A 72,089-nucleotide genomic window follows, 5' to 3' on the forward strand; every position below is an offset into this window, starting at 1 on the left:
TATAGGGGATACTTGGGCTGCTTTTAAGCAATCAGGGGTTGTGCCTTGTGACAGAGAAGCATTTACAATCCTTGTCCAGGTAGGGATGAGTGCATTCATGATTTCCTTGAAAATGGATGGGGGTAACGGGTCACTGAAGTGGTTAGAAGGATTGATATTCCGGAGAATCTTTTTGATATCTTGTTCACTGAGCGGGGCAAAGGTGTCCCAGGCTGCATTGTTCTTAGGTATCAGGGGGGTAGAGTTGAACTTTTCAAAGAGGACAGGTGGAGAGGCTGCCCTGGAGGAGAGGAGTCCGGCATTCTTAGCAGCGAGCTCAGATGATATGAGTTTAGATTTCTCAATGAAGAAAGAAGCAAGATCGTCACATGAGGGTGGACTGCTTCCAGGTTCAGATAGGTTTGGACCTACAATTGATTGCTGTTTGACCAATTCGAACAGTTTCTTGGGGCGGTTTGCCGCTTGATCTAATTGGAGTCTGAAATAGTTAGACTTGGCGTTCCTGATTTGTTTGTAGTAAAGGCTCCTGGCGTCTCTTAGGAGTTTGAGTTGGTGCGAAGAGGGATTCGATCTCCAGGAGCGTTCAACTGCCCTAAGGTTGCGACGTTCGTGTTTAGGTTTTCATTGTACCAGGGTTTGGAAATTTTAGTTGAGGCATTTTTATGTTTGAGTGGAGCAATGTCATTCATGATGTTGGAGATGGTCACATTGTAGGAGTCAGTGAGTAGCTGCACCTCCGTCGTTGGTTGGGCCTTCCACAAATGTACCTCTTTGTTGATGTAAAAAAGGATGCAGTGATGGTCTGACCAGTCACATGGAGTAATAGAATCCAAGGAGACGGTCTGCCCGTTAGAAATAATGAAATCAAGAATTTTTCCTTTATTATGGGTTGGTTGGTCACAATGCTGGGTCAGATCGTGATCAATTAGAAAGGCTTTAAGGCTTGAAACTGCAGGGTCTATGGAGTTAGCCCAGTGCAGATTAAAGTCACCAAGGAAGATTTGGGACACGGCTGAGTCAACGTTGCTAGAAATGATTTCAAATAATTCCTCAATAAAGGGGAGATTGTCTCCTGGGGGGTGGTAGAAAGTGTGAAGTTTGCAGACCGGTAGGTTCTTACTTGAGATGTTGAGACAGAGATATTCACAGGAGGAGGGCGCAGAGGACTCAACGGGAGAGATCGAAAGTGTGTTTCTATGAATACAGGCTAAGCCCCCGCCCAATTTCCCAGCTCTGTCTAACCTAATAATATCATGAGTGGGAGGTACTAGGATGTCAAGAATCGGATTGGAAGCGGGATTTAACCAAGTTTCAGTGAGGATGATAATGTCTAAGTCCAAGTGTTGTATGAGATCGAAGATATCAGTGGCGTATTTACTGGCTGATCTGCAATTTAGAAGTACACATTTAATTCGTAGTGGGTTTGAGGAGGGAGGAGTCTGGGAGATATTTACGTGAGTGAGGTTGCTCAAATTGCTGCCTCTGGGATTGATAGGCGGTCCTCTATTAGGGTTAGAAAGGATGGACTGTATTTGTCTCGGCGGGCTCCTGTTAGGGTTGGACCAGGTAGGGTAAGAGTTGAGCAGGTCCTGTAGCTCTGAGGACGCAAGGTAGGTCACATATCTTCTAGGGCGGGAGGTGTCGTTCGGTAGGGGAATGGATTTCATGATGGAGGAAGGTAAAGGCCTGACCAATGAGTATCTATCGCAAGATGGATCATTAGACCGGTTGGCAGCGGTGAGGAAAGATCTTAGCATGGGGAAAAGGTCATTTGAGAGGGCTTTCAAGCCATGTAGCTCAGAAGTTAGAAGGTGCAACTGAAGATGAATCTCATCTAGGTGCGCCACCAAGTCTGTGTGTTGAGCGAGAGGAGGCGAGTGTGAAAGGGAGTCTATCATTAAGGGGAGGTCTCGGTGACTATCAACAGGGTCCGAGGTGGTGGGCGGGAGATCCTGTGGTGGAAGGTGCTCATATGAGTCTGACTGAGATTCAGGAGCTTTTGAAAAAGATGTAGGTGTCTTAGTGAGGGGGGAGTGAACATTAGGCTGATGTTTAGTCCAAGGACCCAACAGAATGCTTAACTTTGACCGATCAAGTTTGGTGGTGGGCATTCGCTTGGAATCTAGCCTATTAAGAGACACCGGGGGAGGGCTAGGGGACGATGACTGAATAATTGGAGACAAGGCAGGATGCCTATCATAGGTACTCTCTAATCGGGGGCCATATAGGCTCGGGCTAGCTAGATGTGCATCGGGACTCGATAGTTGGGGTGCAGCAACCTGGGATAGAACCCCCCTGTGGTGCACAGGTGGTGAGGCGTGATTTAGATGTAGAAGTGGAAATGGGCTTCCTAACGTAGCATGGAGTGGACTCGCCGGATCCAGAGAGATGTTAGGGTGAGTCTGTGAGACATTGGGTTTCGAGGATGCTGCGTTTTTGAGTAACGGGAAGATGTTGGTTATCTTAAGTAGATTGACATTAGACGCTTGGATTAGGATGATACCAGTGTTATAGAGGGTGATGGTGGTATTAGCGTTGAGTGAGGGCGAAGGGGATGTTGTGAGCTTGATACCATGAGGTGATTTCTTAGAGCTTGTTATTCTGAGCATAGAGTAAAAAACTTTTCGCCAGCAGGCTCTTTTCCTGGTGTAGAAAATAAGGTCATTAACTTTGGTACCATTGCTAGTGGAAAAATAGACATCAGAGATTAAAGTTTCGGGCCAGGCCCTGAGAAAGTGATGCTTATATTTCTTGGCCGCATTTTTTGATAGATTGGGTGGGTAGTTGATGATGGAAGCGTTGGAACCAGAGGGATCCGGAATCAGAACCATTATGAGAAAAGTGACTATTGACCCATGGATATGAATTAATGGTGGGGGGAGAATGGTGATAGCGAGAGGAAAGCTGGCACCAAAGAGAGGGAAGACACCAATCAAAAAGCAGTGTGTGTTGGCAACGACAGCAGGACCACTTACGGAAGCAATCCAACAGCAGGGGCTGCAGAAATAATTTTCACTTAATATGCAAAGTCAATATGTAAGGCTATTAGCTCAACTCAAATGCCCATTCCAGGATGGCCGCCAAACTATGAATGACTATTAGATCAGCTGCCAAATCCAAGATGGCCACCAAAACTAAGCTGGTCAAAATTGCCAATGGTGGTATACACTCCTCTGGTGTGGTCCTGGAGTGGTGACGCCCACTTTGTGAATCTTTCAAAATCTCTACTGGTGTCTTTATTTTCCTCGAGTTACTACTGCCAATGAACATCCGGATCAATGAGTATGTGTAGAGAATTGGCTATGTTGTATGTGGTATACTAAATATAAGTGTACTGAATATGCACCCTAAATATATAAGAGAAATTAAAGCAACTCCAAACCAGTTTATAATAAAGATGGTGTGTGTACAAACTATGCCAAGATGGCCGCCGCCATGTTGGTCCTTGATCCGATTGCTACTGTGTTTCCTCGTTTGTTTTCATGGTGTAGTCCTCTTTCAATTGCGATATAGAACTGGAATGCACCGTTAGTATGTACAAGCCTTCAGACCTTCAGCACCGCTCTCAGCTGCTTTGAAGTCAAACCACTATAGCGCAACAGAGCAGGCAGCCCCTCGGTGCTATTGTGGATGGGACTTCTCTCTGCAGCTATATTGTGCCAGGCAGCGTGCAATAGTCGCCGTGCTATCCCCCACTCAGCTGTAAAAGCATCCCAATCAGGCAGATAGCACGTTTGGGGCAGACAGTTCAGGACAGTATAGCGATTTGCAGCTGATCACTTGGCTCACCGGACTGCTCCCGTCCTTCTAATTGATGAGCATAAATAAAAAAAAAAACACTGTATAGCAGGCACTCACTTCAGGATTGGGGGCAGCGCAGGGCCAATGCTGCAACAGGGCACCGCCATGTTATCTGTATTCCCCCAATGTGTTCCGCTATGCAGGCGTTCGGTAGAGCGCAGATTCACAGTGCCGCCACGCCATCCAGTTCTGAGGTAATGGCGGGGATGACGGCTTCTCCTGCACCCTCAAGGATGTCCGGGAGTTCGATGCCCCTCCGATAGTATGCAGTGGGGTGGGGATAGTCCAGAGAAAACTCAAATCCAGGCGCCAGCAACTCACCGGGCAGCAGGGGGACACAGCAGTATGAGCGCGGGTGCGTCTCCGCTTCACGCCCACTCCGTATCACCACAGGCCGGTGCTCCGATCTTGGGGTCAGGTCACAGCGACTCGAGGCCGTCTCATGATCGCAACAGAGGGGTAGAGATCCTAAAAGCAGCTCATTCCGTGCCCGGGCCGTACTCAACCCAGTTCAGCAGAAATGCGAGTCAGCCAAACGCAGCAGACGTAGGATATTATTCAGATAATGTAGCGGTTTCACGGAGCCAGCCACGTAGCAGCCTTGGAGTGCGGGACGCTGATGGGCAAAGGAGGTGCTCTGTTAGCCTGTGTCCCGAAGCTCACCATCCCATCCTTGAGTGAACGGTGCTATGCTCGGCCAGCAGCCTTCACGACCATACCGTATCCCGGATCCTGGCAGCAGGAGGAGTAATCCAGGTTCATCCCCATCATCCGTGAGTCGATGCACAACGACGTGTAGCACACCACACACCCACAATGATCCTGGGTCATGTCCCTGATCCCTGTGGCTCACTGCATCCCACATACAAACATCAAGTAGGCCCCCGTCCACCATGTGCCCAAAGGGGTCCCACCCCACACATCACCAATTCCACAAGACACACATGCACCCGTGCGAAATACAGCAAAGATGCGTATTTGTGAGCCACACTGACAATGCAAGTGACACTACATGACGAGCAGCATGGCTGGAGTACAATTTCCACAACATTGTAAATGTCACGACACTGAGGTGGCTGAGTGTGGACCACATTCGTAAAGAATCAGGTCACACTCTGACACATCTGCGTGCACAAACAACAACCACTGACGTCAAAAGAACATCTGCAGACAAACAATGCAAGAGAGTACAAAAACCGTCCAAGAGCACAAATGACCCAAGTCGCCCACATCACAGCACCTTAAAAGCACAAATGTCAAAGGCACACCACCTCCAAGGGATAAGGGGCAGCCAAATCCCAGCTGCAAGGGCAACTCTTCCACAATGCAGCACACACACATAGCAATGACAGCACATCCACATGGACAACAACGTGGTGTTCTGCAGTGTAACACTTACACTGCAGAACAGAGGACACAACTGGGTCCCCTTTTGCGTAGGAAATGGCCAATCACATCTGACATAGCAGGAAACTGTGAGATGAAAATGTATGTGTACAACCTCACTTACGTCATGTAGTCCAAATGTCCACTGTTCCGCATCAAATAGTCCGCTCCTCCTAAACAGTCACAATGTACATTGTCATGCAGTCTGCATGTAAACTTGAACCATGCGTCAACATACATGCCAACACAATGTCAACAAGCATCTCCCCTTCACATTGCAGCTCCAGCAGAGCAGAGCAGACCAGACAACTCTACAGTGATGCTGAAGAGGACCTCCACACTTTCGACATCGACGCCCTACAACAGTTCATGGACATCTTAGGCAATCAACCTCCAGGAGCAGGGCAGCCCAGCTGCCTCGAGGATACTCCACCCCCTGCACAGACCACACAGCTGGACGCACCCCCCACGTCTGGCTCCCAGCAGCCCATCGAAGCACACATCTCATTCCAAGGCCAGGTGTCAGACTGCCAGAAGGGGGTGGCCGAACAGGTGCGGGTGGGGTTCTACCTCATGGAAGCCGAACTAGATCACATACGTGGGTGTCTAAGTCCCATCAGGGACCAGCTACACTCCCCAACAGAGACCCACACTACGACAGAGACACATGCCTTTGCATATTTCCAGTACTGAACCACACCCAGAGCCACGGGACAATCATCCACACCCCCAAGCTGGACTGGCGTACGCCGGCCCAGTCCACTCCTCTTACGTATTGAGTGGGGGATGACCAAGCTACATGTACAAGGTCTCACCCGTCTGTGACACGGCTGCGCCTGCTGTACACGGCACAAGATAATGTTGTAGGGCCCAGGGTCCTAATGCATACATCATGAGCACACAGACACACTCAGATAGTTTGTTGAACTGGCTAAAGGCACGTGCGCTCGACACCTTTATTGCCAGGGTCACATGTACAGTGACGCCTGTGCTGGGTGGGTGTGGGGTGAGTGTAAGCCAGCCCTCATTGAGTCGCAGGTGCTGGCAACAACTTGAACAGTGATCACAATTAAAGCGGAAACAGAAAACCCCAGCAAAACATAAACAACTGTGAAGCATCATGGTGGTAGCCAGAGAAAGTACAGTGTTCACCCAACATGCAACCAGAATGGTCCGTGAGTTGTGCTGCACTGAGTTAGTGGCACCTGAAGAGCTGAGCAGGGTTATCAAGCGGATGATGGCACCCATGACAGGTGTGAGCAACTCTGATAGTCTGGCAGTAAGACACCTCCGACTCTGGCACCTGTTGTTTGGAGTTGGACCTGGCGGTGGTGGCATGTGCATCCTGCGGTGATGAGCCGTCTGGGCAGGTCAGGCCTTGATATGATGTGTGAGCCCGGGTGGACTGCCCTTGAGGCCGGAGGCAACGGACAGCGCAGGGCCACAGACACAAGGTGTTGATGACCACCAGTCCATCGAGCCAGAGGCCATCCAATATTCTATCAGACAGGATCCATGACTTGAGCTGCACAGAGTTAGTGGCCCCGGATGCACTGCAGCCGGCACAGGCACACCGCCACAGGACGGTGACTTGTGGTGCAGTGAGATAGGGCCACGTGAGCTGAGCGGGTCCTCGTCGATGTCGAATGTGAATGTAGCGAAGGATTGCGGGGGACAGTGGAAGGTGTCCTCCAGGGCATGATGCAGAGGGCAGAAACCAGCCGGAAGCGGCAAATGGAGGAGTGGAATGCTACAGCCTTGTTTTTGCCACAACACCAACATGATGATGAAGACAACCCCCAGTTGCCAGTCGCCACCACAGTTCAACCAGAAAGTGTCCATGGATGCCGGGGAACAGACTTAGTGGCATCGGAACTGAATGGGGAGGTAGTCTGCGTTGAAGCCAGTACAATGATATAAAAACTGCCATAAATAAATCAAGACTGAGTTCCCAATGTGTGACCTACTCGACCTCAGTGTGGACCCGAGGCAGCGGTCAGAAGGGGCCCACAGCCACGTGTCGTTGGCTCGCGATGCACAGAGGTAGTGACACCAGAGCAGTTGTTGGCAGTGTCCGTAACGATGATTCTTTTTTCCTACGGACCGAACCACGTCTTCCTCTTACTCCTCTACTTGCGTGCAATGATATAAACACTGCCGTACACAAATCAAGACTCAGTTCCAAGTGTGTGACCTACTCGAACTCAGTGTAGGCCGAAGCCAGTAATCAGCTAGGGCCCACAGACAGGAGTCGTTCGGATGCCTTGCACAGACTTGGTGGCACCACATCAAAGGGAGTATAGTAAGATAAAATCAGCCATAAAGTGTGTACCCTGCCATTGCATAATCAAGACTCAGTTCCACATGTGTGACCTACTTAACCGCTGTGTAGTCCGGAGGCAGTGGTCATCGCGGGCTAACCGCTGTTCAGCAATCTCCTCCTGGAACTCTAACACACAAGGTTGTAATGGCATGTGGGGATGACTTGTGGCTGACGGAGGAAGTAGCACCAGAGCTGAACGGGTGTTTAGCCAGCGACGATGCCATGTCCTGCCTGGTACTGACTGAATTGGATTGGTGTGAGGCCTACTAAACCGCAGTGTAGGCTGAAGGCGTAGTCATCAAGGGCCCACAAACACGTGTGGTTGGGATGCCATGCACAGACTTGGTGTCACCACATCGAAGGGAGTATAGTGATTAAAACTCTGCATTGATATGTGTACTCGGCCATTTGTAATCAAGACTCAGTTCCAAATGTGTGACCTACTTGACCGTAGTGTAGGCCGGAGGCAGCGGTAGAGTATGTCAACGAGAAAGGAGTAAAGCGGGCCTGTGTCGGAGGCCGTGATGGTCTGAGGAGGCTGCCAAGGTCGTGGGCCTCGGGATTTGAACTTGCGCCGGCACGTGGTGGGCCCTCTTTGACACACGCCGGAGTCGGCAGGTGAGCAGTGAGGCATGGCTTCGCAGGGGCGGGCATGACTGGTTCGGGGACCAGTGGCCCGGGGTGCAGCAGGTGCACAGGATCGCAGGCCACACCGCTCACGGCGACAGCGTCGGCCTCGTGGCAGGGTGGGAGGCGCCGCATTGGCAGACACGTTGGGCATTCCGGAAGAGAACCAAGCCTTGCTTTCAAAGCTTTGCTTTGAAGGTTGAGTACTGATTTTTTAAGGTGCTTGATTCTATAGAGAGAGTGATCGGTGAGGTGTATGATGCTCTTCATTTCGTGAATAGCGTTATGGATGCTCTGAGCTATGCTGACAGTTCGGAGATTTAGAGCTTCTAGGTCCGTTACTGTAGACTGTAATAGAGGCGAAGGGTCCCGGGGATCAGGGCAAGGTATGCTAGTACACTCGGGGATCCTGGCGGAGGGGCTGGAATTCAATCTCCCTGTGGTTGCTTTTCTGTATGGAGAGGTGAGCAAAGGGCCTGTTTTAGCAGCGGTGGCCAAAGTGCCTTTTGGGGTGGTAAGCGACAAACTCTGGCTGACCTGTGTGCTTGACGCTAGGGATGTGGGATGGGGACGATGAGTGGATGATGGGGTTGTAGGCTGTTAGACCTGGCACCTTGGCGTGAGTTTCCCTTCCACTTTTTGCTGATGTGCCTCATGTGTTTTGTTGGTGTTAGCTGCTCAGGGCACTGTGCCACTGCTAATCAGTGCCACAGTGCAAGTGCTCCCTTTTGAAAAGTGTGTACATTGATTGGTGTCCATATTTGGCTTATTTGGTTTACTATCAGCCCCTAGTAAAGTGCACCAGGAGTGCCAGGGCTTGTAAATACAAATGCTGCTGGTGGGCTTGCAGCACTGGTTGTGCCACCCACAGAAGCGGCCTAGTAAAACGTGTCTAGGGTCTGCCATTGCAGACCCTGCGTGCAGTCTGGTACTGTCATGCTGACTGCACAAGTGCACCTACTTGCCAGTCCCTAAACCTTCCCTTAACTACATATTAGTCACCCCTCTGGTAGGCCCAAGGGCAGGGTGCATTGTAGGCATAAGATAGGACATGCCCTGATGTGTGTGGCATGTCCTAATAGTGAATTACAGCCATTTTCGTTTTTCACTATTGAAGGCTACCTGCTCTCCATAGGCCAGAATGGGCTGCTGGAATTATTACACGCTATAATCCCAGTAGACTCAGAGAGAATGGTAGAAAGTCAAGTTTAGTATGCCTGAACGCAGCATAATAAAATACTTCTTTTAGTAAAGTTTATTTTAATATCCTGTGTTTGTAAATACTACTTTTAGAAAGTTAGTATTTACTTGCTTAGCCATTTCAGTCCGCCTCTGCTGTGTGTGTGTGTGTGCTGCCTAGTTTCAGTGAGGGGCTGGGCTGGGGAATTCCAGGAGACAGGCTGGCTGCCAGGTGGTGAGTAGAGAGATTACACCAGGATGGGTGGGAGGAGTACACCTTGACTCTGAATAGACCTGTGCTCTGCCATCACAATGCTGGCTCCGCCCCCTGTGGAGCGGCTGATGTCTCTGCCCTCTGCGCTGAAAGGAAAGAGCAGAGTCACCACAACAAAGTGCTCCAGAACCGGACTGAGCCAGGCAAAGGCCCCCTGGCGACAAAGAAAAAAGAAACTTGCTATAAAAGAAGGAGCCCTGCTCCTAAGAAATCAGATCCTGTTTATGCCAAGAAGAACCTCTGCCCGAAGAGAATGACCTGGGAAAGCTGCATGGAGGAGTACTGTCTCTAAGCCTGAGAGACTGGCCTGTTGTGGGTGCCTTGCTGCTGAAGGAGAGGAGGAAAAGACTGAGAAAGACTTTGAATTCAACTTGTGCTTTTAAAACAATCTCCGAGGGCTTGCTTGTGAACTTGCCCCCTGAACTGTGCCCCAGGAACAGTGGGCGCTACCCCTCCCTGGAAGAGAAGGAAGCTGCTGTGGGTGGATTGCTGACGCTGACCCCAGAGAACCTGTGTGCCCCCATCTCGCTGAGCAACGCGACTTCTGCCCGCCTGTGCTGCTGTGAGCACCGTGAAGGCCTGCCCTGTCTGGCCTAAACAAAGTAAGCAGCTGCCCCCTCAAGCCGTAGCTCGCAACGTAAAGTGAGACTGTCCAGGCTCCAAGCGCCGAGCCTCTGCGACCCCTGGCCGTGGAGATCACAGTGAGGACCGACGACGCCCTGGTTCGCCGTCTGGACGAAGCCGACAGCGCTGCGCCGCTGAAGAAATCACCCCCAAGCTGCCCCTCCTGCTTCCGACCTCCATTGTGTGCCTGGAAGCCCTGAAGCGCCCCACGAAACATCGCAGTCCACTGACCAAGAGGGACTGCAACGCGACGTGGGACACCCCTCAACGGACTTCCGAGGCCGCCACGAACATTGCCCCCAAAGAACAAGGTACTGTAAGCTTGAAGCGCCCCTGTGCGACGCGCCCTTCACTGTGTACGGCACCGCCGTCCCGCTACGCGACTCACGCGTGAAGCGTGAGCCTTAGTACGGCTCGCACCAGCTGTACGAAGCGTCCCGACGAAGGTACGGTCTGTACCATTGAGAATATATAGACGTTGCTCACGTGGGAAGCATGAGGTTTGGCAAGAGGCGTACCGGACTTGTATGACGCGTACCTACGAAGGTACGGTCCGTACGGCTTAAGTCCTCATACGCGTGCTCACGCGAGAAGCGTGAAAAACGGCACGACACATCCAAATAGCGGTACGAAGCGTACGGAAAGCGCTACGAAGTGCACAGACCTCAAAGAAGTGTATTTTGAACCCAGAACTGCCATTTTAAGAACTGTGGACTCCTGAAATGTCATTACAAGTAACTGGAACCTCATTTGAAGTGAAGAACTGTATTTTTAAAGACTGCTTGAAGAAACCTTTTGTATAAAGAGTTTATTTTTACAAAATACAGCCTTGTGTCTCTGTGTGGTGGGTTGGTGGTTGTTGTGTGGGACATCTTGAATGCTTAACCTAATGCCCTCTGGAACCTAGCCTGACTGCTCGCGCCACGTTACTTAGAGGGTGAGCAGGGGTTATTTTCTCAGAGTAATCCTTCGCCCTGACTTAGAGGAAAGGGTCCCTGCTTGTCGCAAGTGCATACCTGCGCCAACCAGAGACCCTGAATTCTAACATAGGCGTTGCCTTTTTGAGAGGTTGAGGAGGCGGGTGGGCAGTACTCTCTTAGATTTAGGGGAGATGCTTCCCTGCGCACCATGTTGTAAGGACATCATGTTGGAGAGATTAGTGCCAGTCCTTTCTTAGGGAGAAGGTGTTAAGGAGCTTCAGGAGGTAGCTTCTGCTTTGGTAGTTGCTAACTTTGAACTGGAGTGGACACTGCTCAAGCGTGTGTTGGATTGAGACAGAGGGCGCTGGAGGTGTGCTGAAGAATTGTAGCCAAGCACCTCCTCTTTAAGGGTGGTGAAGTGGTCATCAAATTTTTTTAGATCCTTGTTTGCTTCTTGATCAGAACGGTGCTATTTTTATAGATTGGAACGTTAAGGTCAGCTCATAGGTTTTGTGAGTGAGCGATCAGTAGTTTGGTGCCATATGGAATATTTCTGGTTTCAATAACATTCAGTCGGTTTATTATGGCTGCTCGCCATAGTACTATTTTCCTGGTGTAGAATATTAGGTAATTTACAATTATGCCCTTTTCCATTTAATAGTATGGGTCGGAGATCAGAGTTTCTGGGTGTCTTCTCAGAAGATTGTGTTTAGAGGTTTTAAAAGCCATCTAGGATAGGTTGGGGGGTATGTGATAGTGTAGGAGTTACATCCTGCCGCTTTTAGCCACGATCCTACCATACTGGTAAGAGAGAAAGTGCAGGTTATGCAGAATAAATAAGTGCCTTCCCTAGATCTAAGGAAGGGCTGTCCGATTGTAATGATGTTCTAGTGGGTGGACTAATCAGAGAGTAATAATAGGGGTAGTGTAGGTGTGATTCTAATATGTTCCCTATCCTGTGTTGTAGGAAGTTTCAAAAAAGTCACTACATTATGTGGGGTAATCACATAGGTCCAGTAATTTTATCTAGGATCTGAGGTAAGAGGACCAAATTCCAGTCTTAAAGCCCTCTTTTCTGTGCTAGTGGACGTTTCAAAAAGGTTGCTTCGTTGTAAGAGGTGTCCAACTTTGAGAACTATTTTTATTTCTAAGGTCTGAGGTGGGTTGGTCCTCTTTCCATTCTAACTACTGGCTATCCTTGCAAAGGGGGCAGGGGGCCACTCAAAGGATGGCCATTTTGGGTTAAGGGAAAATTATATGGAAATTAGAGCAGGAGACCACGGCGAGAAGGCCGAGACTTGGCATTCGTAGGCAGCAGGGAGATATGTGTGAAGGTGGAGGGCCATTGCGCAACTCCCTGATCCAGTTCTCCGCCCTTGCCTGCCATATAACTGGTGAGGTGAGGGCGCTTATCTCGTCACACGCACCTCCGAGCTCCATCAGATTGATAGCTCCGTCCGCGAACCCTGGAGAGACCGGGCGGGTGTGGTCCCGACTTGCATGCTCTCAGCATCAGGCGGCCCTTCAGGGGGTCAGCACGCCTCCGGTAGCAAAAACAGGGTTCCGGACTGGAACACCCCCACAGGGGTACACAAGCCTCCGGGAGAGAATCGAGGCTCCGGACCGGGACTACATGTGGTGGCCTCAGGCGAGGAGCACAGCCCACCCTAGGGCGGCACCCAGCAAGGATTGTGAGCGGCACCTTGGCTGACTGCAGGCAGTCGGGTTGGGCGACAGCAGGCGGTCGCAAAGCACTCACCAGGTCCCAGACATCCGTGCTCCTCTGCGGCTAGAGGACGACAACACGCCGTAAGACAAATGTGTGCAACAATAACTTAGCCAACACATCGCCAAATTCAATCTGCTAGACGAATGCCAATCTGGTTTCAGGCCAGATCACAGTACTGAAACTACTATTCTCCATATAATAGATGACGCCCTTCAAGCTCTAGACCAAGACAAAACGTGTCTCTTAATTCTTTTGGACCTATCATTGGCATTCGACACAGTTAACCATGAGAAGTTACTAGCTCGTCTCGAAAACAGGATGGGATTAGGGGGAACCGTTCTCGAGTGGTTTAAATCCTTCTTATAGAACCACTCCCAAAGATTCTTGATTAATCGAAATCTATCCTCTCCTTCCCCGGTTACCATCGGAGTCTCGCAAGGCTCAACTCTCTCCCCAACTCTTTTTAACCTCTATCTGGAACCTTTGCGTATCGCCAACATCTCCTTCCATATGTATGCAGATGACACAAAAATCGACATCAAAATTTCATCCCTTAAGGAGATCAAAACTATTAACGAGGATCTAAAGCTGCAATGGCTAGCTAGCATCTAGCTCAAACTTAATGCGCAAACAACTGAATTCCTACTAATTTACCCTCCAAAATGTTCCGCTGACATGGACCAAATCTATCACCACGCTGAACTGCACCCCGATCATAGCGGACTTAGCTAAATCACTAGGAATCACACTGGACAAGAACCTGAACATGCGAGCCCTCATCAACACACTGGCCAAAAATGGCAGGTTTCACCTGAGCTACCTTGGAAAACTAAAACCTTTCCTAGATACTTCTGACCTTAAAATGGCAGTACAGGCATTAGTTATCTTTAGGATAGAATACGGATGCTCAACAATCTCTGGCCTACCCAAGAGCTCAACGGCACCTCTAAAAGCCTGTCTCAACACAGCCACAAGACTCTTAACAGGTTCAAAACAATTCAACGTCATCTCATCGCACCTGAAGACACTAAACTGGCTTCTTTACGAAGCCAGAATCCAACACAAATTGGCCTGTATCACACACAATGCGTTACACACTAATTCACCTTCATATCTTGCTCATTGAATTGTGGTATCCGGAGGAGGCAGGCACTCCCGGTGTGCCAGGGATTTTGTGCTGAAACCACCCCTCTTCCTGAAGAAGAAAACATACAACAGAGCTTTCTCTGGGGTCGCACCTAGAATCTGGAACTCGCTGCCGCCAAACATCAGAAGAATACCATCTTTGTCAAGATTCAAAAAGAAAGCTAAGACTTTCCTAATGGGGACATTTCTTCCATAAACTCTCCCTTAGCATATACAGATCAGTGGCTGAGCAATACTCTATTGCTCTTCACATGAACACTACCCGTTCAAGCCTGTCTAGATTTCATAGATGTAACTTAAGCGATTCTTGTATCATGGACGATGCTTAACATATTGCATAATTCATACTTCACTGTCACTTTAATGGGCAGAGGCTAGTGTTGTGCAGTCTTCCTCTGCTTTTTCTGACGTTTGCTTTATCTCCCTCAAGTGTACTCATGATCGCTTGTTCCTAATCCTCGTAAATAGCTTGTTATCTCTGTAAAGTGCTCCAATACCCTAATGGGTCACATTTGCGCTCTATAAAACACTAAATAAATACATACTCGTTAATTTGGGTTCACCTGTTGTTTTCAGTGTGGAGACATTTATGTCTCCACTTTGGAGTAAATTGAGAGTCGTAAATGGTGATTAGCCAAATGTAGGAATGTTACTAAAAAATACAAAAATACAAAAGTAAATTTACCTTTCTTAATTGGCCCCTTAATGTTTAATATATCTCATCTAGAGTATCATCTTTTGTTGAAGCATCTCTCATGTCCAGACAGCTCTTGTATTTCAAGGCAGTGTTGTATGGTTTTGGAAGTGATGTCACCTCCCAGCTTTCAACAGGCTAGTCCAACATCATGAACATTTCACAGCATTAGCGGAGGGATTACTGTAGCAGCAGTCACGTGCTTCTCTCAGTGTAAAACCTAAGGATGTGGAAGCGTTTTTCCAAGCTATATTTTTCTGCAATAAATAAAAATTAATAATCCTATTTGTTATGTTGGATCCAACAAGCAAATGATAAGTTAACATGATTGCAGTTGAAACAAGTTTACTATAATGTATAGAAGAGTGTTATTATTAATATGATATAGTTATGCCACTTGTATGTGAAACCTCCATCGTTGATAAAATAGATGCAGTGTCTGTCATTCAATCCTGTATTCGCCCCTCCCAGCAAGTCCCCTTGCGCAGCTTCTCTCCTCACAAGCTCCACTGAGCGAAGAGAGCTGATGTAATGGATTACGCCTACAGTTATGAATACAAAGCTTTCAATTAATTTCCTAGTGTTCCTGAAATGCTGCAACATTCAAGGTCTTTCTACTGTAATTCCACTGTGTAGACAGGAAGTATTCATTTGTGTGAAATGATATTGTTGAAATGCTTAAAATTTTGTTTGAACATCTCTGGCTGGCAATAGCACTGACAAGTGCTTTCTTAGAATGGGATAGTGCCTATGTGTTAAGGTAATGACGTTAAAACTTTTGATTTACTAACTAATTGTTATTTACGATCATTTAATGATGAATCTGCTAATTTAGATAATTTTATGTGCAAAAATGGTGCATAATAACCCCTTGAATTTAGGGGTCAGCCAAAACACTATCCTATTCTTTTAGGGATGCTGTCTGACCCTTTCCTTATTAGGACTGGGCTTGATTTCTGATTTTCCACTACTCTGTAAAAACTCTGCATTTAAATCTTTATGACATTTATTCTCTATCACTTGATTTTGAAATTTCTGGAATAAAATCCTCGATCTAGAACTCAATTTTTGATGTTCATAAATCAACATACCGAGGAAAAAAGAAAGAAAATGATAACAGAAGGCCAGGAGAGAAATTACTGCACAAAGGATGTATTTTGGCAAAAGTACATGAAGATATCTGTGAACATGGCTAAAAAGGTTGCTCCGACATGTGCAGAAAAGTTATTAACGTGTTTGTGCAAAGTAATATGTGAAAGGAATGGTGACTGACTATAAAAATACATTAAAAAGGATGAAAAACGCAGTGCTCAAGCCTCCTGCCAGCTGTTAGAGAGCATTAACGTTTCAACTCATTTATTAGTGATTACTTGGAACCATGAAGGAGGGTCTTCATCAGGACATGGGGAAGGAGCAACCTGTGTGATAATAGCAGGAATAAATAAAAAAGGGGACATGCTTGGTGTGTGTTAAAAGAAATAGTTGCCTGATTCATGCAAAAGCTCACCTTGAGTTGCATGAAAACACTTTCCACGGAGGAGCTCCTATGGAGGTGGTCAGATGGCAAGCCTGCTTGTCGCAGCGAGTTTCTGAATATAAAATGAGTGATTCAATAATAGGCTACCTTTATAATAATCACATAGAGAAGGAGTGGATAACACACCACTCACCATCAGGCAATTCCGCTGATTAAATGATTGGGCTGAAATCAAATAAATCTATGCAACAAAAAATATGTATGGAAGATTTGGATTGTTCCCATCGTCATTGTAATTAAAGTCAGTGAAATAACTAAAGAAGAGGGCAGAGAAACTCTTACCAATAGTTAATTAATGCTGTGGGGTGCTCTTCGCATTGAATGAGCCGGGATAGACTGTGAAAATGACATAAAACCCTAATTAAATGCGCAATTGATTGTGTCCAAAAGGATATGAATATTCCCAATAATCCGGCTGTGGAATGAGAAGAAACGCTGTGCCAATAGTTCTGAAGATGGCTAAGCAGAGGGCTTTCTTCAGCAGGGAGATGAAAAGGATTCTCCCATAACATGAACATACACGCCAGCGCCACGGGGGAAAAGGCTTCCTTTCAAGATGGCCGTGAGCATGCAGCGTGGTTATACCACTCACCACAGCCGCAATCTTGCCGGGCTGGCATGTATTGCCTGTCAGGGTGTCTTTTAAGGTGGAAAACTTGCACCTTGTCAAGGACTAAATAATCGTGCCATTGTAGCACGTCAATGCCAAACTTACTATTATGGGTAAAACATTTACAAAAGCTCAAAGTGACTGTGTATTGGTAAAAGAAATTGTCAAAAGTCTCCGAACACGGGGACTAATCATAGAAATCCATAATACATTCTTAATGAGTCAGAACCAAGGGGAACTGTGTCTAACATTCCCAATGGCTCAGAAAGGTATAAAAACACTCTAGAGGCACATACATCCATATCTTATATGTGATGTGTATAACGGGGATAGTTGGTTGCTGAGTCCTCAGTACAAGAAAATTATTCTGTAGCTAAAAGGATGTGTCTCATATGCAGATGAATGACAACTAAGGACAACACATTTGACGTGGTGGGTCAGGGAAGTGAGATTAACCACAAGTGTATACAAATTTACACATATGACCACATCACTGTGTACATTAATAGTAAGGACAACATTATAGATCTGCATCTCAGGACTCAAAACATATGCCTCATATGCAGAAGAATGACAACTAAGGGCAATGCATATGACGTGGTAAGTCCGGAGAATGAGACTAACCACAGGCGCATACAAATATATACATATGACTGCATCACGGTGTACATTCGTAGTAAGGATAAAAATTCAAATCTGCCTCTTAGGACTAAAAACAGCCATTATGAAGTGCCTTAGTGAAAGGATACATGGTGGCCAATTAACGTTAACCTTACACAATTTAAAGAGATGCTGCACATATTTAGAGAATGTAAAAAACTTTTGGTGGAATGTACACGGTCCTCTACATTATTACATATGGTCAGATAATTATAGCAAAAGGACCAAAGAGGAGGATTCAGCCATTATTCAGTGTAACCACCTGTTTAGCAATTTCCTCATTTCATTAAGTCCATTCTCTCATATTTAGGATGTTGTAGATATCCCCCCTGCCCTTGGGTTGTTGGTAATTTTCTCGTCAAAAAAAACACTTGAGACTCTCAACAGGATCGTTTAGGGCAGTAACATGTTCGGCTACCCCCTGTGCCTTGAAACGTATCCTGCTACAGTGTTATAATATTCTGACCTTAAGGTTTTGGCACGTTTGGCCCACATACCATTGTGCACACGGGCATTTGATGATGTAGATTACGTCCATGCTGTTGCAATTGGTATGGCTCTTCAAGATGTAATTACGGGCATTGTGTGTGAAATCCTTAGGGATCAGCATGAGGGCACATGCTTTGCAGCTTCTGCAGCCAAAATGGCCTACAATGGAGTTATATTCCAATGCAAAACCTGATCGAAATTGGTTTGTGATTTAAGTAGAGCATTAACCACATATCCTTAACAATCTTGCCCTTTTTAGGTCTTGGCTAGCGAAGGCTGCGCTTACGCAGTCTCGCTCGCGAGATTTATTGACTTGGAGAAGAGGGGCTTGAACCCGCCCCTCTTCTCTCCTCTTCTCCATTGGCTGGCCTCTTGAATGCTGGCCAGCCATTGGAGAAGAGGTTTGTCACTCCGAACAGGCCCCGTCTTTTTCGGATTCGGGGGCGTTTTATTTTGTTGCTTTTCGCCCGGGCGTGTTTTTCTCTCCTCCAGCCAATGGCAAGAGGAGAGAAAGGAAAACACGCCCCCGAATCCGAAACCGCCACTGCCTTTCTCCGAGGCATTTCTGCTTCGCCTCGGAGAAAGGCGGCGGTGTTAATGGCGTCCTCTCCCCCTGCTCTCGGTTCCCGTGTTCGGCTGCTGCACTGTCTCCCGCTTACGTCCGCGAGCGTCGCATCCACGGGCCGTTTGTTGTTGCCGGGCTGGCGCCGCAGCTTCCATTCTCCTCACGTAGGTTGTGGCGCACTTGAGTTTTTTTCCCTCTCTATCCCGCCTCTTTATCCCTCTCTAGTCTGTCCCATTCTTGCTTCTGCAAAGCCGAAGTTTTCAATACTGCCGGACAAAGTTTTGGGCTAGGCTGGGCTCTCCGAGCAATCGAGCACACTGGTGGACGTGGAGTGTAGGTCCTGCAGCTGGAGCGGGTGGATTTAGTATGCTCCTGCTGATTCTTGGGCACAGACAGGGTATCTTGGAGTTGGAGTGACCGTTCTTTTACTGCAGTGTCCGTGCTTTACTGAGACACCTGGACAGTCCGGGATAACAGTTGTGTTAATGAGGTGCACTCCGTGCAGTACAGGAAGTGGTACAGTTGGGGTGCTGAAGCATAGTCGGTGTTCTTCATGTACACAGAGGGGGAGCTCCTAAGTTGCATGAAGAGGTGTTCCTTCAATTAAAGAAAGGGTTGCCAGAGGCACAGAGAGGAGCACTTATGATTTGGGCTGCTAGGGCAAAGGGGAAGATTTCCTTTTAATTAAAACAAGCTGCTACGGAAGAAAAAGTGAGCCGATATGTTGGACTTGGTGATTTTTGCTATCACGTTCCTTCTGATCTTGGTGGGAGCTGTGCTGTACCTCTACCCTGTGAGTATGAAAGTACCAGAGCGTTGAAAGTGGGGTAAAGGCGGACCACTGATGTATTTGGTGAGCTCCTGCTGCTGGTGCATTTACAGAGGCCGAAATTCACCAAGCTGAAGCACGTGACCGCTGTTTGCTGTGCTGCGGGGGGCGGGGGTGGCCGCGGCTCGAGGTCTGCCTCAATCATTTTCAAAATCAATACTTGCTCTCTGAGCATGGGATAATTTAGAGAACATAATTCAGAATTCTACCTTTCAGCATGCATCCTCCATCAAAGAGGGGGGTTCGTCTGGAGTCAGCACAATGCCGACATGACACGAGACTGCACAGACGGGGCAAAAATAAGAACGACCAAAGCAAAGCTGCCGCCTTGAAATATACCTGAGGCCAGCAGCCGCAGTCTGACTTCTCTTGTGTTCATTGTTTACTGTGAGAACAGCTGTTTATTGTTGGTCTAAAAATATCAATTTTTATTATATTTATATACCTATGTAAATCCACACCGACACACTGACACTCACGTGCACTGACATGCACAGATACACACTTGCAGGCATAGTCACACGCACGTGCACAGATTCACAAATGTGCGGATATACACATACTGACTCACACATGTTTGACGCATGCTACATCCTTCTCTCCGTGTTTTTCTAAAATAAATAGAGCTGCGTTGCTTCAATTGTAATTGTATATTTTTAAATTGTCAATTTGTGCAAAATAACAAACGACATAAATATGCAGTTGAATAAAAAAAGGATACATAAAGAACAAAAAGGCAACCAGCATTTACCCGAACAATGCCCCTTAAGTATGAAAATCAAGAATTTCTCCGACAGCTTTAGGAGACTTGAAAGGGCTTTATGATGTGCTACCCTTGACAATTATTGGTAAATATTTTTGTATAAATTGACAATTGTCATGCAGAGTGACAATCCGATTTTCCTTGATACTGAAAATGTCCTTTGTCCACACGCTCTCAGCCTTGCTTTCATTTCAGAACATTTGCAGACCACTAACTGTACAGCTGCAATCTCTCAAGAACTAATTTTGCTTTCGGAGAACACTGAATAGATTGCTGTAGGTGAATAGAGAATAGAGACACCACTAAGTGCCAAGATGTGTGGGGCTTAAAGTGGCAGTATCTCTCGTGCCACCTGCCTGTTATAATTGATAATGAGCTAGGTACTCACTGCTTTTGGGGTGGGGGTGGGGGTGTCATCTGCTCCGTTGTGGTCATTTGGTCAATGCGCTGACCGGTGCTGCCCGAGGCTGCTGCCGGCCATTTCTCATCTTTTGTTTTCCTGCCCCCGCCGGCCATACACAATTCCTTCGACCCTGGTCTCGGGGCGTGCTGCCTTCACGGTGGGAGCAGAGCTGACCACTGTGCTTGCAAGATAATCCTGCCTTTACTAGGAAGTGTTCAAATAAACAGCGCGCGTGGCGGTGCCAATACACAACAAATGTAAGACAAAGGCATAAGGGGCGCATCAATCTATGCTCTACATTTCTTCCATTCAAGAATTAGTTTAACACTGTTGCTTAGGAAGCCAAACTAATGCTCTTAAAAACAAGGGACAAAGTCATTGTAAATGTATGTAAGTCCACTTGTTTAACCAAGACTTCAGCAGTGAGCTACAGGCAAAACACACTTCCATCTGCTGTGTGTATGTGGCTCTGTGTATGTGTGTGTGGCTCTGTGTGTGTGTGGGTGGCTCTGTGTATGTGTGGGTGGCTCTGTGTGTGTGTGGGTAAGTGTGTGTGTGTAGGTGGCTCTGTGGGTGGCTCTATTTGTGTGTGGGTTGCTCTATGTGAGTGGCTCTGTATGTGTAGGTGGCTGTGTGTGGGTGGCTTTGTGTGTGTGGCTCTGTGTGTGGGTCGAAAGGCAATAGGTCTCGTATTGGAGAGTGATTAAGCTATTGACATTGTAAATAACAATGCAGTTTCTTCTAATGTTTTAAAAACAAAAACATAAACAAGAATAATGTCATGAACAATGCCAACAGCTCTAACTTTAACAATGCCGAGACTATTGCATTGTAAATGCTTGTTAAAGGCATACATCGTTTTTTCTTATGTACCAAGCTCATAGTGTCTAATGATGATGTATTTCATATCATTGCTTGTGGTACATTAGGTGGTGAAACAGATCATTCTTTGCTGTGAGCTGTCTCTAGGTTCAAGTAGCGTGTCCCGAGGTAAGTACCAAGCATATTTACCTGATCACTTGAGTAATCCCTTGGGGTACCAACATTATTGTAGCTTGGCTAACAAGAGGTCTGATTCCTTGAAGTAATCGACCCTACACACACAATTCCTACTGATGCAGGATTGTCTGTAGGGGAGATTGTCACGTATGTTCCTTGGGTTATGACTAGAGTACCTTAACAAAGTGTCGTATTCAGTTTCTTTCCTGTACAGTATAGTATATATTTTTTATCTTAGACCTTGCTAGAAAGGTCCAGGAAATTAATCTCTTGTGGACTGTGGGATAGGGTGAACATAATGATCTATTGTTGAGAAACTCGTGAAAGTGCTCAAGCTCCAATTTTCTCCCTGTTCAAATCATCAAGACGTTGTCTATATATCTCTTACAAAAGTGATATCAACAGCAAAGGGATGCGTTTCGGTGTAGATGTGGGAGTTTTCGTATTGGTCCATAAAAAAGATGTCCAAGTCCGGAGCAAACCCAACTCCCATTGTCACGCCCTTAGGCTGGAAGTAATAGTCACCCGGGAGCAAAAAGACATTTTTGGTCATCGCTATTTTGAGGAGATTGACTACCAAGTCAGTGGGGTCCTGTTAAGGACCTCTCTAATGGTTTCAAGGGCTGGCTCCTGGGGGGATATTGGTGTACAATGAGGTGATGATCCATTGTAACTAATAATTGATCAGAAGGAACAAACAGGTAGTTTTCAATGAGTCTGATAACCCATGGTATCCCTTATGTAGGACCATGTCAATTGAATCCAATGTTTGAGAAAGAGGTCTATGTCCGTACAATGGGGTTCCAAAATGGACCCACACCTGGAGATTACGGGGCGTCCGGGCCGTTTCTTCAAATTCTTATGAATTTTATGTAATGTGTAAATGGTGGGGATCTGTGGCCATTTTTTGTTCAAGTAATCATACTCAAGTTCACTAAGGAAACCTTCAAGAAGTCCTTTAATAGTGACTTTCTTGATCAATTTACCCACTTCAATGGTGGCGTCCCCTCTCAGTTTAAGATAGTGGTCTTGGACAACAAGCTGGGATAGAATTTCCGTTTTATAGTCATCTACATTCTGCACAACAATCACTCCACCCTTGTCAGTTGATTTTATAACTATCTTGCTGTTGTTCTTGAGTGTGTCTAAAGACAGCAGTTCTCCCTTGCTAATGTTATACCTGATATATTCTTTGTTTGACAAAAGATTCATAACATCGCAAAGCACAACCTGCTCAAATGGCAGAATTTTATGGGACATTGGGTGTGTTGAAAGTGTAAATGTAGAGGGTGTCCTCAAGCCTGTGTCAGTTTGCTTACTTATAGAGGGAACAGTCTTATAGAGGGGACCTTATTGAAGTAATGCCTTAGTCTTACTTTTCTGAAGAACTGGTGTAACTCCATTTTGAAGTTAAAGGAGTTGGGCAGTGGAGTTGGAACATAAGATAATCCTTCGAACAATATCTGTAGTGCTCCTGGAGTCAGAATGTGGTCAGTGAGATTAATTATGGGGTTTATTTTATCTACCCTGATATGTATGCCATTGTTCCCCACCACCTGTAGTGCTGTTTCCTCTTCTGAATCTCGCCGTGGCTCTCTTGTGGGAAGAACTGTATAGCCATGTGGCCTTTGTTCCTCTCTCAGTTCCGTCCTTGATCTCGGCCTCTGCCCCTGTTCCAATTCTGATCCTGCCCTTGACCCCTGTGGAGGATCCATCTTCCTTCCCCTAAAAACGTCCCTGGTTGTTGGTCTTGATATCCTGTACCTTCATCATGTGCCCCCCGAGCTGGTACTAGGTTGTCCATTTTCACTGTCTTAGCCACTTAAATCTGAAGATTCTGAAAAGTTAGTGCATTTCATGACAAATGGTCTGCCGCCTATTGGTGTACCTCCCCTGGTCATCCTGTTTGTAATATATTCATGTAGGTAGGGGTAGGTCACTTCTTTATCATAAAATTTGATGTCTTTTGCAAGTTTATCTAAATTGCAAGATTATGTGATTGTGTCAAAATTGAGTATGGTCTTCTCAAGTTTCTCTAAGTCTTCCTTGGCATTCACCAGAGCTTGAGCATCTAGTATCTCCCTCTTGAGATCTGCGATCTTCTTGATTAACTTTTGTACATACTCCGATGCAGTGCCTATGCTAAAATGAGATTGATACTAAAGAAAAAATGATGTATGCCTTTAAAATGGACAAATATGTTAAAGATCCTGCGGTTAATGCTCTACTTAAATCACAAACCAATTTCGATCTGGTTTTGTGTTGGAATTTAAAATCATATTGTAGGCCATTTTGGCTGCAGATGCTGTTAAGCATGTGCCCCCCGGTTTGACCCTTAAGGATTTCATACCCATCACATTTCAGGAAAATAATAGGAGTATGGATGGATGTGCCCCTGGAATGTTTTTATACCTTTCTGAGCCTTTGGAAATACAAGACACAGTTCTCCATGGTTCTGACTCATTAGGAATTTGTTGTGGATTTCTGTGATTAGTCCCCGTGTTCGGGGACTTTTTACTATTTTTAACCAATAACAGTCAGTTGATTTTTGAATTATTTTTACTAATAATAGTCAGTTCAGCTTTGACTGTACAACACTGGCACAATTATTTAATCCTTGGCAAGGTGCAATTTTTGCACCTTCAAAGGCACCCTCACTGGCAAAGAGCATGCCAACCCATCACGGTTGCGGCTTCGGTGAGAGGTCTAGACCACGCTGAATGCTCGCGGCCATCTTGAAGAGAGGCCTTTTTCTCCCCAGCGCTAGCATGCATGCTCATGTCACAGGAGAATCCTTTTTATCTCCCTGCTGATGAACGCCCTCTGCTTAGCCATCTTGTAAACTATTGGCAGAGTGGCCCTCAGACGGTAAGCGTTTCTTCTCGTTTCCCTGCCCACAATATTGGTAGCATTCATATTCTTTTCAGACACAATCAATTGCGCATTTTCTTATGATATGTCCTTTTCACAGCCCATTCCATCTCATTCAATGCGAATGGCGCCCCACAGCATTAATTACCCATTGGTAAATGTTTCCCTGCTCGCTTTTTTAGTTATTTCACTGACTTTAATTACAATGACCATGGGACGAATGTTCCATACATGTTTTTTTGTTTTATAAAGTTATTTGGTTTCAGCCCATTCTTTTAATCATCGAAAGGGCCTTAAGAGCAATTCTTGTAACTGGAACTCAGTACCCATAGGTGTGTACATTGATATCCACTCCTTCCCTATGTGATCCTTTACACAGGCAACCTGTTATTAAATCACTCATTTTAGCTTTTGCAGGAATCAGGCACCTATTAGGTCTTTTAACACATGTCGGACTTTTCCCCTTTTAAATTTATTCTTGCTATTATCACACAGGTTGCCCCTCCCCCGCGTCTTGATGATGACCGTCTTTGAAGGTTCGAAGTAATCGCCTATTCCTGTGTCAAAACGTCCACCCTCTTTAAAGTGTCTGTACTAAGGCCTAAATTCCTCCATTGCACTTCTGAGAAAACACTTTAGTTGCCTGCTGTGATTTGGATTGAACTATACCTGGCAGACAGCAGGCAGGCGGCTTGAGCACTGAGTTTTTCGTCCTTTGTACTGTATTTTTATAGTCAATCACCATATCTTTCACGTCGCTTTGCATGAGCACTTTAATCACATTTCTGCACATGTCGGAGCAACCTTTTTTGCCATGTACATAGATATCTTCATGTACTTTTGCCAAAATAAATTGTTTGCGCAGTAAGTTCCCTCCCCACTGTGTGTTTTCATTTTCTTTCTTTTTTTCCTACATATGTTGATTTATGCATCTGGTTTACCTTAAAGAAATACTGATTTTCCTGAATTGTTTCTGTCACCGACAGGACTATTTTATTGAATGTACCAGCGGGCCTCTAGCACTTATTGTGTCACCCATTTAAGTAGCCCTCCAAAACATGTCCCAGGCCTGCAATTGCAGTTTGTATGCAGTGTCACACTGCCTTGAGGATTTTACATTTAAACCCCTTTGTCAAGCCTTAAACTCTCTTTTATTACATTTAAGTCTCCCTTAAGTAGGCCCTAGGTAGTCCATAGGGCAGGGTACTGTGCAATTAAAAGGTTGGACATGTACTTTTAAGTTTTACATGCCCTGGTAGTGGAAAACACCACATTTGTTACTACTGTAAGGCCTACCCCTCTCATAGGATAACATTAAGGATTTCTTATTATATTTAATTCGCTATAAGTCCTAAGTGGGGCCAGGTGGATGCATCATGTTTGGTACCCATGAAATTGTAATGATAAACCCTATTTAATGGTAAAGTCTGATATTTCATTGAAAGTTTGAAAATGCCGCTTTTAGAAAGTTGGTGTTGCCCTGTCCTTATCCCTTTGTGCCTGTAGCCTAGCTTGGATGACATGACTGGGTGTAGCTGACAGTTAGACTTTTTGAATGCATCCCAGAGAGTCACACAATAGAAGGGTTAGGTGTGCCTCAATGGGCCATCTGCTGGCAGGATGGGGTGCAGCTAAGCAAGGCCCCACTTACACCTGAATAGCCTGTGCTCTGCCTTCACACAAAGGACCTAACAACCCTGTATTAACATTGCAGCCAGTTTGGAGCCAGGGCAGGGGGGTCAGGACGTCCCATGCACTTAAAAGAACCTTCCAGAAGAAGGGCATCAGGGTATAAAAATAAGACCTTCAGACCCACTCATCTGTTCACTACTGGACATGACGGAAGACTCTCAGAGGACTCCCTGCTGCTGGGACCTGCTGTGCACTCTGCCAGATTGCTGCTGTACCTGGAAGGATTGCTTTACTGCCTGGAGCCTGCTTTTAACCCTTAGAGGCCAGATCTGCTGTTGAGCCCTGCACTTTCACCTGCACCCAGGACTAACAGAAGTGACTCCAAGGGTTAGTTTTCTGGTCTCCTTTTCAGAGCCACAGGAACATATACAACTTCCACCATCTTGAGCCCTCACCTGGACCCAGCTTGAGTGAGTCCTGAACCCCCAAGAGGTGTCCCACTAGTCCTGGACTGGTGGTTGTGGTGCTAAAGGTGTCCAGCTAGCCAATTTCCAAAGCTGAGGATAAGCACAATTTGGCCAGTAGGTGCTCAGAGAACCAGTAGGAGATAGGAACCAACCTGCTTGCTCACTTCTACTGATTGGATTTTTGTTGTTTTGGAGTCAAATAGTTTATTAAAGTGTACTCTTATTTTTCTAAATTGGTTTGGGATTTTTCTTGTGTTGTGTTTTCATTTAATTGTTGTTTGTGTGTTGCATAAATACTTTACACATTGCATCTAAGTTAAGCCTGACTGCTTTCTGTGCCAAGATACCCAGGGTTCAGCACAGGTTATTTTAGTGAATGTTTGTGGTTCTACCTGCAAGGGATTGTGGCTGTTGCTTGTTCAGGGCTCACATCCCAGTCAACCAACAACCCAATTTCTCACATTGGAGTTTCTTAAAATATTGGGGTACGTTTTGTGCTCCCACAATGATCAATGTGCCAACCCCACACACGCCTAGGCTGTGTGTGAAATCCTGTGAGCCAAAGCAGCAATGTGCAAACTAAGAATGAGTGCTTGGGTCAGAGTCGGTCATTGCTATATGAAACCAGGGACTTGAAGGAACCGCAAATTCCTGCAGATCTAGAGTATGTGCTATGGTATAGCCAGGGGCTAAAGTAACCCCATTACAACAGCAGTAATGCTACCTTCCATGCACTGCAATTGAGGCATTCTTTAGGTGGATGGACACAACTTCAGTCTAAGGAAGCTTAAATAAAGAAGAAGATCAACAAGGAGGCAAAGACAAAGGCGCTCTGAGTATACTGCTTTTAAACTCATTTTTGTGATTACGCAACCCTCTTGCCAGCATAGTGCAGTTACTAGCATACCTAAAATGTGTTTCGGTTACACATGAGGGCATAAGGTTGAGTGCACCCACTATAATCCAGACCTGCAACCTTCAGCTTACACACAGTGTTTTGCATATGACACAAAGAAGATCTCAATTAGCTTAGAAACATAGTTTTTCTTAAGCTTCAGAATCAAATGTTGAATTTGATTCATCTGATTTGATTTTGCTTCCAAAAATAATTACAGATGTGATCATGTTAACAGGAGGGTGCAGAGTTATGTGTTTCACCATGCTTTCTGAAGTAACCACACAACACAGAAACAAACTAGTAAGGACATCTAGGAGACTAATTTAGCTTGCAAAAATGTATTTTCTTCCATTCATTTACAGTATTGTACAGTCTGTTGAATATGAAAATAATTTAGCCAACCAAAAAACTAGATGTTCACTCATAGAAGCGTATTATTCTTTCCTTATGTACATCATTGCCATTTTTATTTTTATTACATTTTTCTATTCATTCTCTGAAGAGTTATACATTCAAAAGTAAGAGAACATTAAGTCAGATTTCAGAAACAGCAAACCGTTCAGTGATATAACAGGAACTGGTCAAGGTAACTGTATTGATGTGAAGCGCGCCCATAGTGTGCCTGAAGCTAGCTGTGCACTATGACCCCCTCTCAAAGCTCTCTACTGGCCTTTTTTGTGGGCGTTCTTGATGGCGTTTTTGAATAGAGTCATTAATGGAGTTTGACTCCGCTCAGGGGCCATGAACCCACCATAGCGTTTGTCCTTGGGTGGGGTTCCCCACCGGAAGTGATGCATCCTGTAGGTTCCGTCTTTTTTCTCTGCAAGGCCCATCATCACCTCGTTGTTTTCCAGGCCTTCTTGGGAGTCATATTCGGGGTAGTCGAGCCCAAGTGAGAGGTCTCTTTTGAGATCCAAGGGATAGCTCTCGGAGGACTCATCTTCAACGCCATTGGGGTAAACCTTGATGGGCCGCCTCTTCCTGCCTACTGGTTTCCCCCACCGGAAGTGCTCCATGGAGTAGGAGCGTTTGTTGTCTTGCCTTTCCATGCCCTCACCCTCTTTGCTGCTGTCGTGGGCGCCGCTGCTCTGGCTCTCTGATGTGGTGAAGACACTGACCATTGGATTGCTGGGGAGCTCTTCCCTCTTATTTCCTGCAGTGTTGCTGCTGGTGCTGTTCTGTCTGCCGAACTTGTTCCAGCGGAAGTGGCCCATAACATATTTCCGAATGTTCTCTGACAGTGGCTGCATGTGACCATTACCAGGGTAGACGGGAGACTCGGCAGACAGTTCCACTTTACAAGCCTTAATACATTCCTGCGGAAAATGAACAAGATTATTAGGAAATGCAAAGTGATGGTTTACCTTGAAAATCTCATTCTCATTACAAAATGGATTAGGAGAGTAGAACTGTTGAAACACATCATTACCATGGCATAATTTATCCAGGAGAGACAACTAAAACTCAAATAAACTAGTGGAATGTAGTCACAGTGAGGTGATATGGTTTCCGAATGCTTTCCTGATACCAATTTCACATTGGCATCCTGGTATCAATGCTGTATCAAGGTAGACTGAATAGGCAAAGCTGAAAATGAAGTAAGTGGTATCTCTGATTGCCACCTAGTGGTCTTTGGATGAGGAGTAAACAAAATCATGTAAGAAAGAGGTGGATGAAGTTGAAGAGGTAGCAATCATTAACTTATCTTTTGTGTTCAGTGCCAATGCTGAGTTGAGAGTGGTTCCAAAGATTTGGGAAGGGTGCTAAGGAGGTTAGACTATTTTAGGGTAACTGGATGTGTTGGGATGCACAGCAGCTGGTTTTGTGCTTCGAACTGGCAGCAGCAGCTCATTGTGGTATTGTTTTTCCCCCTGACGCCAACCTGTGGGATAAGGTAATGTGTGCAATTTGGCTGGGGATGGAACTGGACTGTATTTGATCAACGGGATTGTGGTTGTCAAGACAAGTTTGGTGTTGGACCAACAGAATGTTCACTAAGATTTAGATGAGGGAAGAGATGTTGGCAGTAGCAATGATGTGGTAAGGTGTTTTGGGAAGGAACATAGGCTTTTAATGAGAGGTGTGATGATTACTTGCTTCTGTAGTTCTTTTATTTGCTTCTTAATGAAGTGATCGATGGAGGCTAGGATGCAGGTGCATGCATCATGAAGTTTGTCTTGGATGATTCTTTGGACTGTCAATAAGATGTTTCAGAGTGGGTCTGACTTTGTGGTTCAGGTGGTGTTGTGAATCTAATATCCTGTTTAATCAGATTACCCTGATATTAGTAATGAACAAGTCAGATGTTACATTGCACAATGCTTGGGATTGGTTGGCTAAAGATCTGACCAGGTGGGGTTCATAATCTAAGGAATAGTTTTGTAAAGTTAACAGGGTGATTATTTGCTTAAGTGACTCTCTAAGGGGCTATCCGGTGAATGATGTCACATTAGATCTATAAACCCAAGATAACATCATCAAATAACCAAACATTCTAGACAAAGCTAGGCTTCCCAGATGAGCTATAACAGGAGCTTAAAACATTTGTAAGAAGCTGCTTTTACTTATTCCGAGTTTACTTGGGTGGTATTTAACAAAGCCAAAGCTGTAACACTGTGTGTCTATATTTTAAATGAATAAATAATAGGTAACTGTGAAAAATGGTTTCATGGTGCTATTATGCCCTTGTCAGGTCCTGAAGGCATGATGGTCAGTCACCAGGCCAACATTTGTATATGACCTTTTTTTTAAATGGAAACAACTATTGCTGTAATACGTAACATATACTATGTTAATTATGGATTTTCTGTTGGTTGGAATCTGTATTTAACGAATGATCTAATTTTTAAGAATTTTGGAAGCTCCACGGTGTCACCTGTATCTGTGCACTGGGCAGGAGGCATGCTCTTTAGCCATGTCTTTGCAACTGTTTGCAGTATCTATTAGGTACAGGGCAGTGACTGTGGCCAAGCCCTTTGGCAAGTACCTTTCCATGGCACTGTGAGTGCATGAAAAAAGTTAGTAGATGCCATCTTGGTTGATTGGGAAACACAGCATGCGTTATATTGTAATTGCTTACATAGATTTCATCAACATCTGAAAAGAGTTGGTCTTCAGGAATTCAATGCTGTTTCTTGTATATCTGCCCATGTAGTTCCATAGTTTATCAATGCTTTATCATTGCCCTTACACATCCAGCAATTCTGGAGCTAGGCCCATCATGGCCACTGAAACCCAAACAATGGCAACATAAGACCTGATTCACAAAGGTAAACTTATACTACGAGCTAATAGTAAGTTTACAATTACAGAGGTTCCGTAGTCGGGGTGGAGGACAGGCCTATCTTTTTTTCTGTGGGAGTCTGAAATCTACTAACAACATAAGAAGTGAACATGTTGGAAATCTCCGACACAGGCAGCTGAATTTCCTGCTTCCATGGTGATCAAGGTACGGAACGAGCATTGATGAGAAAGCAATACATTTCTGGTCCTACTGATTGGGGCCCATGATGAACTAACCTCCAGCATGTTGACATCAGTGGCCTTGTGGAAGAGGGAATGATGCTACAACACAATCATCCACTGAAAGTGCTAATGATGAAAACTGTTATTGTTCATGAGTTAACCACCTACTGTGCCCAGTTCTTAATAGAGTTTTGATAGAACAAGATGAGGGCATTTAGACAGTGATATTGATAAATGAATTGATCTTCTGAGTCACTGGCATAACGAAACTTGAGGGGGCCTCCCTGCGAGGCACGTGGAGGGGCCCCCTCAGGGCTCAATCAGGAGCTATGCAGCTAGAGAGCTGTGCTGAGGGGGCCCCCTGGAGCTTGGGGGCCCCCCACACCGCAGGGACTGCGGGGGTCTATGTTATGCCTCTGTTCTGAGTCAGTTTCGTAGGCAGCCAACCGCTGTGCCTCACCAAATCAATAAGCCAAGTCAATGAAATCTAAACCAATGTTCTAGTATGTAGTGGTAGAATGTAGCTTCTTTAGATAAGAGTATTTACATGAATGGGCAGAGAAGATGAGTGATACATAGCATTCTTTAGAAGCGAAATTGTAGATTTGCTGTTGATGTTCGACTTACCAATACACTGCCCTCAGTAGCCAGGTCTCGGCATTTGTTGCTTTCCCAGCATTGGTTGTGGGCCAAGACCGTGTGGCATAATAAGGCTCCGAGTGTGGCAAGGACACCGCTCCATACTGGTCTTAACATTTTCGGGACCCTGAAAAGAAAAGAGACTGAAGTAAAGATAGTGTTTTCCATAAGCTCACTCAGGGCGTCAGTGATGTCATCAATGATGTCATTTGAGATGACATCAGTGATGCCATCAATTATGTAAGTTACATGTCATGAGTGATGTAATATGTGAAGTCAGAAGCAGTGCAGGAAGTTATAGTTAGCTCATTGAACTATAATTGGTGAATTTCAGTGTTTGTTTTGGCTTTTTACACATTGATTTTTACCTCATTTCAACACCAAACTATAACGTTACTTTAACCTCAGTTTTTTCAGTACATTTCTGGATTTTTTTCAATGAAAGGGAAGATCATATTACCATACTTAACTATAATGTCTCTTTAAGTTTGTTTTTTGAATGGATTTCTTCAGGGTTTGAACATATTCAGCCAACAACCCCACTGTGCAGGGTCTCCGGCCATGTGCAGCAGAGGGTTGGCCCAAGACATTCCTCCGTGGTTGGTCAATCCACTGCAGTCTGCCCTCCATGGCCCATTTGCTGTTCCTGGTTTAGTCCCGCCTACCCTCCGTTCGCTATTCGTGTTCTCCTGCCCCTCCCTCCTCCCCTTCATGGTCAGCTTACTGCCCGTGCCCACCTCCCCAGGCCCCCGTTCTCTGTTTAAGTGCCCCTACCCCCTCCCTCCATACTCTGTTGTGCTGCCACTGTCCTCTGTTGTTGCCCCTGCACCGCTGCCCTGCTCTCACAGTTCAAATTGTTGTTCAATGTGAAAGTGTAGAGAGAGCACACACTTAGCTTTGCATTGGTCAAGCACACAGCCTTATGATTGTTTTGACATTTACAGAAGTCGAGCTTCCGCTGGGGCCCCTGCTATATTCATATTTGCAATTCCTTCCCATAGAGATAACTTTTCTGTGAATTGTGCATCTGAGCCAGAATGGAAACCTGCCTCTTTCAGTATCCAACAAACCGTCTGGGTATCCCTACATCTTTAACCCCTTCATGCCAACCCTGAGCACTTTTTTCAATGTGAATCTCTCGAAAATGGCTGAATGGATTTACACCAAATACGGAAAAGCATCCTTTCTGAGTCAAGTTCTAGCTCTTTGCCAAATCTGGTGCAATTCTGTGCAGCTGTTATGTCTGTACCACTTTCCAAACTTTTCGAAGGGAATTAACATGGGAAATGAATGCTTTGTGACGACCCCTTTTTCTTGGTCCCTGCTTGACGGATTGGTGCAAACCTTTCCAGGAAGGAGCTGAGGCAGATTAACTTTTTGGGGGAAATGTTTGTGAAGTTTTGTCAAACGGTGCCAATGATATTAGTGAAACAAAAATGACTTCCTATGGAAACGTGTACCGAACTACTGTGTAATATGTATATATTACACACTTTGTACAGTAGCTAGGTAAGATATGTATATTTATCCACTCTATAATGTATCTAAGATTTATTTGTATTATTCTCGACCTTTTAGCAATTAGAAAGAGTAGACTGTAGGCAACAATTGTTGTTGCTTGCCAGGACTCAAATTTTTGTGAAAGTATGAGGCAGGTACTTTAAGGACACAGATGCATCAGAGGTGCCAACCTCTTACTAAGTACCTTCTCCTACTTCATCTAGAGAGTATCTCTGATGGTGGAGCCTGTGACCCTCTTCACATTCACTCTAAATGAGGGGCTATGTGGAGGTTGTGAAACAGACCATTTACTATGTTTGGCTGTGGCACATTTCTCCTGCCTATATATTACTATGGCCTTATTATTTTGCTAACAGCCCGTTCTCCAAATAAAGAACATACATATGCATCTGTCTCTTTAAAGTACCTGCTTCATGCTTTGGCTAAATCTTGAGTACTGGCAAGCAACATCAATTGTAGGCCTAGCATGTGGTAGACAGAGTTTGTGTATCCGCTTGAGGCCCTGTGGTAGTAGGGCATTGAAAGGTGTGAGATCGCCCATATCATTCTCCCGATTTGTGTACGGGCGTCTGGGTGGAACCAATAGTATGCAAATTGAGCCTGGGGAGCCAGAAAATAGATTTGAAAATCAGGGACGGCAAAGCCACTGCATTCATGCGGTAGAGTGTGGGTGTCCCAAGGGCTCCGGGGTCTACGACCAGCCCAGACTCATTTTAAGAGGAGTCTGCATAGTGAAGCAAAACAGAGTTTGTTAAAGAGATGGGTATGTTAAGAAACAGGTGTAGAATGCGGGGAAGTAGATTCATTTTTATAATGACTATGCAGCTCACCATCAGGGCTGGACTGGCTATAGCTTGCATCGGGCATTTGCCTGGGAGGCTGGAGGGGTGGGGTCTGGTTTTGGAGCAGGGTTGGATTGGGATTCAAAATCAGCCCGGGCACGCTAAAAAAGTAGCCCACATTTGCATATTGCCTTTCCTCAAAACGCTGCTTCGGTAAAATATTATTTTAAAAAAAAGGGGGGATACAAAGAAATGCACGATTCGTTTACACTGGTGACTGAAAACAAGTGAGGCCACTTCTGCTCAGGCCCCCTGCCCCGCTAGGTATGCATGCATTAATGGGCCGGCCCTGCGACAGAAAGAAAGTGACACTTCTGCCTGTTGCTAAACGTGAGGTAATGAGCGCCCATCTGCCTCCAGAAAGGCCACTCGGACACCCACTGGGCCGCTGGCTGTATCCGAACAACAGCGACACCGCCCAAATCTGCCCCCCAAGACTGCTCCAAAATGCAGCCCACAGTTGGAACTCAGCCCCAGCCCCTTGGGCATTGCCTGAGTGCCGGCGTTACCAATCTGACGCTGTTTTGGAGCAGTGGGGGCTGGTTTTGTTACTGGGGGGCGATTTTGCAGAGATGCTGCAATGTCGGCCCCCAGTAACAAAAGAAGCAGTGCTAGGACTGGTTTTGTTAAGAAGCAGAGCTTCACACTCGCCCCCCCCACCACCCCTGCCCACTGCCCAGGGGTTGGGCCGTTCTGACAAAATTGCCAGGGCTGCTTTGGGTCCTCAGTCTGGCCCTGCTCGCCATCGAGAGGTGAAGACTTTTCCAATATTCAACTTGGACTGTGAGTCTCTTCATGGTGGGACCGTAGTTCAAGCTAATAACTTGTTCTTTGTCACTATGTAAAATGATGTCTAGATACTTAGTGGTGTCAGTGGACCATTTGAGAGGGTATTTGCAGGTGGGAGGGCAGGAGAGGGGCCAGATTGACTGATAAATGCTGGACAAATAGTTGTATGTCATCGGCATTCATAGATATGGGAAGTGGTCCAGACTTAAAATGTAGGCCCCGATGCATGTGGTGTTCCTGGAGATGGCGCACAAAGGGATCCATAGCTATAATCAATAATAAGGGTGAGAGGGGGTAACCCTGTCTGGTGCCTTGAGATATGGCAAAGAACTCAGAGAGGGAGCCATTAAAATGAATATGGGTAGAGGGGTGCGAGTATAATGAGGAAATGAGGGCAGTGAATCCGACGGGAATGCCAAATGTTTGTAATGTTGCGTGGTGGAAGGGTCACTCCAGAGAATTAAAGGCTTTCTCCACATCTAGGAGTGCGATCACTGCGGGTATTTCTGGGGAAACCCTGTTCAAGACAGAGAAAATGGTGCGTAGGTTAAATGAGATGGATCTATATACAGAATGAACCAATTTTTTTATGGGGGAGATGATTTGCTCAAGTAACAATGATAATCTATTAGCCATTGCTTTGGCAAGAATGTTGTTGTCAAAGTTAAGCAAGGAGAGAGGTCTGTAAGATGCACAGAGAGTAGGGTCCTTGTCAGGTTCAAGTAGCAAGGAGATTGCCGCCTCTGGCATGGTGGAGGAAGGACCCTTCTGTCCAGGGACTCCGCATTAACCTCCAATGGATGGGGAATCTGAATGTTTTTTCATGCTTTGTAAAAATCGCAAGTAAAGCCGTCGAGGCGGGGGGCCTTCGTTCCATCTGATGAGTCGATCGCCCGGGCAATTTCGTCAGCAGTAAATGGTTCACTTAAAAATTGGAACTGGCCAGTGGTAAACGAAGCAGATGTACCCATATTTCAATAGAGGTACTTGAGCAGAAATGCAACCATTACACGTACAATAACTCATAAGCAGTAGATGTGCAATGTGTAATACACAATTGTTTCACAACCTTTAAAATGCTTTTTGTACACAGGTACAAAACATTTATGGAACACAGAATATAACCAAACATGTTTGCTTCAGTACCTTTTACGCAAGTGGCAAATATTCTGCAAACAAATGTTTGCATCGTCGCAAGTGTACATAATAGTGCTTTAAACAAGTTAATCTCTGCTTTGCCAGTTTGGCATTGCATGGCAAATGCCAACATTCAACCTCGAATAAAACATCATGGAATGCTGTACAGGTCAAACTTTCATTCCTAAAAACTGCAGAATACACATTAAAACAACTCTCCTCTGTGATCCAAAGTTTCTAGGCCTCCTGAGCCTCCTTAACGAAATGTCATGTATTTTTATCCCTCCCAAAAATAGTCTTCCAAACTCAACAAGGTTTCTAGCTCCTTTACACTATTCTTAGCTTGGAGATGAGTTTGCTTAACTTACAATGGAGCTTAACAACTTAGCAATCGTATGGCATCCGGCGTCTTAAGTCTCTCTGTTGTAAGGACATTCTACTATGAGCATTTGATTTCAAAAGCAGATTCTTAAAAGGTTGGGTTATCTCCAGGAGATTTCCAACATTGTGGAGATTCTCCTGGGAGTACTCTACGACACTAGGTGGAAAATCTGCATAAGTAAATCATGTGTAGGTAACCATAACATGTTATGTGATTTGTATGGGGCAGTCATACGTACAAATAAAAGGCATTGTACGCGATGGGGGTTTCAGTGGCTAGTGCTGAAGAAAGGTGAAAGGGAAATGCAAGAAGTCAGCATCCCAGGCGATGTTTACATCTAAGTGTGGGTGGGTGCAAGAGTGATCTATAGGAGGGGATCAGAGAACAAGAGGAGGGGCAGAGCTGCAGCTGTGGGATGCTATGGGTGTGAGAATTCTTCAATGGTCACCTGGCATGTGGGTCTATAGCCTGTGACCTGCAGAAAGCTGATTTTTACAGAGAAGATAGCCCTTTCTCCAATGAAATACTGGGTGTTCCATTCCCTTTTCCATTTTGGATAAAACATCCTCTTCTGCGTTTAAGAAGAATACTTGTTTTTCAAAGGCGGACATCTACCAGTACAATGAATCTGAATACTCACAAATGTACAAGTTTGTGGGTGTTCATGAAAGTTTTTCAATCCCACCCCATAACTCTCACTTTTCTGCCCTTACCACAAAACTTACAGCAAGATGGTGAATTTAGCACGGTCATACTTGCAAAGTGTGTCTCATATCGCCACAACTCCTAATTCCGTGGACGTGAAATTTCAAGTGCAATTTTGCATGTGCATCATAATTAAAGGTGCGATAAAAATTCAAAATTACTCCAAAATGTATTATTATTGGCACTGTGCTCGGGTTTCCCTGCTTCTATAGACTCTATAAATTTCAGTCTAAATCCCTAAGGCACGCAGAGAAAATAAATTTGAGAAGACAATAACCAGCGTTGAAAGGAAATTTTGGATTGGTCTTAAACTGAAGCTGGTACTGCACCAAGAAGACCACACTGCCTGCTTCAAGAGCTCCTCCAACATTTTTCTTTATCCCACCTTTATCTTCATACAGGAACTAGTTGAAGGTTCTCTATAGGGCCATATGTACTATTTTCTGGTTTCAAAATACTGGTCACAATTTGCAACCAGTATTTTTATGACCAGTAAAGAATTTTAAGAACCAACCTATGTACTACTAGGTCGGTTCTGAACTACATCATACATGTCGATGAAGTTGGTTGCAAATTCCCAATCACTTCGATCGGAGGCTATCACTGGATGGTGGCTTGCTTGGGTCGTCAGACCATCATGTCTGTGATTCTCTAAATAGAGCAAACTTTCTTTTTAAAATGCAGACCATTTCCTTAAAGAAAATGGCACTGCCCCCTTACACTTTCCTCTCCGCTTACATTTTCCTCTTAACTCTGCTCTCCTTTCACACAAGAAGTATCCTGCCACCGCCCAATCATGGGAGCCTTTCAGGGTTGTTACTGCCGCAATACCTAATAATAACTCTTTTGCTGTTCTTAGCGCTCCAATGAATTTCTTTACTGATTTGATTTTCAATATCTTCACAATACTAAAAATGAAGTCCACAATGTATTTTTATCAATGTATTTTATCATCAATTGGTTTCTTATATAACTTGTGATACAATTCGGTACTTCTCGTCTGTCTTCATGTTTTGTTTTTTGATGGTATGAAAATGTAAATAAAATGTTCAACAAAAAAAAAAGAAAATGGCACTGCATTTAAAAAGAAAGGTTTATTATTTTAAGCTTAATTAAAAGGAGGCTGTGGTCCCTAAAGCATAGCCTACTCCTAAATCAACTTTTTTTACAGTCACAAATGAGAAAGAATCCAAACTGGACCCCTTCCCTTCTGTGAATAGGTTACCTCCGCCTTTTAATTGCGAGTAAACAAAATCTATGTTTTGTGGCTAGATTTCGGTCGCAAAACATTGAAACATTAGATACCGAGTCAGTATTTGGAACAGACGCCTACAACATGCCCATTCCACATGGGTATCCAGTTGGAATCCCATTTCAGACTCTTAAAATGGTATTGGTAATCAAGAAAAAGCATTTTCATGGTCGCAAAAGCAAAATTGGAGCGGTTACCCCTTTAAAATGCTTAGTAAATTTGTCCCATCAAATTTGTTCATAGTAAAAGGGGTGCCTTAGGCTGCAGGGATCATATATAATCTGCATAGCAGGTCTGTAAAATGCACCAGACAAACAATAAAGTGATAGATTTTGTCTCTACAACGCCTCACGACCTAGTGTGTTTGCCTACAGTGGAGATGATGCTCAAAGTATTTTAGAGATATATGTTTTACCCAGGGGCTTTTACAACTGAGCTCTTCTCCTAAAAAAGAAGTCATGATTCTCATTGGTGGTATACACTTCTGTTTGAGAATGTGCGGAACAGGGGAAGGCAAATGAGACGAAAAGGGTGGCAAAGAGGGTAGATCACGCACTACTATTGGAAAGGCCCACAGACTTTGATTTTGTGGTTTAAAAATATATATATTTTAAAGTTTCCTGCCTCGCAAGCACTCACAAATATAAAGCAATAGCACATTTGGCATAGTTGTGATCTCAGTTTGGGAAAGTAGAAGGGATCATCCTCAAATTTTGAGGTGGGAAGATTTGTGTAGACAATTATTTGCAAAGTTTGGAAAAAATACTTTAAAATTCACAAATAGACTGAGCTGCCTAACAGTAAACAGGAACATTTTCTGTGATGGTGAGGAGCAGGTTTCCAAGTAGATTTACTTCTATAATTCTACTTAGGTTTACAGTTTTCTTTATAACTCAGACCAAAAGTCTTTCAAAGCTTGAGAATGTCCTTGAAAGACAAAATGTTGAAGTCATACTAACTAATGCATAATGTGTGATGTTGAGTGTACTTAACAAGCAAGCAGCCCATTTACTTTGTGTCCTGGATTGACTCTCATAAAGTCAGGAAATAGTTAGGATGAGATAAAGGCAATGCGAACTCATCACAAATGCAATCTTGGAACATCACATGCAGATCTTCAAACTCCTTCCCCCGACAACACAGACGTTTTCAGTTCAGCTCTGGCCATCCAGGCTTCAAGGTCCTTCTGGGTCCTAAATGACTACCTTCTTTCAGAAAACCATCATAGGCTTCAGTCAGCTGACCCTTGTAGACTCAATGGGTGCAAACTTTGCAATTTCCAGGCAAGGCGTCAAAGATGTCAAGGGGAGGATGGCCAAAGATAGGCGAAGTATGTAACTAGGCCTCCTGCACACCAGACAGATTATCATCAGGCAGAACTGGTTAAGCAGTAGAATTTGGTCTGTCTATAGGAAGGGTTCTGGGCTGAAGGCATGTTGCCTCAGGCACTGCTACAGGGACAGGAAAGCAGAAGTAGTTGTACTGTGTGCAAGGAACCACCATCTACTGCCACATGCAATATGTCCTCACAAAAGACCCCATTCATTCTGTAATTAGTCTCAAGACATGCCCCATGTAAAACCAAATCCACAACAGGCACTCATGGGGAAGAGAAGAGTGCCAGGGAAACTGAACAGATTTCACTAAGAGAGGGTTAGTAGATTCATGTCCCATGGATAAAGGTAAAAAAACATTCATAAATATCAAACTCCAGTTGTCAGGATAAATTATTCAAGACCATGCATGCAATAATATGGTGCTTCAAGAGGGTGGAAGTGGCTACCCAGTTCTTCACAAACCCATATAGGTTCCAAATAAAACTGATTCCCTTGAGCACATGATTATATCGTGCAAAGCGTTCCAATCAATTTCAAAGTCCAGTATTTAACCCAAATCTTCTTTATTTGATGAATGTGCACTTAGTCATTCAGTTGTTCTATTTCAATAAATAAAGTTCAAACCAACATGTGTTTCATCAACCAACTTCATCTGGGCTAGAAACCTTATGCAATTACTTTACCTTTTCTTAAAAGACAGAGATCCTTTCCACCTTGTGATCAAGACTCAGTATACACAGAGAGTGTCATACTGCCCAAATCAAATAAGTGCTCAAAATACATAGTGAAAAGACCACAATCAATTGGAATGTAGGATCACACCTGAGTGCTAATATTCCAATTAATTCTCCATGCTATCTAGACACTCCAGATAATTCTAGCTGTCATGCAACAACCAAAACACAAGAGTGTTCTTCAAAAAATCATCAAGTGAAAACATGCATTCCAATGTCCCCAGGTGAGCATCCTTCTCTGTTATAAGAGATTGCATCCAATATTTCGTCCTCACCTCTCCAATATCCAAAACAAAGTCCTCTAAACTCCAAAATATACCAAACCATCCACTATATGATTCTATGTCTTCGAAATGAGGTTTTTACACTGTACAAGTACCACCGCATGTATTCCATAGCATATAAAATTACCACGCAAAGTGAGTCACCCATAAGAACATAGCAGATATGCAACAAGTATTCTCTACTGGTCCTAGTTTTCAAGTTCAAAGCAACCTCAAATTTAGCTCCACTCCAAGGTAAACCTACAGAGTACAGTATAAGCATTCAGTAATCTGCCCTTAACAAATACACATACCCATCAAAATCTACGTGTATGCCACCAAATCTCACAACTCACCCCCTTCCAGTATCTAACAGGTCCAAAGATTCCTAAGAAATGCATTTATTGGGTGTCCGATGTGAGTGACTTATTGGATGAATTTATATATGCGCCCACGTGCCATTCGAGTCCAAGGTAACCACTGCTGTGTTTCCTTCATGGAAGCCATCCTTAAGTGTCTACTTAAACTCTTCTTAATATTTGCTATTAACCATTACCACATTAAGAGTCACCAATCTTTCTGTTGCTAGCTAAAAAATATTCCAAATGTCAGTTAAAAGACACAAATTAAACTTAAAAAGCGTCAATTGTAAAACTCCCCTGTGTGAAACAAAGTAGTACGTAAAATTAGGCGTATGCCAATTTATACTGATTGACTATCATATACTCTACACCTAAAACCTATAAATCTGTATGCCAAATTATTATAATTTTATTCTTTGGCATACATATCCCTGGAAGAGGATTATTACAAATCCCACCACACACGTGTGTGGATGGGAGATCCTTTTGGACTAATGCCCTTCATCTTATGTTAGTAATCTCAGCTCACGCCCATGACCTGAGAGTTTAATTTAGCATACAAATATATGTGAGCCTTTTAAATGCTACTTAGATATGAGCATATCTCCTAAGTAACAATTCTACCTGCAGATATATACTATGTCCTCATCATATTCTCACACATCCAACATTCCACTAATTAAAATTGACCTGTAGGAAACTCATACAAAACTTAATTCTACCATTAACCGAAATTACTACTATTAAAAAATGATCAGTGTTTCTGTCAATGGCTTTCCCAAACTTAATCATATTAGATAGTGTCCTAGAAACAGCTTCCAATTCTCAAATGTTTAACATGTTACGTATACCCTATCTAATTCCCTGTTTTGGTATTTAAGCCACTTACATTAGATGCTATAAATCAACCATCGGTAATCAGCCTCAATTTACACAAATCTGTCATACATGTAATATTTTATTAGTTGTTACTCATATCTATTATCAATAATAAACCTAATCACCAAAGAAATATTTTAACTCATGGTCTATATTTAAGCACATCTCTACTTCTTTCAATGTCATTATCCAATGGGCTTGTATAAGATGTAGACTCAACCCTCTATCTCCCACTCTCGGGTCTGAGTGTGCCTCCTCAGTACCATGAAATCGAAGTGCCGCATAGGGTGTCATATGTTTACATATTGACATATGTGCTGCAATAGGATTCCTTGAATCCCCAGTTTTCACTGCTCCTAGATGTTCCATATCTCTTTCTCTTGAGAGACTAAAGGTACTTCTAACATAGATCATACAACAAGAACATTTTAGTATGCACACAACATACCTTCGTCTGGCAAGTAATATTCATCCTGATTTTATATTCAGCACTCCCATTGTAGCTAAATATTGTCAGTTTATCAACCTCAAAATTTACATAAACTACAACATCCACATTTGAAAAATCCCTCACTTCTCAAGCTCAACCAATTATTTTGCCACACTTTAACTGGATTGTTCGGACTAGCCATATTTTTCAGGGTTCTCCTGTTTTGAAACGTCACACCTGGGTGTTGAACAATGAGTTCTCTAATAATCTCATCCTGTAATGGTAAATGCAGATGTCTAATCAAAACCCTACTTAATCTAACAACATCACCCTACTTAATCTAACAACATCACCCTACTTAATCTAACAACATCACTAGCAAACGTTGCAATGGATCTTTATATATTGTAATTTCTCCTTGTCTTTCTCCTGCCATCCCTAAGTGTATGGGCATGGTAATGGACAGGGCCTTATTTCTTGCTCTCTCTGTTAGACCTCATCATAACCCCTCAAAAGCAATCTGCAATTTATATCCACAAGATAATTATAGAACTCTAAATCACCACTACAGCTCCTCCTTGCTCTTATCATTTCACCCAAAGGTATAGCCCTGCTTGTGCTAAGAGCAAGCACATCCAATAAAGATTTGGATTAAATAATGGACTTTGAAAAGATTGCAACACTTTGTAGGATATAGTACCAGTTACACACCTGAATACAACAATAAGCAACAGAAAGATTACTAGTTAACATTTTCACAAAACAGCACTATATATAGTGTATTTATATATTTAAACAATTATAGTGAGGTTTTCAGGATGAAAAAACAAGACATTTAGACTATAGGCATACAAACCTCATTTCAGAGGATAAGCATGGATGCAAATTATAATTCTTATCTACTAATCATGTAAATACTTCTACACAGCTTAACAGATGAGTGTAAATGTCATTATATATTTGAAGAGAATACACCAGTAATTGATGGTATACTGTAGTGCAGTGGTATTTAACCTGTGGACCGGTGGCCCCTTGGGGTCTGCAAAGCCTACTCAAGGGGTCTGTGACTGTGTTACAAAATTAAATAATATTAAAATTAATAAAGTATATAATAAAGTAGCAGAATTGGAAATGTGAAAACCTATATATTTGATTGTGAATTAAACAAAATAATTCATTATTTGAGCATTTCTTTGATGTATACCTGTGTTTGTAATTTTGTGCATTATTTTGATGTTCAAATCATCCCCAGCTTCTAATAATGACTCAGTGGAGGTCCCTGTAATCCAGTAATGATTCAGTGGGGGTCCACAGAAGACAAAAGGTTAAGAACTGTGCCATAGTGAACATAGAGAAACAGATTACACTAACTGAACATTAACTTTAAATTTCTGTGTCCCACCCTCTTCACTCTAGTGTAGTGCGTTTAGCAACTGTTAATCATTTTGAGCTAGAAAGAAAAATGTTTATTGAACTTTGCAAATCATGCAACCCATGGTGGATTATGTGCATGTACTCATGTAGCCTATTACATTTTACTGTGATTATTGTGTCCCAATCCGATGTTAGTGGATCAGTTCTTCAGGTGTATGGCTCATGAGTACCCATATTGGAATATCTCGTTTTAAATGGCATGCTACAAAAATACTGTAGCAAAAATATTGATGACAAAATTATCGACATGGTAAGTATATATGAGTAAATATCAGTTTGCCATACTTAACTCCATATATATGTACTTTCAGGGTATGTATAGCTTCAAGATAAAATACATAGATGTGGAATTAAGAGTAGTAAATCTATACTTACCAATATGTCCTTATCTCCACAATATTTTGGTTGTCCATATGTTTGCTATGATGCATCTGTAGTTAGAATGCTGAGAAACAACTCTTGGTTCCAATGATACCTTTTAAATGCACTTGGTTTTGCAAGCTCTTCGTCTTCTAAAAATAAACCTTATTTTCTATTGTGCTTTTATGAAGAGAATCCATGAAGACCACCAATGGAATATATACACTCCCAGCTGCCACTGCTGAAGAGTGGGAATAGTGGAGGTTTGGTGGTACTGGGTGACTGCATGCTTTCAAAACCAATACAATGATGAACTTTGTGTATGTTTTGTGCACGTGGTGGCTCGCATTTGACATTGTTGTTGCAAATAGATGATGTCTGTAGTGAAATCTGCTTTTTAGGGTTCCTTTCAAATGATTTTCTTAAATGTTTAATTTACTGGCATTGCTGAAGTCTGGGCAGTGAGAGACTGCTAATCAGCCTCTGACTGCATGTGCTCTTTTCCTAAAACATGGTGCTAGGAAGGCAAACACTATATGGCATATTTGTTACTTAGATAGTCCCGTGGTAAAACTGAGCAAAACATGCTGAAAGTGGAGTAATTGGCAAATGTCCATGTCCTTCTGTCTCACACAAGGAAAAGGCTAGCAAAACCATTCTTTTGACATTTTACTAATTAATGAAACAGCAGGAAACACCACTCTTGTATTTTTCAGGAAAGGGAATAGGGTTAGTCTGAGACATCTGTCCCACACACAGGCAAACAGTGTCACTTGTGATTCTCTTTGATATTTAAAGGGTCATACATGATAAGATTGGGCAAACCCACTGGTGGGCTTAGGCAGCATAAAGAGCTTAGCAGCCCTGAGCCTCTGATCTACATTTTAGAAGCAGTGCTTTCTCGGATAGTTGTGGCCATTTTCTGTTTGAGAGTACAACCCAAGAAAAGGATCTAAGGTACTCACAAAGATTAATGGGAAATAAAATGTACAAAGGCAGGCTGCCACTTTCAAAACACAATTTACCCGCAATAACATGATAGTCTCAATTTACCACTCGTCCACCATTAGACTATTCTGTTCGCATTGAACTCCGTACTTGAAGTAAAAGTTTAGTAAATTGTAAAAAGTGGAAAAATGGTCTAATATAGTAAATGGATACTTTATCATTTGAAGGGTTGATTAATGATGAAATCTGCAAATTGGATTTAGTTTCTGTAGAGAAATAGGATACTAGATTGCCTTTGATACATGTGTGTATACTGTTCCTATCCCTGCAGTTGGAAAAACAGCCGCACATTTAGAGGGAGAACAAGCATTCATTCATCCACTCAAGATGGAAAGAAAGGTGATGAATTACTGTCACTGGAGTAGACTTTTTGGAGGGCAAATTGTTACACTGTGGGAAATACTCAGACACAAAAATGGCTCTTGAAACCTCTGTGGTTGAAATGCAGGTTGAATCATTTTTTTTTTAAAAAGCACTACATTTTTGCTAGAAGTGTTCGTATGTAAGTAGTTTAGCAATGAGGTGGCGGCATACAAAAGTCATTTTTTGTTTTACAAACAAATGACACAATAAACATTTATTTACCCAGCGGATAAAAAAAACAGGTCATAACACAGCACCTGTCAGTAGGATGAAAGATGAACTCAACATATTTTTAAACATTTAGTGTATCAATATTTTAGAAGAATGATTTCAGTATACCCACATTTTACTTCTATTGACGCCATATTTAATTATGTGCTTACTGGTCATGACTAGCAAATAAAGAAAAACTCAAATAAAAGAAAAACTCAAATTGTTAGAATAATGTTTGTATTAGAACACATTAAGCTACATCTTTATAAAACAATCCTAAAATGTCAGATTGTGCAACGTAATTTCATGTGTGTCTTTCTGTGTCAGTTGGGGTGCACATGAAATTCCCAGGAGTCCCACATTGAGCATTACTGCAACACCTAAAATCCTATGGTCAGAAATGAGAGTTTCCATTATGCCAAAACTCGTAGTAAGGTCCTAGAAGGTTTGTCTTGAACTGAGGAAAGCAGGAACATGCTGGCATCTCTAATTAGTTGCATGAGATGTACTTGACCCAGCCTTTTAGGGGATTACATTCCAGAAGCCTCCCAATCCTGTGAGTCCTGTCTAGGTTATGCAAAATTGCTCAGCATTGTCTGTACCAAGTTTGTCTACTTTTTATAATTTTATAAACTTTATAGCTCCACCAGGTTGAAGAAGATTTAAAAAAATATATGATTGTAACTGTAAATGTATTTATATAGAATTTACGACACCTGAGGAGACAATGAAACACTTTTTGTGGTGAGTAGCACTCTACTCCGGAACCCAAGATTAGTAACTAATAGGTTAGGTGAAACTCCCCGCCAAAGTAGGTTTTGTTGGGGGAAAAAATCCTCAGCCCTCATTTTAGCAGTAAACAAATTGCCTCCAATTTTTTGGGTGAAGTTCACAATATGAACTTCTTTGAGAATTTGAGTAGTTCTGAATTTAGCACACCTCTAGTCCTGATCTCATCTCAACAGGGTAACTAATCTCTGGGCCTGGTATCGCGCCCATATTTTACTTTGTTCAACCCCTGCGTATGAGGTATGCATGCGCTATAAGACTGTTAGATGTATCAGCCTGTATGAGTAGTTACACAAATAATTTAAAGAGTACTTACTCATTTTTTATTAAATGTATTATTAGCACTACTCATCGCAATGCAAGGTGTCAGAGCACTTCACATCACGTGAACACACTATTCATTGACAATGAATGAAACGAGGAAAAACAATGTGCAGGGAATGTTATATATGACATTGAGGGTTATAAGGTGTAGAAGTCACATAAACACCTCTACTGGTAGGCACTATGGGGCATATCAGCAACAACCGGCGATAATTATCGCTAAGCGCACTTAGCGCTAGGATAATTATCGCTGGCTGGCGTGGATTTTTATCACTGAGATAGCGTGCTATTAGCAATGCTTATCTCAAAAGTGATAAAAATCCTAGAGCTAACTGCCTAACGTGAGATTATCGCTGGAAACCCAGCGATAATCTCACGAAATGTGGCGTTACCTTGATAATAGGAACTCACAAACTTAGCCATGATATCCACCTTCCATAGGATATCATGGCTAAGTCAGTCCTGAAGCAGGCGTAAGGAAAGTAGCGATAACAGGGGTTATCGCTACTTTTCCTGCCGCTATGCTTCATGGCGTGGGGCTTGATGATAGGAGAAATGTCGCTTAGCGACATTTCTCCTGTCATGTCAGGTCAGGAACGCCCACTTTGCATCTTATTAGAGATGCAAAGCTGGGCGTTAGGAATTTGTGTGCTAACGCAAGGTTTCACGCGTTAGCGTGAGCTTGCTAATTAGGCGATAAAATTATCGCCGCTTTTCTGCCAAAAACGGCCGCAAAAGCGGCGATAATTTTCTATGCCGCGTTGTAGATATGCCCCTTTATGTTAAAAATATGTGGCAGGGAGTTACACAGGATTTAAAATGTAACACAATGGTTGGGGAAATCAGTATTAATAACACTATATTACTATCCAAAACACCTTATAGCAACTTTAGAATCATAACATATTAAAGGAAAAAAACAGCCCTTGCCTTGTAGCTCGCTTGCAGCTCCTCGATGCCGGGCTATAGCTCACTGTGCTGTATTAAGATTGTAGTTTACGAACTGCAGGTAACAGAAGGATCTGTGTCAGAGGAAGTAACCCACGTACCTAGCTTCATAAAATACAAATATGTTATCTGCATGCTGCATGATGCGCTTTACAGCAGGCACATTAACCGGTCATGCTACTTTCTGAGTCCAACTATGGCACAGATCTCTCCATGAAGTGCATTAACCACCAGTTATTTTACCATTATTATCCCCACAAATCTGCTGAGCAAGAACATAAATATCTCTACAGCAGGTGCTTTAACCCCCTGAGATATATTTAACCGCATCCTTTTTGTGACCAGAACAGATAGTATCTCCTTTCCGTTTCCGCTCTGCATTACATGCAGTGTGTAAATGTTTTCAACCCCATGCACTTGGGTCCCTGATCCCTTTCTGCTCCAAGTTGCGGGGACTTAGGAAAGGTTTGCACACAGCCTGTACTTGCTCTGCTCCGCATTACATGCAGTGCGCATGCGCTTTGCATATAATTGTATCTTGAACCCATTTCTGCTCCCCACTGTATGCAGTGCGCAAATGTCCCGCTTTCTACTTCATATTCTAATGGTGCAAAAAAAAAAAACATACACTTTACTAAAAGTTGCAGCATATTTGGCGTATTAAACACGTATTAAAGGAGTTCTTTTTAGCTGATGCCAGATTGCTTTAATGTAACATTTTGTCGCACTTCGGCCTTCAGTTCGCATATTTGACATACCTCGTTTTATGATTTTAACAGCAAAAGATTACTCTTTGCACTAAACCTTAGCTCAAAAAGGAACTTCACTTTCTGGCGCCTAAACATGCTGTTGCTTCTGCGCGGGATCATTTTCACACCATTAAAAAGCCTCACACAAAAGAGTCGGACATCCATTTCCAAGCTGTGTGCAACATTTAGAGACGGTCCAAGCTGTGTGCAACATTTAGAGACGGTCCAAGCTGTGTGCAACATTTAGAGACGGCCGGAGACAAGGCGCTCGTGGCCAGTTGTGCACAATTAAATCAGTGAAAAATCGGACGTGAACCTTCGACCGCTGCGCGTGACTTGAAATGTTTTTCTAGGACACTGCAGGCTGCAGCTGGTGATCTAGGAATACTGAATGAACCGGGGTCCGAATGCATAAACTTTGCTCTGTTACTAAAGGGACCGGATGCACTTTTGCGCCTTTTATCACGTGTGTAATAAGTATTGGGACGAGTTGACTTTGCTCCAGTACAGATCGGTAAAGTGTTTTTTTCAGCAGGGCAATAAAGGGACGCGTCCTTTTTTGGATTTAAAAAAAACCCTAAGAATACAAGAATCTTGAGGTGCGTGCAGGAAGGGAAACAGCAAAAAACAACTGGAGCAAATAACACGATAAGTAATTAATTCAAGGAAATTCTTAAGGCGAGTTTTAATGTAAGTGTAGAGTTATAGGTAGAAGGTAGAGAAAAGGGAGTGAAGTGGGGATCCTCTTGTAAGTAAAAGAAATGATGGAAAATTTAGGATTTAGCTCAGAATTCATGAACTCCAACCCTAGAGATGTTTTGCCAAAGTAATTTAAAAGAAAAAAAAAAGACAAGATCCTGCAACTAATCACGCATTCTGAGGAATGGAGCAAACCTATTTTTGTCTACTATCAAACCATTATAGTTACTTCTTTAAATGTTAAGGCATAAACGTTCTCTGAACCGAGGATAACTAAGTGTTATTGCCCTCTATTCAAGGCATTACCAGTGGTTAATGCCTTCTAAAGAGGGCATAAATGTCCGCCAAAGTTATTCAGCAGTTGTTGGCACCCGGAGGCATGTGGGCATTAGCTTTACAGGTGGAACACGCCTAACATCTCTGTGTAGGGCACATTCCTGCAACAGGCAGGGTCAGCATTCTAAGCATTCTGATTGGCTGAGCCAATCCCAGCATTCCATCAAGGGTACCAATGAGTAATCCTGGCTCTCCAAGCTGGGACCTCTGAGGACACAAACACAGGATGTGGCAGCCTTCATTTTTATAACATGTTACATCTGGGTCGCTGGCATTTATTATAGGGGGTGTGGTGTTCGGGGCCCACATGCGGAGTAAAGCACGACACGGACACAGCGAGTAACGATGCTGAACTGGTCCAGGGCACGTGTATGTACACACGGCCCCTTTTAGTAGCAGGCGTCACCTCACTCATGTGTTGGATAGGTGTGGGGTGGGTGTAAGCAGGTCTTTCAGTGGGATGAAAACACTGGGGGGTCACACATAGGGGCATGGCCAATGTAATTAAGGGCGTGGCTTAAAACACAAGCTAAAAATCTGTACTTAGCCTAGTGAGCTGCCCACTTGTACGCTGCTGCTTCTGTCCATTCATCCAGATATACAACACAAGTAACATTACACCTTCAACAAGCCAGGACTATTGGCTTTGTCAATGGTTGTAAATTGCATTGCATAACATAAATAAGCAACAACTATGACTTCGTTGTATATAATATTGAAAATGCTTCCATTCTTGTGGGCGAGGTTGTGGCTAAGGCTAGAGCTAGCGACTGTCGAGCTGAGAAAGCAGGTTCGAGCCTCACGTCGGCTCAACATCCTGTGATTCAAAACATGAATATGTCCTTGTGTAATGTAACTGGTGCTCATGTAAAGTGCTCCAAGTTTGTGCTAAATAAAACAGAAAAGTAAGTCTATCTGAAGTTGCATCAAAAGCATTGAGGGGTGGTACTATTGCAGAGGTGAGCTTTTTTTTCCCACCCTGAAGGCAAAAATTGAGAGCCTGATAGGGACCTATCTCGGCACTTGCTTTTAAGAACTGTTGGTGCTGAGCTCCGGTAGGACCCGGCCCACTTAAAGCCCTGGGTGTAAGAACAGCCCTCAGGGAGTGGGAGTGGCTGGAATCAGCTACGTGTCTGACAGGGAACTACAGGGGATAACCCCCCCCCACCCCCCCAACGCAAAGATTGTAATGACTAGTTTCTTTCTGTGTGAATCGACTTTACCACATCACAAATGCAGTAAACTTCAACCACAACATCATGCTAAAATCCATGATGCTTGCAAATAGTCATCGGTATGTAAATCATGTCACAGCACAGAGCTGTTGTTGTCACAACCTCAAAATGAGAGCCATAGTGCAGGGAAATCTCATTCATACGAAAACCCTTCAAGGGGATGACGCAATTAAGTGCATAAACTGGATCCCCTCCGTTGCATTCTGGTACTTGTTGTCCTGCACTTATAAGGGAGTAAACAGGACTGCAGGTGCAAATGACAAAGAAAGCCTAGGGCTGGACGGGCTTCCCCAAGTCCAGCATCATGAGCTGTAAATCCTGGCGAGTGCGCTGCCCTCAAGAGTAGTAACACGCCATGCCCATGGCTTTGGCCATACGCAACCCCTGTCTCAAAACCTTTCCAGCCTGCTAAAAGATCTCTGTAAGGGAGCATCGCTCAGCGTCACTGGCTAGTTCACGGCAGCGGGCTGCTTCACCCAAGCATTGATGGGCATCGGAAGAAGTACTACAGGAGCGCTCTTTTACGTACTCTTTCTGCGTCGTCCCCGAGATGCCCAACTCTCTGATAACAGAAGTGCAAATTTCGATTTCTACAACTTGTATATGAATATTCACTGAACATTTATATATTCTTTCGATTTAGATGCTTTGAGACCGATTCACAAAGGTATTTTTGAGTGCATTAAAGAGCGACAAACTAGTATTAATTTACGTACTCCGAGCTGTCTTTTCGAACAGGCCCCATGACTGCTGAGGTATATGCCTCGGACCTGTAAAGCTTTGCCTATGCCATGGGGTTTCCAAAAGGGACTTGAGAGCAAACGTTGAGTCTTGAAGGTTCTGCGGCCTCCACCTGCCAGCCCGAGCAGTGGGGAACGGGATTATCAGTATGATGTGGGCAACCTGCACTGTTCGGTTGGTGCAATTGTCCATTTATTTTCTTTCAGCTGTAGTACATACAGCCATATGGATAAAACCTTCCCCTAACCCTAAAGGCCTCCCCCAGCCCCTGGCAACGGTGCTCTTTCGGGTACCTTCCCACACTCATTCACCCCATACACCTGCTTGCAATAGGATTCATTTATGAAGTTCAACAAGAGTGGGACAATACTTCTGCCAGTCTCTGAACACCACGGCAACCACAGTGCTACATGCCAACATGACGTGGTTTCCAAACCTGGGCTTTCTGGTGACAGCCTACAGTATTCTGGGTGTTGCTGTCTTGGTCTGTCTCCATTGAGGTTATTAGACTAATACACCTGAAGGCATTGATGCGTAGGTTGGAAACTGACAGCCTGAAGAAGAGTCTGTGACGACACAGCGAGACAGTACCCCTAGTGACTGCTGCTGTTCACCAGTGATCCCTCCATTGCATTGAGATGGGAGTACCATATTCCTGCCGCCAAACCTCACTTTTCATCGCAGAACATCACACAATATTGCAGAATGTTGGCAGTAGCAAGCATCACCTGCGAACATAAAAATCCTCAATCCCTGAAGTTGCGTCTGAGATTTGCGGACGGAGAGGCTTCTTTCCAGGTCCAGATTAAACGCATACAGAAGATCGCGAGACTCAGCCGCAGATTGTCTGCGCCTCTGTGGCAAGTGAACAAAACCCCTTGTGGTTAGACACAAATGAAATGTGGGGTCTAATGAGGTGCCAGGATTGTTGAAAAAGAACTCTTTCAGCTTTTGACACAGACACTCACCTGGGGTCACTCAATGAAACTGACAAGTGACCCCTTTTCAATGACTTGACACTAAGTTGATAGTACTCAAGGGTGCTTATCCAACAATCGCTATTTACAATACTACAGAGGGTCCGCGACTGACTACACACAAGGACTCAGACTGAATATTTGACCAACAGTTTCTTGAAGCCAAACAGGAGGTATCTGTATGGGTGAGCAGTAGCGGCTGGTGTCTGAGTAAAGTGGTGAAGCAGTGCGGGGGGGGGGCAGTAACAAAACAAAAAAAACGTGCCTGCTGCTCGCCGCTATTCTACTCGCTACTCTCTGCTCCTCTGGTCACAGGCTGAGGCTCCCAGGCTCCCCTGCCCAGTCCAGACGATGCTCTAATGGTGGTAATACCCATGACAGCAGAGTTGGGATTGGGCGGAGTGGGCTGGTTTTGCGCTGGATCAGGGGCTGGGAGCCTGTGCCTGCTTTTGTTCTCCACACAGCAAAATAGCTGGGTTGGAGAGATGTCAGTGCGCATATCGGTTTGGCCGCCCTAAAACAGCAGGCCAAACTGACATGCGCACTGACAGCAGTGCCCACCACTCCTCTGCTCCTCATCCCTGCTGCTGTCGTCATGATGGCCCTGCCCCCAAGACTCGGCGCCCACCCTGAAGAAAAAGAAAATGATAATTAAACTGCGGTATTATCATTTTATTTTTCGTTTGCCTCTGGAGGCAACGGGCGGCGCACATCCGCGGAGGAGCGCTGCTGTGCGTGTGTCGAGGAGCGCTGTGCTGGAGTAGACCCACCTGTGAGTCGCACTCAGAAGCACCTCTAACTCTGCCAGGCTTATATAAGAGCATGTGTGGGATCCCTTCTCTGCGACACTCTCTTGAACACTACGCAACAACAGAGTTTTTGATCGAGGTCTCTTGTCATACACTACCGGAGCCAGATCACCTATAGTGAGCGCTAAGCACCTGATTCACAAAGGTAAACTTACACTTTTCAGTAAGTGTACTAATTTTCAGTATTCATGATTTAATAGTAACTTTATGACTGCAGAGATTTTGAAGGTGGGAGTGAGAACTCTGCACATAAAAAGATAGTCCTATCCTATCTTTTAATCTGATCTCTGCCCTGACTGTGAGTCCGGCCCACCGTCGTCGCCACAGTGTTGGGCCGACTGGTGTGTAACATAGCTGATGAGGTGGCGCAGCGCTCTTTTACCACCTTAGACTGTGGTAACCACTCAGTGTCACAGACACTTGAAAGGCATGGGCTGCCCTTGGCTGGAAAAATACTTGCATTTGTTGAAATATCTAAAGTAAACAAAAAAACATACGATAATAGTATACACAAAGGAACAAAACAACACAATTAAACCATAACAGGGCACAACACAACAAAACACTCAAAACACAACACAGCATCCACAGTACAACACAACAATATCACATTGCATTAATGGAGAAATAAAAAAAAGCAGCGAAAAAATCAACGGAACCCATCACCAACACAACAAAATGCAACAGAACAAATAAACACAAACTTTTCAGCCACACATTACCACCTCCGGAGCCTGATTTCACAACCGAGTGAAAAAAAGGTGTTTGCACCAAACACAACATTAACACCCCGGGCATGAAATGGCGCCAGCCAAACATGCTTTATGGTTCGGTCCCCAATACCTTGTCCCGTTGTAACACAATCCTGTTGAGTAACTGTGGTGTTAGCAGACACATTTCAGATACATTTGGAAACAAAGCTGCTTGTGTGTTTTTATACAAACGTTGGGTGTCTCTGGCTCAGAATGTGCCGAGGCTTCGAGTTAAAATGCAGAGAGAGTTGTCTGTGGCATGATGCTGGCGAACTTTGGCAAGAGCCCTGTTTGAGTGTTCTTTCGTTGTGCACCCCCCGCAGCCCCCCACCCGCCAAGATTTCTTCAGCGAACAGACTGTTTTTCCACCTGTGTACTGAAACGTTCAAGAATGACAAACCATGCCAGTTGTTTCCACTTGGATAAGTAGAAAAGCGTTTATTCCTCGTTTTCTCTTTATGAGAAACCAAGGCCTTTCTCAGCTCTTGAAGAAGTAAAGAGAGTGCGGACAAAGAGCTGGCGGGGGCAGCCTGCTTCGGAAGCCCACCCACTGAATAACCTCACAGCTCCTTTGTGTATTGCCCTGTGGATCAAAACATGTACTCAGCTTCAGTGCTTGAGCGGTGCAAAAACATTGTCAGCGTGAAAAGGTCACAGCATCAAGCGCCTTGTACCCAGAGCGCAGCATAAGAGGCGTGGGGCGCTGGAGGGAGCTTACCTGCTGGTGATGGGGAGTCTGGCCTCCCTCGGACTCAATCCGCCTTCTCGTCTCTCTCTTTCTTCCTCCTCTCTCCCCTTCTCCCTTGGAGTCAGTGTAACTCTCAGCTCAAGAGCTGGTCTTTTTATACCGCGCGCCGGGCTCGGCGCGGGGCGGCACCTTCACGACAAGACCTTCCGGACAGACCTTGTTAAGAACAAAATGGGAGAGTACAAAGAAGAGAGGATGGGGAGGGAGGTGGGCAAGTGGAGAGAGACTGACGCAAGAGGGTAAGAAAACGCAGAGTGAAGAGAATGGAGGGGTCCAGCGGTAAACAGGGGCTGGAGGTGACTCGGAGCAGGTGCGTGACCAATGGCGGCTTAGCACCTTCTGCCCGAATGGACGTCCATCCGGGCTTCGTCAAAGTTTCCAAATCACGTCCTCTGATTGGATTTGCAACCTGGTGGCAGCAGGTGTGGTGAGACCTTCTACCATGTCACCTTTAGATGGGCTCTAACTAAACGGCACAGATTAGCCTCGGATCCTGACACGCGTTACTCAAATAAGTAGTGAGAAGGTCTGTTTGTCGGTGTGGGCACCGTGCCCCCCAATGCAGCTCAGATGGAGACCAATATGGCGGAAGGTGATGCAACCTGACAAGCTCTTCAGTTCTGATCCCCACCTGCAGACAGGGCATGCTTAGTGGGCAATGCCCCCGGCAGGTATTTAGACAAGTTCATCTAGAGCGAGAAAGGATGGTGTGGGGTTGTGTTATCGTGAACTGACTCTTGCTGGTGAATATGTAAACACACAGATAATAGATTTCTACAATACAGAATCTACCAGGGATTCTAAGAGGTAGGTCAAGAAAGCGTTTGTTAAAGTGCAAGGCGCGCGGCCTGCTTTAGTGGTAGGTAGTGATGGAAAATTCTCTGATTTCTGGAGAACATGTTAAATCTTGAAGGTAATCCACTGGTGGAAATAACTTCACTGTTCTCTACAGAAATTCCACTAGTGAGTTTGTGTTCAGATTTAGCACTTTGTGCAGAAGGCAGTGGATTTTGCATTACCCACCTCCTCTGAATCCGAGCAGACATAAACCTGCACCACCGGTGGCACACTTTATACAATCCCACAGAGGTTTGTTTGGAATTCGTCAGGTGGGATAATTATCACCTGTGATAAGTTTTGCCCACAAAATGGGACAAAATCCCCATGTCCTGGTATTTTACAGGCTTTCTTTCTCCCTTTAAATTGCAGCACATTTGATCTAGCAAAATTAATGAGGGATGCGTTTTGTATCACCCACTATCTATCAGGCGAGATGAAAATATAACATTTATTATTCAGATATGTGTGGCTGCAGAGTTTACTGCAGATATGGGAAACTATTAAACCACTCGTAGGAAAGGGCCGTAGTCTGAAAATGCACAAGTGCAGGCACTTTCGGCCACAGTGCCTCTCGGTAAATGATGTGACCCCAGATGCTGTACTGTACTGTACTGATCTGTGATGATTACCCCAGGCATTTATGTGATACAATGTCATTGTAAAGCACTTCTGTATGTATGAGGCTGGAATTAGATCCTCAGAGATCCACCTCAATGCCTCTAGGGATTCACCTTTCTGCCTCTAGGGATTCACCTTTCTGCCTCTCGGGATTCACCTTTCTGCCTTTAGGGATTCACCTTTCTGCCTCTAGGGATTCACCTCAATGCATTTAGGGATTCACCTTTCTGCCTTTAGGGATTCACCTTTCTGCCTCTAGGGATTCACCTCAATGCCTTTAGGGATTCACCTCAATGCCTTTAGGGATTCACCTTTCTGCCTCTAGGGATTCACCTCAATGCCTCTAGGGATTCACCTTTCTGCCTCTCGGGATTCACCTTTCTGCCTTTAGGGATTCACTTTTCTGCCTCTAGGGATTCACCTCAATGCATTTAGGGATTCACCTTTCTGCCTTTAGGGATTCACCTTTCTGCCTCTAGGGATTCACCTCAATGCCTTTAGGGATTCACCTTTCTGCCTCTAGGTATTCACCTCAATGCCTTTAGGGATTCACCTTTCTGCCTTTAGGGATTCACCTTTCTGCCTCTAGGGATTCACCTCAATGTCTTTAGGGATTCACCTTTCTGCCTCTAGGGATTCACCTCAATGCCTTTAGGGATTCACCTTTCTGCTTTTAGGGATTCACCTTTCTGCCTCTAGGGATTCACCTTTCTGCCTCTAGGAATTCACCTTAATGCCTTTAGGGATTCATCTTTATGCCTTTAGGGATTCACCTCAATGCCTTTAGGGATTCACCTTTACTCCTTTAGACATTCTTCACCTTTATGCCTTTAGACAGGCACCTTTATGCCTTTAGACAGGCACCTTTATGCCTTTAGACAGGCACCTTTACGCCTTTAGACAGGCACCTTTATGCCTTTAGACAGGCACCTTTATGCCTTTAGACAGGCACCTTCACGCCTTTAGACATGCATCTTCGTCAATGCAGCCAGTCCCACCTTTATGGTGGACAGAATCGCGGCCATGCGTTTGCAAAAGTTACCAGTAAATATACAGCGGTCTGGTACACATGTGGCTTATTCATCATTTCCGCAAAATTGGCTGTAAACCATGAAGGCAAAAGTGGTTAAGTCGAAGTCCTCGGAGAGAAAAACCCTGTGTCCCCTGCGACTGGCACCATGATGTGGGAGTCTGCAGAAGGTGTAGTTGGGCATGGCGCGCCTCTGTGTGCATGGCGCACAAACTTTAAGATACACACCGGCTCACTGGTGCCAATGGACACTTGGTGGAGGCCTGCTACCTGTTTCACAGCACTGACTTGAAAGTGAGCACTTAGCATCCCTTACAATAAACAAACCTGGGGCAAGTCTGACGCATCACAAGGTTTTGTGTATCCTGTCGCTGAAATCTCTCTTACCGCCCACTGCACCTCTGTATCAGCTAGCCTAGCCTTATTTCAGAGAAGTACAGCTTTTCAAAAATGTTCGCCAAACTGTTATATTTGGTTGGTGATCACTTTCTAATATGATTTGGTGTTAATTTTCTAAAACTTGAATAATGTATAGGTTCTTCACGTTGTATGACTTTTTTACCCTCATGAATCCCTACATGTTTTCGACTGTTAAACACATTCTCATACTATCTAAAGCGCTCTGATACCCCCCGGTCTAGCTAGTGCTATATAAAAAAAGAAAAAATAAATAAATAAAGTGAGTCACGCATGTGCTCACTATCAAACTCACAGACAGGAATCCCGAGCTGTGATATTATGATAAATAACTCGCCGGGGCCTTTGCGCTGGAGCGCACCCACGGAACGGAAACCTCTGATTGTACCCTTATTTCCATGCACCTACATTTGCTCTAACTTTTGTGTTTCCAAGCTACGTTTTTAATCCAAATCAATTACAAACAACTTCGACTAAAACAGGATCGTCATTCGATTTTTAGTAGAAGTGAACTTTTCGTGGGATAGAAAGTACCCAGTCCGGGGGGCGTGGCTTGGACGGCGTCTAAGATGGCCGCCTGATTCCGGAGCTCCGCCGTGACGGGACGGCTCTTCTGCTTATGCGGTGTTTTTTAGACCCTCGGCACCGTACTCTCCGCGTGTCCCAGCAGCGGAATATGCCGTGCCCCTGTTGAGCCTAAGGTGACTTTTGAACTTCATGAAAATGCCTCGTTTTTTCCTTGCTAATTCAGCGCCTCAGCGCGGCCACCATCTTGTGGTTGATGAAGGGCTACTGTGAAGAATGGAATGTGCTGCATTTCCTCTTGTTTATCAATGCTGCAACTCTTGTATCTGCGCCTATGGAAGTGGCGGATTACCCACGCTATGCATCTCAGATGTCTCTCAATGTGTGTTCTCCGTTTTGCTTCTTCCTGAGGATGTAAGTTCTACCTGCTGAACATTTATGCTCTGGTCTGCGGGAACCCTGTTGGAAATTAAATATGCCTCACATTTTCTTCGTTCAGTTAAAACTGAAGCCTTAGGAGGGTTGTCAAGAATTTCTTTCTCCTTCATGTATACGTTAGGGGAAAAGAAGTGCAGTTGCTGATTGGTACGCTCATTTGACTCTGTACTTTATTTTGTTGGATCTAACCTTCACCTTTTTACAGCGTTCAATGACTTTTTGCTGCCATTTCCTGTGAGTGATGCTCGTGCTTTGGCGTCTCTTGCGTCTATCCCAATCCTGATGTGCCTCAAGATTTTTCCCAGCTGTCATTTTTTGGCAGTATTTGTGTTATCTCTTTCAACCCTCCTGTGAGAATTTCATCGCTTTGGTCAAGTCTGTGTTTGGAACTGTATTATCGGGACTGCTTATTATAATTGTTTGAGCTCCTGGATATCTATGGGGAAATTACGTACTCCCAAATTTGTTTTTGTACCCTCGAAGAGTCCTTCCACGGCTCCGTCTTCCTCTTCTTCATTAGCTGACTCTTCTTCTGTCTTGGACCAAATGGCGGCAGCAGCTCCTGACCGTTCCTCTTTGCAGCAGCCAAATTCACACAAATCTTCCCCCTCCACCGTCTCATCAAAACGCTTGAAACAGAATTCCCCTCCTCCTCCTGATAAGCCGTCTCCTCCTATTTCCATGGAACTTCTGCTGGAGGAAATACGCGCATTGCGTCCGTTTGTGGAGGAAACCAATACTACAATGCAGCTTTTTGAGGCAAAATGGTCAACTATGGACAATAGAGTAACTTCTGTGGAACAACAGGTCGCGGAGGTCCAAGTCAACTCTCAGCGCATTGCCTCTTTAGAGAAATCTGTCCTATCCCTCCAACAACACACTGAGGATTTCGAAAACAGAAATAGGAGGAACAAATAACGTATTTATGGCCTGCCGGAATCTTTGGAGGGAGATGATCCTGTCTCGTTTTTCTCCTCCTTTCTGCTGAAACTTTTAGACATTTCTCCTACCACTTCCTTGACTATCCAGAGAGCTCACAGACTTGGTCCTCGCTCGTCATCTTCAACTAAGCCACGAGGAGTCATTATTCTTTTTCTGAAATTTACGGATCTCCTTCTGGTTCTTTCGGCGCCTAGAGCTAAACGCCAAGTTTCCTGGCTGGGTCAAAGAGTGTATTTTTCTCAAGATGTTTCTGCTGCTACTGCTGCGAGAAGGAAGGAGTTTTTGAATCTCCGGGCTCCTCTGCGTTCTCTTGGTGCCAGATATGGTTTATTTCATCCATGCCTCTTCAAAGTCACCCACCAAAATAACACCTGGACCTTCCATGATCCCGCTGAACTCAAGAACTTTATTCATATTCAGTCCACTGCTGGCATGGATACCTCCACTTCTGCTACTGGCTGATTACTTAATTTTACTTAATCTTACTTTTTCTCTTGCAGGTTTTCTCTTACAGGTTCTTCAGACATTGTTGTCGTAATGGCTTCTGACTGTTGTAATGTTGGCATGTTTCTTATTGTTCTTTAAGTCTGTTTTGTTGCATTCCCATTTTACATATTGGAATTGTCTTTTTGTTCTTTATTGTTATTTCCTTTAGTATAACTGTTTGTACCATCTCCCTCCCCTACTTAGATGGATTGGTGTGTCCCTCTTCATCCCGTAAGGTTTGTCCCATTCATTCTTCGTCCTGACTTGGCTTGTTCTCCTGATTTCGGGTGGTCAATCTTGTCGAATCCATCCACAACCCCGTCATCTCTCTTTATGTCCCCCTCAGGTATGTTTCTCTCAGTCGTCCTTTTCGGATATGTACTGTCTCTTCTTGTACTTTTTTCCTCTTGTCCTTCCCCTTCTTTCCTTTCCATTTTGTTTCACTTCTCATTTTTATTCACTTTTGTCTCCTTTTTTTTTGGATATGTACTGTCTCTTCTTGTACTTCTTCTTTCTTGTCTTTTCCCCTCTCTCCCTTCTCTTTATCTTATTGTATTTCTCGATTCTCTTTTTGTCTTGCTCTCTTTTCTCACATATCGGTTGGCACTTTTTATGACTTTTTTGTATTTATGGCTTTTCTTTGTTCCTCACAATTTTACTGTTTTTAATTCAAAGTTATTTCATGGAATGTGAAAGGTTTTGTTAACCCTATTAAAAGACAGAGAATACTTTCCCATCTAGCTTCTTATAATCCTGATTTAGTCCTTTTACAAGAAACCCATCTCTCTGAGGCTGAGTCTCTTAAGCTGAAGAGAGGCTGGGTGGGAACGGTCTTATTCTCTTCTACATCTAATAAAAAGAATGGTGTGGCTATTTTGTGTCACAAGAAGCTCAAATGTAAAGTTCTTTCTCAAGATAATGATGCTGAAGGCCGATGGGTTTTAGTTAAGTTGTTAATCAATTCTGTATCTTTGACTGTATTTAATGTTTATGGTCCTACTCACCCTGATTGCAATTTTTGGCCTTTAATCACTTCGAAATGTTTTCAATACAGTGATTCCATGTTTATCTTGGGAGGGGATTGTAATCAAATTGTTGATCCGTTCCTTGATCGCAAATCCTCTGCCCGCTTTACACCTCACAAATCACATACACAATTTCTAGACACTATTACTAAATCACACCTCATTGACTCATGGAGACTTTCCCATCCTGACACTCTGGATTACTCCTTCTTTTCACCTCCCCATGCCTCTTTCTCTCGGATTGACTACATCTTCCTCTCTCAATCTCTTTCTCAAAATCTACTATCTTCATCTATAGAACCAATAGTTATTTCAGACCATGCTCCCATTGTCACAGTTCTTGATCTTCTCCCTTCACATCCCAAATCTTCTCGTTGGCGTTTCAATAACTCTCTTCTTATGGATCCTCTTTTTTCCTCTTCCTTTCTCTCCTTTGCTACAGAATTCTTTTTGCTCAACTCTGATCCCTCTTTAGCCCCTCATGTTATCTGGGATTCTTTCAAGGCAACCGCTCGTGGCTTTGTAATAGACTTTGTTTCGAGGAAAAAGAAACGCTTCCTTAATAAACAGAAAGATTTGCTGGCTCATATTAAATCCCTAGAGCAAAAATTCTATACTTCCCCTAACAAAACTGTTTTACCAGATCTTATACGTGCCAAACTCGATTTCAACAAAACTACTACCGATAATGCTTCTTCAATCTTGCTACGGAGCAGGGCTCGTTACTACGGAGGTCGCAACAAATCGGGTAAACTTTTAGCTAACTATCTTAAGTCCCGTAGGGAACGTAATTCTATAGATTCGATTTACTCTACCGATAATCTCCTCTTACACAAGGAACAGGATATACTTGCCCAATTCCAACTTTTCTATTAGTCTCTTTATACTCCTGAATCGCCTCCCTCTATTTCTCTTATTCAGTCTTATCTCGATAGCATCCCTGCCCCCTCCACCTCTCATCTCAACTTCCCTGGTCTTGAGCATGATCTCTCTATTACCGAACTTGATAGCGCTTTAAAGACTCTAACTAAAGGTAAATCCCCGGGTCCTGATGGCTTCTCTGTGGAATTCTATCTGCATTTTTCAGACCTTCTGCTCCCTAAACTTCTCTCACTTTTCCAGTCCTTCTTTATCTCTGGCACAGCTGCTGGTACTTTTCACGAGGCCACGATCTGCCTTATACCCAAGGATGGTCGTGACCCCCAATTCTGTAAAAACTACCGACCAATATCCTTAGTTAATGTGGACTACAAATTATTCGCTAAACTTCTCGCCTTACGCTTAGATCCTCTTCTCCCCCATCTCATTGGCAAGGAACAGTGTGGTTTTGTTAAGGGCAGACTTACCTCGGATAATTCCCGCCTTTTCCTCAATGTCCTAAATAAAGTACCTTCTCTCACCATCCCTTTAGCCGCCATCTCGGTCGATGCTGAGAAAGCGTTTGATAGAGTGGATTGGTCCTTTCTGTTTGCCGCCTTGCGGTGGCACGGCTTTGGCCCTAATTTTATTTCTCTTATTTCTTTACTTTATTCTGCTCCTAAGGCGTCTGTTTTAGTCAATGGTCATCTATCCCCTTATTTTCCCCTCCAACGTGGAGTTTGTCAAGGTTGTCCTTTGTCCCCACTACTTTTTGTTCTGGCCTTAGAGCCATTTCTTACGTCTATTAGGAATAACATATCTATTTCTGGTTTTCCTTATGGCAAGTCCCATTTGAAACTCTCTGCATATGCAGATGACATTCTCTTATTTATTTCTGATCCTGAAAAATCCATTCCTGCCTTAGTACTCGCGTTTAATTCCTTTTCGCAAGTCTCTGGTTACAAGATCAATTCTGATAAAACTGAGATTCTCCCTCTCACCAAATTTTGTCTCTCTCATCAGTTCTCTGCCACTGGCTTTGCATGGAATTCTTCTAAAATCAAATATCTCGGAATATGGTTTTCTAACTCCATTTCTTCATCCATTCGGTTGAATATGTCTATTGTACTATCCCGTATTGATAAACTGTTATCCTCTTGGAATCCTCTCTTTCTCTCATGGTAGGGTCGGTTGGATTCGATTAAAATGATGATATCTCCCATTCTTATATACATTCTCTCCATGCTCCCCATACATATTCCTGATATTTATTTCAAACGCATCGACTCCTGTCTTTCTAAGTTTCTTTGGAATCATAAAAAATCGAGGGTTGCTCTAGTTGCTCTTCGTAAACCAAAATCGAATGGCGGAGTCAATTTTCCGGATTTTCGTCTCTATCATAAGTCATTTTCTCTCCGTCAGGCCTCTAACTGGCTTTCTCTGACACCTTCCCCTCTTGCTCCTCTTTGGCTTTCTATTGAGCGTTCATTGCTGTCTCCGTTCTCTTTATCTGAGGTTGTACATTTTTCTGCTAAGAAACTAACCACTCCTCTCCCCTTGTTCAAGCACACTTCCTCTCTTCTATATGCTTTGGTCCGTCCTGATCCTATTACTCGTGAATCCTTTTTAACCTCCCCTATCTGGTATAACTCGCTCATTCTCCTAAACAATCGCCCTATTTGCTGGAATGCGTGGAGATCAAAAGGTCTGGTATGGGTTAACCAACTCTTTGATGGTTTTCTCCCATGCTCATTTCCTCGATTCCGACTTTTGTTTCACTGCCCGCAATCTTTTTTCCACAGATTCACTGTCCTCATGGCCCTTATACTTGATGTTTATTACTCCCTTCCTTCCTCGTCATCTCCCATATCTCACTCCCCCCTTCTTCAGATTTTGTCTACTCTTCCCAAAGCCTCCCTTATTTATAAGTTTTTCTCCTCTCCCAATCTGAATCGTCCGAAATCTAAATTGGAGTGTGCTTGGGAGTCGGATCTGGGCTGTGACTGGTCTATAGCTCTTTGGGATAAAGTTTGGTCCGGATCCTTAAAGATCGCTCGCTCTGCCTCCCTGACTCAATCTATGTTTTTTCTATACCACAGATTGTATCTTTCTCCAGTTTCTATTTCTCGCTTTTCTCTTGATAAAGATTCTAATTGTTGGACCTGTGCCTCCCCTAATGCTGATCTTTTTCACCTATTCTTTCTTTGCCCTTCTGTTGTTATACTCTGGGGTCAGGTGTGGTCTTATGTCTCTCGTCTATTTTCGATCTCTACTCCCTACTCTATCCCTCTTCTCTTTTTAGGTAGTCTCTCTGACACTTTAGATATTCCTCCACACTCCTCTGGTCTATTAGAACTTATGCTTGCTCTGGCTTTTCAACACATATCTTTTAACTGGAAGGATCTTAACAAACTCTCTATACAATGTTGGTGGAACTCGCTCTGTCATTACCATAGGCTTGATGTGCGCTTTGCTGCTGCCTCCACCCCTACCCTCAATAGAGATTTATTTTGGTTGCCTCTCACAACATATCTTGACCGCATGGCTCTGAAACGTACCTCTCCTTTATCCTCTGAGAATTTTAAACCTCCATGAGCGCTTCTTTCTCTGTCCTTCTTCTTCTATCTTTCTTATATTTTTCCGTTTACTTCTATTTCTCCTGCATTTACATATTCCCTATCCTAGGCCTTTTTGCTTTTTCTACTATTACCTGTTCTCTTGCCTGATTTTCTTCCTACTCTTTTTATGATGCCTTTTACCTATTCTTTTTCCCTTCCCTCCTTTCCTCTCTCCTTCTCTCTTCTCTCTTTCCCCTCCTTTTTTGTCTATAAAATTTTTTACAAAATGCTTTTTATGTTTCTTTTGTTAGCGAGTATTGATCTACTGTTTTCCTTTTTAATTCAACATGGACAATGTTATTTGAATGATCTGTATCTCGTTGTTCTTTCTAATTTTCTCTAAATAAAGCATTTTCAAACTAAAAAAAAAGAAAGTACCCAGTCCACACCAACGATTCAATCTGTTCAGCTATGGGGCACTGTGGATTGGAAAGACACCCCGAATCTTTGCCGCAGTTTGTGGGACTGGAGTATGCAGGGGTGTCGCTTTAGAGGGGGTGTTTGGGGTGTTACACCCCCCTAATAATTGTATTTTCTGATGTATAGTTGGGTGCAGGTGCTTTCAGTCGGGTATGGTGAGGGGTCTGTCGGATTTCACCTCGGATCTTTGTATGCACACACTGACATAAGCACACACACACACTCTCATCTCTGTCTTGAAAGTCCTCAAAATGTTAGTTATTTTACAAAATATTGTGTTTCCCTCACTTGGTGCTCCTACCAATCTGCATTCCTCTCCCTTTCCACTGTCCGTAAGAACCCTGTTTGTTGTATAATGATTTTTAACATTATATGCCAGAGTGATTGTTGGGAAATCTGAAGCCCTCCCCCTCCATCCTACTGACCAAGCTGCGCCCCTGAGAGTACGGGGGAAAGAAATAAGGAAGACATGAGAAAGAGGTCATTTGTTGGTGAGGCTGCCTTAGAGCTGCTGCTCTTCCTCTGTTAACTTTAAACTAATGTTTGCCATCAAAGCCCACTAGTCAAGAAGACACCAGAACAGAAGAACCCTGAGACAACAGACCCCTAATCAGGAGAGACTGTACATATTTACTCCTATAGATTTACACCTACTTTTGGAGTACATTTATTACATTTTTGTGAATGCTGAAAAAAATCCCAAATTGCTCCTTGGCATCTGTGACAGTTACAGCTTTCCAGTGCTCGCGATCACATGCATTTCCACACGCACAAATGCATATGGGTAATATTGACATATGTGTAAACGCTCGACAAATGTGCGTTTGCAGTTGCTTGCTTAGGTGCGCAAATGTGAACCAGGCGCCTAGATTATACACCCATACTGCTTGAAGGGGAGAGCGGTTTGCGGGATAGGTTGACAGATTAGCTCAGGAGGTTGTGCGCCTTCTGCAGGCATGAATGTACAACGTGTGTGTAAATCACAGGTCCAGACTGCAGCACACGTGTGTCAGTCTTCCATGCTTCTGGGAGCATGACGTGAATTCTACAGAGAAACTGTTCACTTTGAGGCTTGTATAAATGGCCAACATTATTAAAAAGATATGAACGAGAGTGTTGGAGAGGCCTGATGTGTGCAGCCTTCACCCACCACAGCATCCCACGGAGTCCACTCTGTGACTGCGGTCACGCGCAGATGCTGCCCCCCTTTAGTCAACAGTGATGTGCTTGAGATCTGTGCAGCCTCCAGAATTCTTTCCAGGAGGGTCCCTGATCCGTTGTGTGTGGTCGTGTGTGCCCTTTTCAGCTCTACGTCATGGTCCAGCGAGTATCTGGAGCCACTCAAGTACCCTTAATACTCTTTATTAACTTAAGAAAGTTTGCAAAGTTTGAAATAGCCAAACAGGAGGAAAACTGTATAAAAACAGACTAACAGTGGAGGAATGCTCCCAGAAGAAAAGTTGCTGCCATGGAAACCTTGTTGTATGAGCAGGCTTGGGACACTGGCCAAACGTTGACAGGTCAAGGTGGCCAACCCCTCAGAGGTGAGGAGGTTGGCCAGCTTGACCTGGTTTCAAAGGCAAATCTTTATCCTTCGCCCAGCTGTAGTCCGGAGCTGGGGCCTTCCTGTGCTTAGTAAGAGCACAATGGTTGTATAGTGTGGGACCTGAAAGACCTCAGCCATGCCCTTGTGTTGGACTGGACATGTGGCATAGTTGTGAAGGAAATGTTAACTTATTTTGAAGGACACTGTGATCTTGGAGACATAGTCCATCTGCACAAACTCTCCCTGGCCCCTGCTGTTTCCCCACAGAATCTCATGCTTATGTGCATGGACGTTCGCTGCCCCACGGTTGAAGCACCTCTTTGAAACTCACATATCTCTTCCATATATGCAGGGCCACTGCAATGATAAGGTAGGAAAGGGCCTCATTCTAAAGCAGGGTCCACTAAATTATGTGGCAAGAAAAGGCAAATTATGCGACCTAATGCGGCACATTTCCTGATACTATTTTTTCATATTTTTTTCACTTTAACACTGTGTGGGCAAAGGTTTCACCCCATTAGTACCGATTTAACATTCAAATTCACTAACAATCTATTGAAAGATGGCCAGCCAACCTTTGCATAGGGCCCTCCGCTGTGCGGCAACACCGGCTTGTACGATTTCAGTAACTTTTGATGCGTCTGAGATAGAAGCGATTTTAAAAAAATCTGAAGATTATGCTGCAGGTGACAGATTACGTGGAAAATCCATATTTATGCACAAACTGCAGCGGCTTCAAAATCACATAGTTCCAGTGACCCTGCATAGAGGCCACACTACATCCAGCACCACAACAATCACTCACTCTATAGGGCACCAGCACGCGATGCACATTGGAGCGCTTTGTGGCCTTGTCAGAAGGATCAAGTGATGTATCTATGCCGAAGTGGAATACAGGTGCTTTCACCTGGCATAGGAGAGGTGCATATAGTTTAGGGCACTTTGTTACATAAAGCACAAAGCTCACTGTAACCGATATCTTGATGCTAAGACAAGGATTCAACAAGCCTTCTACATAGGACCCAAATCAGGACGGAAAAGTTGTCAAGGTCGTGGAAACAACCAGGGCCCTTATTACAGAAGTGCCTTCGGGGTGCAACGAACATTTGCGTCCGCTTCGTGGGCCCGGGGCACTTTGGTATTACACAAGGGGGTGCAGATGCTTGTGCGGTCTTTTCTGTAATACAGATAGTGCTGGCACACATGTTGCACCAGGGCTATCTCAAGAGGGCGTTCCCTCTGTTGCATGGGGGCATGGCCCCATGCAAATAAGGGAATTTCTTTACCTCTTTGCCATATTATGGACCATGGCACAAACAGGGAAAATGCACCCTAGACGTAATAGGGCCCCAGTTCAGTTGCAGGGCACTTAAGTATAACTGGACACATAACACACATGCAAGATGCAGAAAAGCCGGGAGTGAGTAAATATTATGGTCTTCAATGGAAGACAGTCAGACACCTGTGGCTCCAGAGACAAAGGTCATCTTCCCCGTCCTGACCAGTGAGTGATATCCTGGAACAGCTAAAGTCTATAGGGGGTTTGAGTTCCAAAACCTCATGGGCATTTAGGTGAAACTCTGGTATGCAAAGAGTGCCGCCTGCACCAGCAAATGCCAGATCACTAGTGACAGAAGGAGTGTTTGCAGATTTGTACCTGCTCAGAGAGCCTTACAACTGGTGGCTGATGGGCAGCATTTGGGAGTAATTTGGGGGGAAGGGGCGGGGTGGGGTTAAAGGGTGTACCAGCAGGACGGTCCTTGCACTCCCATGTCATAATTGCAATGGCGCAAAAGACACATCTTTGTAAGTATTCAAAACCATTTTCAATGCATTCACATCCTAACTTCATTTAAAAAAGATGAGAAAGGTCAGGGCGCACCCTCATATTTTGTGGGTGTACATTAGCAGGAATTTCTTCTTACACATTAACCATCTACTATAATCTTAAATTCTGAAAGCAAGTAGCATCTGGGTACGTGTAAGGGGCACGTGCGTGAAAAGGTACAAAAGTAATACTTTGCAATCTAGGCAAGTAGAAGGCGAACGCTTATTGCTGCGGATTTAGGTTTTCTCTATTTAATAGGAAAAAACGTAGTCACCCCTCACAGGGGGGCAAGTTGTACGTATGTGATGCAGTACTACAGGGTCTCTTGTACATACTCTTACACGCCTTTGTGAATTGGCCCGAAAGGTTCAAATCCCTATGTGTAAAAGTACAAAGATGGCACAGTGCTATTCTTTTTTGGTCATTGCATGTGAATTTGCCCTGAATATTCTATCCAGAAACCAGAAAAGGGGAAAAGGCTCTTACTGTCAGACGGGCCAGACCTCACGAACGATTGTAGCGCCTTACCCTCAGCGCTAACAGACAATAAATGATGCTAAGAGTTATTAAAAGTAACAAGCAGTCCTGTGTTCTGTGAATAACTGAAAACAACATCCAATAATTGACATGATTTAAAATCATTAGCTTGATTGCAGACCTCAGACACTTTCTGTTTTCTGTTCCATGCCCAAAACATTCCCATTTTATTCCCACTCTGGATGTTTTTGGACCAGTTCACTAGAGTAGGTAAAATAGTATTTATTACAGGATTACCCTTTTGTGTACTCCAACGTGTCTAAGTGAATCAGCCCTTTTATGCCTGCATGTAATAAAACACCTTAAGTAGGATGGCTAACAGTTATTGTAGGAATATCTTTGCTGTAATGAAGTTCGATAGTAATAGAGTCGTGTACCCCCAGGATTTATGTGTAAACTGGAAGGAAAAGTGACCATGGCTGGAAATTAATTAGCAATGTAATCTAGTCCCAGAAAAGATTGGTGAGTCTGGCTGTGTGGTTATTTTTAAGAGACCCACATTTTATTGGGTTAATAGTTTTACATGGCCTTTAATATTGTTAGATAGTAGTCCACATTTTATTTTTTGTAGGCTATATTCTAGAAATGTGGGTTTTCTCATGGAACCAATTTTTATAAGGGCACATTTGCAAGTGAAGCTGTGAAATTAGAGAAGCTAGCAGACATTGTACGGAAAAAATTACAATACAACAAAGTAGATTAAAAAAAACAGCGGTAAACACGTCATGGCTAGCATGTATGTCTCGGAAAAATATCACATTTGTACCATTCCATTTTCAGCCCTAATCCTTACCCCTTACCCCAACTCTACCTCAAACACCTTACTTTACCTCACCCTTATTCTATGCCATACTGTCACTTTTAAACAGAACCTAACCCCAAACCGTACCTCAACCCTGACCCATGCATTTTTCACTATTATTTCTACATTCTTGTAGTCTCCATTTCTACTTTTCTACTTTTTTTATAATTCTACTATTTTTTTTAGTTTAAGTATATCTTTTTAAACACATAGAATGCAAGAAGAAATACGGCAATCTTATACGGTCAACTGATACAAGAATAAATGACTTATGCAATTGGGAGTTTCCAGCCTTATATATTTCTGTTTTTAAATAAAAGACCCAAAACCCAACATAATAGAGCTTTTGTGTATATAAGATCGATCACAACCAGTGGTAAGGATAAGCTTTTTATGAATTTTGCATGCGGAATGAAAGGGAGGAAAGGGTTAGAAACACATACTATATTTAAAAACCTCCTCACTTTATTTCAAATTAGCCCACCTCCTGCACTTTGAATCAGCGTCCTCCCCGGTCCAGAACGGATTGGTCCGGTTGTTTGGAGGGAGGCGCCAAAGACCGGAAGTGAGGCTCGACCACTTCCCACCCAATCCTGACGGGAGGTTAGCAGTTTAGCTTTCCTCGGTATAAAATCAAATGCCTGGACAGACGCGCAGTGGACACGCGCAGCAGCGCGCCGCTGGCACGCCTAAGGTAAGCCCATCTGCGCCCATCCGTGCCCGGATATCGCCAGGATCAGGAACCCCTGCCGGTTTTGCACAAAATCCGACTAACAAGGTGAGGACTTCTCACACCGACACTAGTCGTGAGCTGGTTATGATTAATAACAGCTATACAAACAGAGGAACAATAAATAAGGCATGCTCCACACCCATGAAAGTAATGGGACCATTTTCTTGCAATAATTGTAAATTCCAAAGCATACTAGCTCAACCTCAGAGAGCCAATACAGCCACTGAGCAGGGCATTAGACCTGATCACTATCTCACGGACAGTATGCGCCCTCCTAGGACAGGTTGTAGCGAAGGCTGGAACTGCTTTCTGGCCAATCTAAGGTCTCTGCCAAAACATGCAGTTAATATATGGGACCTGCTGTCCTTCACCAACCCTCATATAGGGTTCCTGACAGAAACCTGGACTAAGCCACACTTCAACCCAGCAATTGCAGTGGCACTTCCAGATGGCTACCACATACAACAACTAGATAGGCCAGACAGGACAGGAGGAGGAATAGCCATGATTTACAAAGACCCCATCACTTTCTCCATTCTAGACCAAGTATGTAACGACCAACTGGAAATACTGGTATTTAAAATGAACTTACACCATAGTCTTAGCTGGAAAGGAGCTATAGTATATTGCCCACCAGGACCACTATCCAACACCACTACACAACTTATGGAACTCATTGCACCACATGTCATATCTGCCAGGAATTTCCTAGTTCTTGGAGATTTTAACATACATAGCGAAAACCTAGACAATCCAGAGGCTTCATCTTTTTTTACAGAACTGTCTGCAGTAAATCTAACCATAATAAATAAAGCCCCTACCCATCTAGCTGGACACACTTTGGAAATAATACTAACTCCCCCGATATATCATATGGAGCTACACTCCCCCTTACATGGTTGGACCACTCTATGGTCGAGTTCCGTATCAGTAGCCCCGAAGCACAGTCTGCCCCCAAATGTTGCCCCAAAAAAACTACATACACTGGTATAAACTTACGCCAGCACACTTTGAAGCCGCCTTTTGTCCACCTCAACATTCCGAATCGGAAATTGTAGAAAAACGCCTAGCCTCCTTCAATGCCAGCCTACTATCCACTATGGACAGCCTAGCCCCTTTGAAAAAATGCCCTACGAACATAAAACGACGCCAGACACCGTGGTATTCCGCCTCCCTGCGGCTAGAAAAAGCCTATGTAAAAAACCCGAACGCACGTGGCGGCGCTCACATGACCCTACAGGTAAAGATAAATTCAAGCTTGTTCTAACTCATTACCACCATAATTAAAAAATGTGAGAAAATCACACATCGCAACCACACTTGAACAAGCAGAGAGCTCTCTGAAAATTCTCTATCAGATCTTAAAAACATTCACAAACCCTAAGGCCTGCGACATTGTATCTGCCCCATCTCAAACATTGTGCGACAATATAGCTAGCCATCTAACCCAGAAAATTGATATGATTTATAAAATAATTACTTCCACAAAAGACCCTCAGATTGATCCCGTACTTGATCTCCCACCAGCCTTGCCTATCTCCCACAGGTTAGAGAACTTCCCATTACTCTCAACAGAGGAGACAGAAGCTCTATTAAGGCGCACTAAATCAGGGTCCCCACTGGACCTCATTCCTGTGAAAATAGCCGCTACTCTGTCAAAACAGTTAGCTGGCCCCATTTGCTCTATTCCAAACAGTTCCATGAAGGAAGGGACCCTCCCCCTGGATTGGAAAGCTGAGGAGATCCTCCCAATTAGAAAAAATCCTAAAATCTGTACA

General features: G+C 44.0%; 1 protein-coding gene across 1 annotated transcript; it reads right to left on the reverse strand.

Annotated features, from left to right (window-relative positions):
- Positions 1 to 27,748: 27,748 nt before the first annotated feature.
- POMC (proopiomelanocortin) lies at positions 27,749 to 54,699 on the reverse strand. The gene is made up of 3 exons (XM_085609402.1): positions 54,619 to 54,699; positions 31,519 to 31,657; positions 27,749 to 28,742 (listed from the first exon to the last, which is right to left on the reverse strand). The coding sequence occupies exons 2-3, from the start codon at positions 31,645 to 31,647 to the stop codon at positions 28,089 to 28,091; spliced, it is 783 nt and encodes a 260-aa protein (XP_085465528.1). The 5' UTR covers positions 31,648 to 31,657; positions 54,619 to 54,699; the 3' UTR covers positions 27,749 to 28,088.
- Positions 54,700 to 72,089: the final 17,390 nt, after the last annotated feature.

This window comes from Triturus cristatus, chromosome 6 (genome assembly GCF_964204655.1).
Source record: "Triturus cristatus chromosome 6, aTriCri1.1, whole genome shotgun sequence".
In the NCBI taxonomy this organism is placed as follows: domain Eukaryota; kingdom Metazoa; phylum Chordata; class Amphibia; order Caudata; family Salamandridae; genus Triturus; species Triturus cristatus.

Excerpts from the sequence above, each read along its gene's own strand:
- POMC (XM_085609402.1), bottom strand. The coding sequence starts at position 31,647 with ATGTTAAGACCAGTATGGAGCGGTGTCCTTGCCACACTCGGAGCCTTA. Across the intron at positions 28,743-31,518 it reads CTACTGAGGGCAGTGTATTG|GAATGTATTAAGGCTTGTAA; the intron begins GTAAGTCGAACA and ends CATTTTCCGCAG.